The sequence below is a fragment of the Blennius ocellaris genome (genome assembly GCF_963422515.1).
Source record: "Blennius ocellaris genome assembly, chromosome: 5".
Lineage (NCBI taxonomy): Eukaryota > Metazoa > Chordata > Actinopteri > Blenniiformes > Blenniidae > Blennius > Blennius ocellaris.
The window spans coordinates 6,157,360-6,229,448 of record NC_137654.1 but is presented as its reverse complement, the minus strand read 5'-3'; the positions used below and the strand labels follow the sequence as shown (position 1 = coordinate 6,229,448).

The 72,089-nt window shown below is 43.1% G+C and overlaps 3 protein-coding genes across 4 annotated transcripts in view; 2 read left to right on the top strand and 1 right to left on the bottom strand.

The window, feature by feature from the left end:
* The window catches only part of atp2b3b (ATPase plasma membrane Ca2+ transporting 3b), a gene marked incomplete at both ends in the record, with an annotated part of 57,846 nt that extends 49,146 nt beyond the window's left edge, over positions 1–8,700 (bottom strand). For both annotated transcript variants that reach the window (XM_080496596.1, XM_080496597.1), the window contains one exon: positions 8,451–8,700. In XM_080496596.1, the coding sequence (XP_080352722.1) occupies positions 8,451–8,700 (250 nt within the window). The remainder of the gene's footprint in view (positions 1–8,450) is intronic.
* A 34,959-nt stretch (positions 8,701–43,659) lies between these two features.
* LOC308130865 (glutathione synthetase-like) lies at positions 43,660–54,600 on the top strand (the record flags this gene model as incomplete). Its single annotated transcript, XM_080497367.1, has 12 exons — positions 43,660–43,791; positions 44,080–44,225; positions 44,688–44,763; positions 49,365–49,504; positions 50,127–50,243; positions 50,352–50,432; positions 52,379–52,456; positions 52,547–52,616; positions 52,789–52,983; positions 53,108–53,189; positions 53,694–53,883; positions 54,062–54,600. The coding sequence occupies 12 exons, from the start codon at positions 43,660–43,662 to the stop codon at positions 54,183–54,185; spliced, it is 1,431 nt and encodes a 476-aa protein (XP_080353493.1). The 3' UTR covers positions 54,186–54,600.
* Positions 54,601–68,800: 14,200 nt separating this feature from the next.
* On the top strand, positions 68,801–70,123 carry LOC308130145 (uncharacterized protein; the record flags this gene model as incomplete). Its single annotated transcript, XM_080496343.1, has 5 exons — positions 68,801–68,839; positions 69,101–69,194; positions 69,268–69,355; positions 69,610–69,774; positions 69,857–70,123. Exons 1-5 carry the CDS (start codon positions 68,815–68,817, stop codon positions 70,121–70,123), a joined length of 639 nt encoding a protein of 212 aa, XP_080352469.1. The 5' UTR covers positions 68,801–68,814.
* Positions 70,124–72,089: the final 1,966 nt, after the last annotated feature.

Here is a 72,089-nt window from a genome sequence, read left to right as displayed (position 1 = left end):
CATATGATCTGCATCAACAGTTAAAATATATACTGCAAATGTGTTTATCGTCACAAGTTTGATGCTGCAAGTGAATGTGGTGTCGCTACTTTTCATCAGGTGGAATTAAACACTGGCTGGACACTAAAAGAGTGAAAACACAGGCGTGTTCATGTGGATATATGAGAAGTTTGAAACAGGAGTGTGGTGTTTTCTCATTATACTACAAATACTGAGCAAACAGCTTCTATTTCAGGCCCTGCTGTACTTTCTAGTTCCTCTTGCACTATTGAGGTCTATCAGAGGGCAGTTATTTATCTGTGTTCGGATGTTCAGGTGTGTGTTTCTCTTGGGGGGGGTGGGTATGGGGGGTATGGGGGGGGGGGTGTAATTGATCACGTCTTCCTTCCATGTAGCCTCACTACCATGCTGTGATAGAAAACCTCTCCATCCTCACCTTCCTCTCCCCTTCAACCTCACCCCTAAGTGATTCAGTTTCCATGGCGACAGATATCATGTCAGGGGCTTCCTGTCTCCAACAAGTTTCTGCCCAGCAACAGGTGATGTCACTAGTCCGCTGCTGCTCCAAGCCTTTACAGCCAAACATTTTGTCTGAGCTCTGGTTTTTGATTGGATGCAGCGAGGGGGGGGGGGTGAGGTTGGTCGAGATCGGTGTGTGTGTGTGTGTGTGTGTGTGTGTGTGTGTGTGTGTGTGTGTGTGTGTGTGTGTGTGTGTGTTGCTGCAGGGACGGTACGTTGCCCCCGGTGTGTCCAGTAGTTGCGTGGCAATGTGTCAACAGGGTTCAGAGCGAGGCAAGGCAGCGAGAGAGAGGAAACAGGTGACCTTATGCTGAGTAATCATAGCGAGCTGTATCCTCTTTTCATTAGTCCCTCCCTCCCTCCCTTCTTCACTCCTTCCTTCTTATCCTCTTCCACAGCCCTCTCTCTCATCAGGTCTCCTCCTCTTTTTTTCTCCCTCTCAATCTCCCCTTGATGTGTCCTTGACAATGCGGCAAGCTGTTCTAGCTTTCCTTCCTCACCCCTCAACCACCGACCCATCCCTCACCACCCCCCCACCCCCCCACACACACACACACACACACACACACACACACACACACACACACACACACACACACACACACACACACACACACACACACACACACACACAGTCCTCTCTCGTTGCCTCTTCCTCATCGTTCCCTCTTTCCGTCTCCTCCATGGATGTCTTGGTCTCATGCTGCAGTGCTCTGGTATCCATATCTGTTTGTGTGATGACTCTGTATTGGTTTAACCCCCCCCCACTCTGTGGATCGCGTTACAGATGATGCTCAGCATCAGCTGCATCATAATGTACACACCATCTTCGCCCCAGTGTGTGTCTGTGTAACGACCTCCACACCCATCATTTCCTCTCTGATGTGCTGATTCACATCCAGCTCTCTGATCAGTGTGTGTTTATTGTCACTGTACAAAGGCTCAGATCTGAACATCTCCAGCCCAAGCCATCAGTCGCACTACTTTGAGCAGTTTCCAGTGACACCGTCACCTTTCTACAAGGTTTACTACGTGTGTGTGTGTGTTTGCACTGTGGCAGGTGTGCGGCTTTACACTACAACGTATCTGATTTGTGAAAGTCAGCAGAGTTCCAGAAGAAGAACTTCAACATTTGTGTGTGTGTGTGTGCGTGGGTGTGTGTGTGTGTGTGTGTGTGTGTGTGTGTGTGTGTGTGTGTGTGTGTGTGTGTGTGTGTGTGTGTGTGTGTGTGTGTGTGTGTGTGTGTGTGTGTGTGTGTGTGTGTGTGTGTGTGTGTGCTTAAAGGTTTGTTGGGACCTGCTGCACTGATTCCTGAGCTGCCCACAGTATCAGATTAGCAACACTCAACACAGACTTACTGTAACTTCACACCCACCAACCCCTCTCACCTTTTATCATCTCTCTTCCTCACGCACACACACGCACACGCACACACACACACACACACACACACACACACACACACACACACACACACACACACACACACACACACACACACACACACACACACACACACACACCTTCCTCTACTCACTGCCCTCTCTTCCTCACCATTTCCATCTTCTCCATCTCACAGTTCTAAGTCATCTTTCTCTCGCTGTGTGACTTTCCAGGCCCACTTCTCGCTGCTGTTGTGTTGCTAGGCTACAAACTAGTTGGAGAGGTGGGCGTAGTGTGGTACCACACCCCGTTCAGAGCACACCAGTAGGCACACACACTGAGAACGCAGGAACACAATTTATACTCCAGAACCATCAGATCTTTTGCAAGAGTTTGATCAACTTCACTCTATCTATCTATCTATCTATCTATCTATCTATCTATCTATCTATCTATCTATCTATCTATGGTGAATTATCACACAGTTTGGAGTTCAGGGGTCAGTGAGAAGGACATTAATTTTAAAGGAGTCATATTCACTTCCTAAAAGTTTTCCAGCAGTACTAATCGTCTCCATACCTGGACCGACGTCCCAGAAGAGAAGAAAGTGTGTCCTCTCTCTCCCTGGCTTGTTCCAGGTTTTAAAAAGTGTGTTGTTCCAACCAGCCAATCAGAAATCAAACCCTATATAGTGTCATTGGGGGTTCAGCCAATCACAATCAAGGTAGGCCCCTCCCCTTTGACTCCTCCCACAATCAGGCAGCTCTGCTCTGGCACATGGCACCACGAGAGGAAGTACTTCCTCCTCTTCCCATAGATGGGCGCGTGTGGGCGGAGCCAGTCCAGGTCACACAGACACAGCAGATTCTGAATGCAGCTCCTATGATCCATTATTCTAATGGATGAGAATCAAGGAAAAACTGGATTTGGAGCAATAAACTTGAATACAAGATTTTTGGACCAATGAGACCATGTTCAAGTGGTGAAAATCTGCATGATATGACTCCTTTAAAATGGAAAAAATGTCAAACAAGAACAGGCACTCGGTAGAGCACATACCTTCGCCAACGCCACATTTATCACCATGGGAACCAATGGATTACCAGTGTATTTGAGCCACCACACCACTCCTTCCATCGTTTGTCACGGCCGTTTGAATTGCTTCATGTTATCACTGTTTGACACAAATGTTGAAATATTTGACCACCCCCACTTCTCCCCCTGACCTTTGGCCCCCAGCCACTAGCCAGGATAATGAACATCACTGCATCATGCGGCATATCAGAGGATAGGCAATTAAAAAGGGAACATTTTGGTATTTGTTTGGGATTAATTGAATTAAAACTGTCCAGGTTATGACGAATATACTTTCTTGACCTTTTTGTGACCTCGACCTTGACCTTTGACCCAATTGCTCTCCATCATCCTTGGATAAAGACAAATCATCTCGGAAAATGTAATGCAGTTCTTTTGCTAAAAGTTGGTAGCATACAATACATACAATACATACATACACACATACATACACACGTACATACATACATACAAACCAATAAATAAATAAATACACAGACAGAGACATAATCTTGGCTGGCTAACATTGGACATAGCCAAAGGTCATTTGAAAAATCCGAGACACCTTCACAACATCTGCACCCTGGTATATTTAAACTACATTTCTGAGTAATTGTATCACACTGATAGATGCTTTAATATGTAATAATCCGATCACTGTGTTTTTCCGTCATGTCATCATGTTGTGATGTCATCATGTTGTGATGTCATTGCTGCGGCAGGTGTCAGGTCAGGTGGTTGCATGCAGGAGGTTCTTGTTTGGTCGCTACAGCTTGAATTCTGAATTTAAAAAAAGACACCCAGCATGTTCTCATAAACTAAATACTATGAACAGGTTAGCTGCTGTTCCAGAACCTTCTGTGGATTTGTTCCTCAGCTTTTAGCCCACGATTAGACTTCTTTGTTGTCTTCTTCACAGTAAGTTTCCCTGCGTTTATCGAGTCCCTCGCAAGTTCCTCACACTCTGAACTCTTTCTGTTCCTGCTCTAAATATTTGATGATTTTTGGTTCCTTTTGGAGACATTTTTCTGCTCATCAAATCCAGCAGTAATGAAGGTTTTTCTATGGCGCTGTAGCAGCTTTCTGTTGTCATACAGTGACACTTAGTGGTCCCAGATGGGATTTACCATATATTTTGAATTTTAAGTTGATTCTTACAGTAATACAAGCCACATAGCAAACATCAAACATGGCATCCACCTGTTTCTACTATGATGATCAGCATGACGATGCATTAATAGCCCGTGAATAATTTCAGTGATGATTGCTGATTATGACTTTTAAGCTTCGGTGCAAGTCTTTTGGTTCTTTCGTCAGAACTCATTGAAATGAGTGAGGTAGACAAAAACTGTTCAATCAACACCAGTCATAGCATTTTGATGTCCATGAAAAAAGGATTTCCAGGACAGGAACCTTCTTAACCTGAATGTACTGTATGTATTTTCAACTAGAATAAAAAAACACAGTGAACTTAAACTTGCAGACTGTTTTAACAATAACTGCACGTTAATTACTGTTGTTGCATATTGTCTTTCTTTCTTTTGACGTCATCCAAACAAACATTTGGGTTACGCACTGAAACCAGCGGCTGCTTCCACAGGTGAGGCGTAAGAGATTTGGGTTAATCCTTGTACATTTTAGCTTCATTCATCTATTTATTCATTTACTCGATCAGCTTTCAATTCATTCACCCACTTTAATCCCATCATTCACTCATCAATCAATTCATCCCCCATCTTCTCTCTGTTCACCTCAACCAGAAACCTGCTTTCTGTGGCAGGATTACTCTCCAGCAGCTCGTCCGTCACAGTTTAATGGGTGCAGTTCATCCTGCACTCGTTTGTCTGAGACGTAACAGAAAATCAGTGTCAAAGAAATAAACAGTCACCATTCACTGTGTTCAGTGTTTTCTGTATTCTTTCATAACTGTCAGAAGATATTTTACATTAGACTGAGATAGTTATCAGGAGGAATATGCATTAGAAACAATGTGCTATGCTAACAGACCGAGCTAAGATTTAGCACGTGAACACAAAATGGCTGAATCTGCAGTATGACACCATACCCACTTTTTTTATGATTTGAAAAGAACAGGGGAAGTTATGGCTGAACAGAGATGTGACTTGAATTCCACCACAGGGCTTTACATGAGAGGGCGCGCTACGGGAGCAGTGTCACACCAACTAGTGTCACGGCCACTAGTTGGTGCTAACTTTAGTACTATGTATGGATTTAATATGCATTAAGTTTGACTGTATGGCGTCACGCTTCACTGAATCGGAGGTGACGATGCAGAACAACATCACGCATACACGCAAGCTGTAGTTTGAAATAATTTACATTACATCTATCTTGTAAAATCAACCCTCACATTTACAAAACGTCACAGCCTGGAAGAACGTTTCACTTTCCATCATAACCACATTAAAATGTGTTGCATTGCTGCATGTGGAGCAACAATGATCAACAGAAATATAACCATGAAGCAGGAGCTCCACCCTAAACTCATGGACGCAGAACTCATGAGACACAGGTGTGGTTGTTCTAAGCTGCGAACTCAAAGACCGATCGTGTGGACAGGTCATGTAAAGAAAGTAAGGTTTTTACTGATACAGCCATTTTATCGTTACTGTGAAACCGACATGGACACGATAGATATAACAAGAGTGGACTGAAGTGAACGATGTTTCCAAGTACATGTGAACGATGGAGACCTGCAGCCAGAGAAGCTGCTCAGCAGATAAATGTGAAGAGCTGAGGTCACACGGTGTGTGAAAAAAAAGAAGAAGCCCAAAGACAGATCATATTCTACTGAAGTGCTTTTTTTTTTTTAACGTTATCGCAATGCTGGACAAGATTACTGCGTGTTCGCCTGATATCGTGCAGCCATAACCGAAGATGACTGTTCCTAACAAAGCAGGAAAAAGCTCTTTGATCGACGGACGTTATGAAGGTGGAATGGAAAAACTCCGAAAGACGGAGAGGATTTAAATTGGCATTGACTCGTAGAGCTGCAAAACCACCGACTGCGTCTTTCCTGGCTGTTGGACTCAGCCATGACGGAAAGTGATCACATGTGGTGTGGGATTATTTTATTAGTGCTACTGGCTCAATAATGAAATAAATATTGGACTAATGATAGGACTGTACGCTCTGGCGTAGATGTTTCTGCATCTTCAGTCCGCTGACATAATGGTTCCCATTGATTAACCGCAATTTAATCACTCATTAACCCTTTAAAGGTGAAGTACAATCAACGTCTCCTTTCTAATGGGCCAAATCTGGACTTTATGCTGAGACAGTGGCGCTCAGTAAAATATAGTCAATCTTTTGCAATTTGTATGTAAACGACGTATTCAAATAGGATTCCAGTCAGTTAATTCATTGAACAATTCACAGATAAGTCACATAAGAATGTTTACTTATCATTTGAATATCCTCAATATATTTCCACTTGTGCTGTGCCCGATAAAGGGTTAACAGCAAATCGTGTGACGCTAAAATCATAACACCATAAATGCAGAATGATCCCTATACAGTCAGACTGCACAGGCACTTTACATTTTAAATAATAAATGTACCGAGGAATGACTGTAAACGACTCAGTCTGTGTGCATATTCTCTATCTTGCAGGTAAAAAAGCGTCTGAAAGCCATTGAATGAGGTCAGCTGGGTTTGTTTTCACCCCGAGCTCAACAGTTAAATAGAGTTTTTCGTGGATGTTTGTGTTCCTTCCGTCAGATGCCCTCATGCCATCAGGGAACAGATTCCATGTGAGCTGCACACCTCACATCTTGTCCTCATGACGCAGGGAGACGCAGCTGTGGACACATTCCCACTGAAAGCCAAATCAGCGCTGAAGCCACTTCACAAGCTTCCATTTTTAAAAGACCGCTCCACACGATGGCAGAGTACCTTCGACATGACTGCTTGACTCATGGATGACATGTGATGGGACTGTTTGCTCCCCGGTGACTGGCCAAAGCTGAAGTCACTCCATGAACCGCTGCAGACCTTTTTGCTCAAATCCCTCCGACTGAAAACATGTTCAGGATCAGCCAGCTGAGTGACGTTGAAGAAAACGGCCCTGACGGGATATGTGTGTTCGCTGTTGCCTGGATTGATCATGTAGCCTCTGGATGGAGCAATGAGCATCACAAACACAAAATTAAATGAGCTAATAAGATACCGATACCAGGACGTTATCAAACACATCGGAGCGTTACAGAAAATAAATCTGGTACATAAATGAAATCTCTCACTAACTCAAATTTGCAGGAAAAGATTAGCAAGACAAGAAAGTCTGAAAAAGGTGTAATGCCAGAGGAGCGGGTCAAACACACACCATAATTGATAAAAGTCATGTTGATCACAGATTGCTGTCAATGAATCTATTAGCATATACTGTATTACTCCTACGATATTATGGGACACAGCTAATATTCACATATATGAAGTACAACGCGCTTCATTCATTCATTTTTTTTTTCCATTTTCTTTAATAATCCCTCTTGGGAAAATCATTTTTCCAAGATTCGGTCTGTCGTATTTCTGATAGCAGTGGATGGCCACAGCAGGCCTCACCGAGAGCTGCTGGGGGTCAGGGGGTCATGCTTTGAGACCCTCAGCGGTGACCTGTCAGCTGTGGGAGTCCAACCTGTGAACCTCGGGTCACAAAGTCCACCTCTTTAACCCGGAGGCCACCACAAGCCCGGGTTTTTTCTTGCATGCCTGCTCGTGTGTGTGTGTGTGTGTGTGTGGTGTGTGTGTGTGTGTGTGTGTGTGTGTGTGTGTGTGTGTGTGTGTGTGTGTGTGTGTGTGCACTTTTCAATACAAATATTGGTGATTTCAGGGTTTCCATTTCAACATTATAGTGCAGTCTACAATAACGAGGTGATGTTGAGGTCATTTCATGGAGCCATCTTCTCCACCGCTTCGTCCTGTTCAGGGTTGCTAACAACTGGCCCCGCCCACCGCCAGCTGGACAGATCGCCAGTCCATCAGCTTATACAGCACAATGCTAGGAGTCTGTATTTCGTCTAAAACTGAAGAAAAAAAAATGTGTTGAATCTGTATTTGATGCCATTTAAAATGATATTTGAAGAGTAGAGATTTGAAATGTACTAATACTGCCGCCTCACTTGTTACTGAGCCAGGCTTTTAAAAATAGCCAGTTCACAGTGACTCCATCTTTGTGGTTGGTGTGACCCGAGCAGGCAGCACCGTCTCTCTCATTCACAAAACCTCAGCAAACTGACTCCTTTCCTGTAAATGCATCTCCTCCATCCAACAAGTCAGCCGTCCATTTATCTCGTCATGTGTCTTCTCTTCCACGCAACGCACCCTCCACCAGTCTGCTCATACATTTGCGCTTTCATCCATTCATCCATTTACTCCTCCATTATTCATCCACCCATCCAACCTTGCATTGCATTTTGCCCCCATTCAGCCATGTGCATGTGCGGCCTGCTCACCGTCAGTGGTGCTGGACTGTAGTCTCTGGCAGAGTCCCTCCAAGTCGCCGTAGCTGTCCTGGACCTTCTGTAGGGCGTCGGACCCCCGGAGCTCCATCAGCTCCCTCAGCTCCGTCACCGTCACCACAAAGTCTCCGCCTGCATGGCCGCCGTCCGCCCTTCCTCCTCCACCGCCCCCGCCTCGAGTCCCTTTGGGGTAAAACTCCACAGCGCTGTTTGCCATTTCGCCCATGGTGGCTGTTGTTGACATGTCAGTCAGGTTAACGCTCTGTGTTGGTCCTCCTGTCCTCAGTGGTCTGCTCTGGTCCCCCTTCGTTTGGTGGGTGGAGAGTTGCTCATGTGTACAACAGTCAAAACCTTGTTTATGAATTAAGGTTCACCCAGGTTTTACCCAAAGCCCGTTTTGATATCTTACTGAAGGGCAAAGGGAGTGTTGGTTGTGGGTGTTTCTCCTTCTCCCGGCTTCCTTGGTCAAATGTCCCACTGCTCCTTTAAATCTCCATCATAGATGGAGGTGGAGGAGGAGGAGGGTGAGGGGGATGAAGGACAGCGAGCAGGGGCACCTCAGAAGCGTGACGTCTGAAGGAATCCAGCTTTCTTGTCCTTCCTCTTCCACTGCGACTCTTTTCTTGTTTCTTTCCCCCTCCCTCCAGGGTCACAGCCAGTCCATCGGTGGACGGAGGGACGGAGGGACGGACGGGCCGACAGACAGCAGACGTGCCAGCAGACGTGCTAGCAGACGTACAGAGATGAAGAGGTGATGGGCGGGTGGGGAGAGGGACGAGCGAGGCGAGGGCCGCTGATAAATCAGACACAGGAAGCAGATCCAGTCCAGAGGTAACTACTGCTGCACTACCGGGACCTGGAAGAGAGCAGGAGAGAGACAGAAGCATTACCACTGCGCTCCATTGATCTCACTCACCACCGGCACATCAAAAGCCTCTGCGAGCGAGACGACGTCGGCCCAGCCCAGATTCAACTCTCTGCCTTTTTAGACACCAAGCCCTTGTACTCTTAACGCCAAGACAAACACCAGTGATGATCAGTGATGGGACTTATTTACTAAGATCCTGGACAAAGCGTGCTGAATCACAGGCTCACACAGAGAGATTACACTTTTGATTTGTTTGCATTTTGCAGGCGATTCATAAGAGTAACACAGCGAGTGACAGCGGGAGTATAATGATGGCCGTGAGTTCATCAGGCCTGTTTACATGAGGACGATCTGCTGGACACATCATTTCTGTGTTTGGTTGATTGAGTTCACTGTGGAGCGATCGGATGGACTGATGCCCCACAGGCACCGGGTGAAATGTGATATTATGGAGTTGAACTTGATGGTAGAGGAAGTTATCAAACATCAGCGGGCGTCAAACATCCAGTGAATGTGGGAGACGATCAGCAAAGTCAAAACTATGGAATAAACAGGCAAGATTCAGAAAATATCATAAGACATAAAAAGGGAAAATAAAACATATAATCTGTTCAAAGTAAAAGTCGTGTGGAGCCAGCTGAGGAAAGGCCTCTCAACACAATGACAGCAGAGCTCCGCTAAAGACTGAGGCTGATTGCACCTCCTCTTCAAACTCAATTAAAACGCACACAATGATGAACAACAGAGACTTTTCAGACATTCTAATCACATTTTGCATTGTACAATAATCTGTTAGCATAAACTGGCCCTAGCACCCGACACTCCATAATCATGAAGATGCTAAATCGGTGCTGAATGTATTTTGTTCAGCTCCCACATGTGCTTGCATGCAAACTTTAATTAGACCCTGAGAAAAAAAGCCTTCCTGAACACACATCATCGCATCATATTTCAGTCTCCTGCCAAACACTCCTGAGTGGATACTACGCAAGACAAACAGCTGCACATACCAGCAGCATTAGCGTTAGCATAGCATTCTTTGGAAGGTATGTTTCGGTCATAACTTCGATTTTAACATATTTGTTGAACAATCTTTGTCCCTAACTGTATTTTCTAGAGTTCATACAGTGGCGAGCTACTTAGCTCTCATTTACACTGCATCCATCTTCTATTCTACTTCGTCAAAGTCTTGAGGTTACGTCATCTATCAACAGACGAGAACACGAGGCAGTCTCACACACTGACACTGAAATTAAAGTGGCCATTTGTACTCAGATGCCTGTGTTTGAACGAGCAAGTGGGAAAAAATGATGTAAACTCTCTCAACCAGCCTCAGCCCACATTGGTTTGACTTAGAGAATGTGGTTCGACCCCTCAGTTCTTTGAGCTCACCTTCCCACTGCTACCTGGTCTTCAGTCCTCTGGCTATAATTCTGTCAGTGTTTCCTCTCTGGAGTCTTCAGAGATCCTGCTAACGACGTGACAACTGAGCAGTGTGTTTATTTCCCCGAGAGAGAAACGACAGTGAGGTCTGACATTTCATCAGGACATTTCAGACTTCAGGGGAAAATCAAAAGAGAACTAATTTATCTGGTTTTGTGGAGCCCGCATGAACGTCAAATCTGAGCTAGCCAACACCTCCAGTTTCCTCCCTCTGCTTTGTGTTTTCTCTTTGGCAATAAACATTTGTTTTCAGTACACATGTGTTTTCTTGGTAATGTGTATATCCTTTGTTCGCATGTCGCACACAGCAACTCTGATCAACGCTTCCATCACAGTTTATAAACAGAAGCTTTCTGTTTTTCATCATTACATCCGTTAGCTGCTAATATTAGCTTAGCTTCTCTCCACATCGGCACGCCGCTGCATTCGTATTGGAGCAAACAGAAGGAGCAGGAGTTGTGTCTCTGAACTGCAAACACTTTATGAAAGAGGGCACAGCGAGATCGTAAAATGACACTGGTGGTTAAGCTGACTACTGACTGGCACCGGCCATTTAGCTACCGGGTCTTGAACGATTCGTTCAAACTCGAACATCGCTGGGCAGGACATGGTCTCCACGACCAGGACAGTGGAAAACCGATTCAAACTGTGTGCTTCTGGAGTGGTTCTGGAGGAGCGAGCGACTAACAAATCAATGCACGGTCTAATGGCCTGTGTCAAATCAGTACCTCAGATTTTTCTAATTCATCTGTCATTTGGCCAAACACAAGTAACGATAAGTTATTCAGGTTACCGGTCGCTGAGAATAATGTCCATTCAGAACCAGTGTAATAACAATGCATAATGAGTTGGTTTGGCTGACTGTCAAATTCAATATTTATCAGGATTATTATTTTAACAAAAAAAATCCAGAAGTAATTTATAATAAATGCTGTTTTTTTCTCAGACTCTTGCTATTCTCAAACTACAAGGCAAAACATTAACATGAGGGTTCTACCTGCATGTAGAACCAATAAAATGCAAAGTACAGTATCATATCGAGCAACTGGTTGCATGGAATGCATTGCCTGTGTTTTTGTTGCTGGAGAACGGTTTCAAAAGAAATTAAAGTTGTTCCTTTTTACCCAATAAACACTGGTTTCATTGGAAACAATGAAAAAGGACTTGAACTACATCAATGAATAATATATATTCTGTACTATGACTTCAATATGAACGTACAAATACATATGCACATATATCTGAGACGGCAACAAATACTATTAAAAACAAAATTATGCAATAGGTGAATAATTTTTCAAAAACATAAGAGAGATAGAGATAAATGAATAAATAAATGTAATGAATTTGATGAGATCCCAGGAAGAACAGTGACTGAGATTTCAGAAGCTAATCGTCGAGATGGTAGACCTGCTACCAGATCAAACGACATCCAACATTTCCCTTACTAACAGGATATAACTGTTAACACATTGAAGGTTCTACAGTCACTATAGTACGATCAGCATGACGGGAACTGAGAGAAACGTTCTCAGGTGAAAAAGCTTCGTCCCACATGGGAAATTAGCGTCGGCCGTCGCTGAATCTTTGCCACAACGCATTCCTTATCAGGATGGTTTACATTCAGATGAGCATTAAAAAAGGGAAAAACAAGAGAAGCTCATGATTAATTCCTTTCCTCCTCCTCCTCCTCCTCCTCCTCCCCCTCCTCCTCTCCACCCTTCACTCTCTTGCATCTTCTCCCTCCTTTCCCTCTCAGCTCTGCCATGCCTCCATCCCGAGTGTTAGTTTATGACTGAGTCACCCCGCTCTGCCGTTCAGGCCTCCTCTTCTTCGCTCCATCTTCTCTCATGTTGCTCTCATCTGCTAATCCCTTTCTGTCGACTTGCAGAAGTTTGCAGGTTTTGTTGGGAGGTTTTTTTTTTTCTTCTTTTCTCTGTGTTCTGTCTTGTTGTCTCATCGCTAGTTATTATTTTACCTTCCCCTCTCCTGACTACCCTCATTTTGTCGCACTCTCCATCTATCTGCTTCCCGCTACTGCAATCATTTATTTACTCAGGCAGTCGCACATTTTCTTCCCAGCCCAATCTCTTACTCACTGATTCCGTCTGATTTTATAACGCTCACACATGAAAAAGCTCCTCTGCTCATGCTCCGAACTACTGCAACTAACTGGCAGTCTGTCTTTCTGCTTGTTTCTGAGCTTTGATGTGTACACTGCACATGTGAGGCTGCATTGCAGAATAATCCAAACGAAAGAAAAAGACTTTGTTGTGCAACGCGTTTGGCCTTCATAACACATACAAACAGGCCTTGTTGTCTTGTGTGGGATTCTGTTTTGTCTTTTGCCTTCAAGGCTTATTTTTCTAGTGTGTTGTTTGTGTAATTCCCTCATAGTTTCTTGTGCTTCAGGTCTTGTCGTGTTGCTCTGGTTGTGATTCCTGTCCCGTCTCTTGTTTATGTAAAGGTTCGCTGTTGCTGCGACCGCTCAGTAGATTTCTTTTCTGTCTCATCGTTCTTGGGGCGGTTCATCTCATAGGTGAGAAGAGTTTTGGATTTGGTCAAGTCCATGTTGAGTTTCCTGTTCCCCATCTGTACTGATGTGTGCCATGTCTTGACACATCTCAGGCTATCATTAAGACGGCAAACGACAAGCCTATGAGCCCTACACCTACTTGCCATGAGCCTGCCAACCTGCAGTCAGCTACCAGGGGGTCACGTAGGACCGGATGTTGCTGCAGGCTGCAGAAGTTGGGTCGGCTGACCCATTAATGCCACCCTACCCCATGTCTCCTGAGAGATCAGTATGTCCATTATGTCCACTAGCGTGTCAATCACGGCCCCAGCTGTCGCCACACCACTCACGCCACGTCTTGAAAAGATCGAGGTTGCTGATATTGATGAACCTGCACTACAACCTGGCTTTATCTTCAATGACCAAGTCCAGGAGGCTTGACCCAGGTGAGGCTGTGAGGGAGTTTAGCTTCATCGTCAAAGCCATCCCACGCCATCTCAAGACCTCATATCCTGCCTGGTCCAGGGTGGGTTAATGCCAATAAAGGAAGGAGACCAGCCATGCCCTTTCACATCATATCAATTGCTCAGGTCACGCCAGGTCCAGGAGGGTTGACAGAGAGGGAGTCCAGCGTTACTGTCAACGCTGCCGCACATCGAGTCACAACGAACAACCTGTGCCAAGCTTCAGTTGGGTAGCCGACGCGACCCCAGGCCATCTTTCCAGAGGGGTTGATGTTGCAGAGTCTATGTATACAGCCGGATTCTCTGCACTGTCCTACACATTGTCTTCAGGAGGTCAGAGCTGCCTGGACTGCTGGAAGTCCAATGTGGATTTTCCAAACTGGGTCATCAACACTGCACCAAGTTATCTAATGTCTTGAGAAGTCAGTGCCACTGAGCATGTGACAGAATTCACCCAGGTTGTCAACACCACCTCAAGTCATGTTCAGAGAGGTCAACGCTACAGAAGCTCGTCCAGCCATACAACCAGCCAGGTACCCACTTCACTCCATGACGGTTGGAGAGTTACGGCACCTCCGACTGTCCACATACCCAATTTCAATGGGGTCCCGGAGTCCTTCCACTACCTCTCATTTTCCACAATTCTGAGTAGGTACTTGCGGAAATGCAGCCTTCTATTCTTATCCCCAACTCCTAGGAGATCTTGAGAAACCACGCTCCACCCGTACGCCCAAATGCACTTCATTGAGGCCACCCCGCTCTGATCTGTATCCAAACAGGCTCAGTATTCTCCTGCAGTTTCATTATGAATTCTTTTAAGACAGAGAGACTTTAATTTCACTTGCTAATTTTCTTTTTCAAACTCAAATGGACAGCTGACAAATTGGGAAAATAGATGTACTACTGCTTACATGAGCTTTGGTTAAATAGTCTTAACAAAAAAATACCAGAATATGAGCTTTCCGGGGCACAATGACCTTGTGTCTTCAAGTGTAATAATGTGTCCGTACTACAGGGGGCTCATACTGTATCATTGGAACTGAATGGAAATGCTTCTTTTTTTCATTTGGGTGTAAAACTCTATCTATGTCTCTCTCTCTCTCTCTGTCTCTCTCTCTCTGTCTCTCTCTCTCTCTCTCTCTCTCTCTCTCTATCTATCTATCTATCTATCTATCTATCTATCTATCTATCTATCGACCTATCTATCTATCTATCTATCTATCTCTCCTCTCTCTTTAAGATATTTAAGACAAGACAAGACAAGACAAGACAAGACAATTAGCTTCCACTGCTGCATTACTCAAGGCATCATTGCCATCTGCTGTTCAGTTTGGAGTCTTTGTAGTGTGTCATGTATCCAAATTGGGAGTCACAGTTACTTTTATTGGAAAATTACAGCTACAATCTTCTTTGTCATTGTTACATGATGCAGTGTCACCCTGTTACACAGATTGAGCCCTTTTGCATGAAAGTGTCAGTCTATATCATTAGAACCTCTCGTTTAATGCAAGGTATTTCTGTCCTCGCGCTGACTGAAGCACCGACAGTAACTGAGACCAAAGTCCACCAATAATCAAACGCGTGATAAACATCTGTAAAGAATAGAAAATCGATGTGATGTCATATCTGTGAGAATAAACCAAAATAGAGTACCGGTACGTCTTGCTTTATCTGAAACCTGGCTGTTTGGTTCACCCCGAGCATTGCAAATCGCAGATGTATGAAATAAACTGTCATGATCATGCTCCCTGCGATTGCAGCTTTCAGACTGTGCATTATGCCGCAAAGACAGAAAATGAAAGGGAAACACTTCGGTACTCAATTTGTTACGCATTCCCAACTCTTGTATGCAACACATCGACTTTTAGCCACAGGATGGGAGCAATACTCAGTAAACACACAAAGAAGACAGTGACACTTGTGCCCAGAGACATCAATTATATGATCTCTGTAATGACACACACTAATGTGTCATACACCACAGCACTTTCAAAATGAGTGTGTAAGAGGAGGAGAGGGTGAGGGAGAGGGTGAGGGAGAGGGAAAGGGAGAGGGAGAGGGAGAGGGAGAGGGAGAGGGAGAGGGAGAGGGAGAGGGAGAGGGAGAGGGAGAGGGAGAGGGAGAGGGAGAGGGAGGGTCATCCTGGCTGAGAATGTGTTTGAACATGAAAAGAGTCAGACAAAAGGTCACCACTGTCCTCAGCAGCAGGCCCATTTACCCACACTATCCCTCAGAGGGTTACAGCAATTTGTTTAGTTTCTTTTTTTCTTTTTTTTTAAAGAAAAAAGTAAGCGGACACTGCTTCTCCCTCAGGTGTTTTCTCTTTATCGCAGCAGCAGGAAGGCTGAGGAGGAGTGGAAGACACAGGAGTGAAAGTCCTCACCGGACCTGATTCTAGGCCAAGCAGGGGCGCGCACGTGTGTGTGTGTGTGTGCATGCTTGTGTGTGTTTTGTGCAGTGGCCCCGTTCAGGCATCCAGCCACACTCGGACCACCCTGTCAGGATTTTTTTTCCACCTGTGCGCCTCCAGTCACACTTTTCCTGTCAGACGTCGGAAGTGTCGCCTCTCTATCTGGGACAACGACGCTGCTGCTGCTGCTGCTGCTGCTGCTGCTGCTGCTGCTGTTGCTGCTGTTGCTGCTGCTGCTGCTGCTCGCCACCACTGGCTTGCCGCCACCCGCACTCCTTGTCAAGGCCCAGTGGGAACAGCACATTTAGAACTGGACACAGCCGAGTGGCTGGAGCCATTACAACCCTTTACCAGGCGGATCACCTTGTACGGTGACTTCCTCAATTCCTCACATTTCTTCCCAACTTCTGTGTTATGTTTATATGTTCGTATTAAGTGTTTTGCTTTCATAAGTATGAGTGTCTCTTACTGGCTTTACATGTGATACTAAATATAGTCTATCTGTCATATGAGTCATATGAGGTGAAGTTCATGCATATAAGTTGGGCTCAATCACACAAAAATCGCATTTTTCAGCAAGAAATTCTTAAATACGCAGGTTTTCTGTTAGTTTTGAACCTCCAGACTGATTTGATCAGGACTTAAAGAACTACATGGTAAAAAAATCGACAGATCATGCATGTGCCCTCTATAAAGGGGTGGAGGCCAGGTACAGGGACGGTCTGCATCACTGGATGAAGATGGAGCGACTGCAACAAGAAAGACAAGTCTCATGAGGATGGATGTCTACTCTCATCCATCTGTATGGATGCCCCATGTCCCTCCCGCACACACACACACACACACACACACACACACACACACACACACACACACACACACACACACACACACACACACACACACACACACACACACACACACACACACACACACACACACACACACACACCCTGCAGCTGCACCTGCGTGCAGGAATTGCCCCATGCAACAGTGTGTTCCCCCACACAGAACGACCTTTCCTGGTCACCTTCAGACGTGCCTCCATCCGCTGCACGCGCGGGTCCTGGTGGAGGCTGAGCTCCGACAGGCCCGCGCCGTGCAGCGTGCGTGCCACTCGCCCGTATACCCTCCGTCCCTCCGCAAGGTTACCGGCCGGCCAGCGCCGCGGCACCCCCCCCCCCCCCCCCCCCCTCTCCCTGCTTCCCCCCCCCCTGCCAGGAGGACGACTTGTGAAGGTCCCCCCCCCCTCTCCTCCTCCACCCTCCCTCCTCCACCACCGACACAGATTGAGCAGATTAAACGGACACCCCCGCAGACTGAGCGCTGCAGGTGCGATGCGCCGGAAAAGAGACAAACAAAGCCATTGATACCTCGAAGCCTCGAGAACCGGGAGAACCGGGAGCACCGGGAGCACCGGGAGGGCGAAGCCGGAGGAGAGCGCACGCCGCCGGGCAGGAGACGCTGCCCGCAGCCGCTCCATTTAAGTGACAACCGGATGAATGGACGGATGGATGGAGACGTATCATCAGCTCTGCGCACATTGCGCGCGCTCGCGCGCGCGCACGCACCCACACACACACCTCCTCATAATGTCATAGCGGTGTTTGCCAGGTTCCTACTGTAGCGGCTGTGGTTCCAGCTGTGGAGGCCTCAGAGGAGAAACCCACATCAGGCCGAGCAAAATGAAAATGGAAAAAAATAAATAAAACAACCTCCAGGTGAATGACTGCACTGTGTGATGTGTTCAGGAAAGAAAGACAGAGAGAGGGAGAGAGAGAGGGAGAGAAAAAACACGCGTCCTGGGGAAATAAGAGTCACGCACGGGCGCCGGGCGAGCAGCGACCCACCGACTCACCGTGCAGGCCGAGCTCAAGGACATCAGCATCCGCGCGCAGGCGGGGAGACCAAATCCCCGGTAATCTGCGTGTGCGTGGCCGCGGAGGGTGTCCCAACACCGGATGAGAGGAGAGAGACAGCGGGGAGGGGGGGGGAGGCGGGTGGACCGGGGCTGCGGCAGCTCCGGTTGCCTGGAGTCCGAAGGAGTGGAGGGATGAAAGACGACGACAGTGCTGATGAATATTCCGCTCTCCGCGGTCACCTGACCGATGGACGGCGGAGTGCTGCGGCGGAGGAGAGAGAGGGAGGGAGGGAGGGGAGAGAGAGAGAGACAGAGAGAGAGAGAGAGAGAGAGAGGAGAGATAGAGAGAGAGAGCGAGAGGATGCGCCGGGTTGAGGGTTTAAACACCTCCGTCGTGTGGAGGAGGAGGAGGAGGATGGTGATGATGATGATGAGGAGGAGGAGGAGGAAGGGGGAGGAGGAGGAGGACCGCAGCCTGCGTGCGCCCGGTCCGGGGTACCGACCAGCGGCTTCTCCCCGCACTGACAGCCGCTAGTTTGTAGGAGAGAGGAAGAAGAGACAGAGAGGAAAGAGACGCCGCGGTGAGAGGAGGAGAAGCTCCTGCGACATCTTTGAAGGAGGAGGAGGAGGAGGAGGAGCTCAGTCACAGCATCCACATGAAGGGGCGGTGGGGTGGGGTGAGGTGGGGTTGGGGGGGTGGGGGTCCTTTAACGTCACCCCCTCCTGCCGGGCTGCGTGATGACGACACACATTGCGACGCCGCAGCGTTTTCTTACGTCTTCTTGAAGGGTCGATTCCAGGTGTACCACTCTTAAATCATAAATTAAATTCATAAATTACATTTACTGCAAGAATACAATAAATTACTTTGTTGATCCCAGAGAGAAATTCCTCCAGATAGATAGATAGATAGATAGATGGATGGATGGATGGATGGATGGATAGATGGATGGATGGATGGATGGATGGATGGATGGATGGATGGATGGATGGATGGATGGATAGATGGATATATAGATAGATAGATAGATAGATAGATAGATGGATAGATGGATGGATGGATGGATGGATGGATGGATGGATGGATAGATAGATAGATAGATAGATAGATAGATAGATAGATAGATAGATAGATAGATAGATAGATAGATAGATAGATAGATAGATAGATAGATAGATAGATTTTGAAAATACACACCACAGGTGCACACATGAACAAAATTTTAGCGCTTGAATAAAACTTAAAATGTATAAATCCATCCATCCATCCATTATCTACCACTTATCCGGGGCCGGGCCGCTGGGGCAGCAGTCTAAGGAGGGATGTCCAGACGTCCCTCACCCCAGACACTTCCTCCAGCTCTCCTGGTGGCACCTCAAGGTGTTCCCAGGCCAGCCCAGAGACGTAGTCCCCCCAGTGTGTCCCAGGTCTGCCCCGAGGCCTCCTACTGGAGGGACATGCCCGGAACACCTCCCTGGGGAGGCGTCCGGGGGGTATCCCCTTGTACTGTATTAAAAAAAAAAGGGTTTCAAAACAAAGCAGTAAAACATATTTAAACAGTAAACATATATATATATATATATATATATATATATATATATATATATATATATATATATATATAATGGAACTGACATGCTGAAGTCAATTTACAGGCTGTCCAAATGTATAATACAATATATAATAACAACAATAATAATAATAATAATAATAATAATAGACTGCCTTATCAATACAGTCACCTTTATGTTCAACTTACTTCATACTTTATGGGTCATATTTTTCTTATTACAAAACCCCAATATCACAATATTTATGTGATCATTCAATAAGTGTCGCTGACTTTATTCCTGCGACAGTGCTTCATAATACTATAAATTGACAAATAACTTGTCTCTCTCTGCACAATAAATTAAAATGTAATTAACGTTTCCCAAAGAAGCAAATTTGAGAGTTGCTGTTGATGTAAAAAAAAATAAATAAACATGCTCTCCGCAAGGCGCAGTGACATCAAAATCATCACCGACCCCACTGTGGTCGACAATGTTTCCTTTCTGTGTCTGCTTCTTCTGATTCACGGGGTTCGCCGTGTGTTTCCTACCCAGAATGCATTGTGCACATCACGTCCTCCCCAGTCCTCCAACCCCACCTGCTAAGAAAGATGGCTTGTAAAGGAACCACTTCCTTGCTACTCCCCCTCGGTGCAGAAGACATTTTCCAGGAGGAAACCAATGTTGAAGGACTCCCACTTTCTTTCCTACGTCCTTTTCAGATTCCTGCACCAAAAATGCATTGTGCTCCACGTCACGTCCCCTCAGCCCTCACGCCTGGGAAGTCAGTTCCAAAGAGGACTGAGACCGATGTTTTGAAGGGGACCAGATTCCACTTGAAATACCCGGAACCGAGTTCGGGCTTCACATTTCCCCAAACGAAACAGACTTTCCTAGAGAATCTCCAAAGAGACTCTGGTCTGCATCAAACAGTGGAATGTGAACATGCTCTCTATGAACTGGTTGCTTCGGAGGGAAAAGCTTTTTAATGGGACATCTTTGAGGAAAATGCAAGTGTGGGATGGGCAGCAGAGGTGTTGATGAGAGTTGCACTCATGAAAGATCATGTTCTGTCATGTTGACTCTGGTTTGTTGGACTGGATGATTGAGGTCTGAAGAAGACAAGTAGTCAATCTGACAACTGTGCAGTGGATCTTGTTCTTTCACCAGCAGTTGGTCACTGTGGCACAAACGGCACATCGATAACTGCAAGCATTGAACGTGGGTGAGATCAGGACTGCTGTCAGGTTCCTCCATGCTCTCCACCCCAAAATTAAGGAGGTGTTTTCTGACAAACTTGCTCTGTGGAGGCGAGGGCGGCCATCTTGGAGGGAAGCTTGATTTGCAGAGTTATGAGATTGATGCTGGTAGCAGCTTCATCTCTACATCTCTGAATTGAGTGTCCTCTGAATGATGACACTCTTGTTTCTCCAGCGACGCTACTGAAAGAAGTTTCTCTATGGGAGCGGTGATCGGGAGAGCGTCCTACACATTTTCTTCTCACATTGACCTAATTAACAAAGTGCAGCAGGCAGTATCAGGACTCCTTGCTGCCTCCTGTCCTACCACACTAGAGATTGACTGTGAGGGTGTCGAGGGAGACGCAAGCCATCGGCCATCTTGTCTTGTCAACCTTCACTACATTCCTGTAAAAAACAGCTTCAGGCTCTGAAACGCAGGATGAAGACTATTTCAGGGCGCCGTCCTCTTGAGACATGTCCTTTAACATGAAATGAAGATCTTTGCTCACTCCAAAGATTCAGAAGGACCCTGTCCTGATCAAACGTGGCTCACAGATTCCTCGGAGCAGACAGAGATTTTCTCACTGATGATGTCACTCAAGTGTGATTCGGTCCTGAATACCTCTGAAGCTCAGAGCAACAGCAGAGAAAAAAAACTGCTTGAGAGACAACATTTGATTCAGGTTTTCTTTGAGGACACAACCGTCAAATGCAACTCTGCTGCTCATCCCTCAAATGCATGTTCCTCACAAATGTGACACCTTGTGAAAGTGGAGCCATCAGGTTGACCAGAGATGAGAAAATGATAGCAACAGTGCCACGCGTATGATAAAAACTGCGAGTAAGAAAATCAAGGCCGTTCATATAAATATGTTAAAATGTGCATTGAACGGTTTCCCTTTGAAAGAAAATATGTGTTTTTAAATCATCTTTATGGAGCTGTCAGATGGTCATGGAGAGTTTTCCACAGGCGAGGGCCAGCAAAGCACAACCTGCCCCTCCCAAACGCCCCCGCCCCTCCCCCAGGGTGTGGGATGTTTGTTCTGGGGGGGGGGGGGGGTGGAGATGGTCGGAGTTGTTTGTGGAGTGAAGAGCTCTTTCAGACAGGATGATACATTTTAATGCATCCTGACAAGTGAGGAGGGAGAGGCCTTGTACACAATCCTGGAAGATAAAGGGATCCCATGGAGGAAATACATTTACCTTCTCATCTGTGTCTGTGTCTATACATGTCTACTCCAGGCCCGTCTTGGAGAGAAGACGGGGCTAATGTTTACCTCAAATGTATTGCTATGGCCCATAGAAATGCAGCTAACTGAAACTATCACAGTTTTTCAATTAGTTCAATTGAACTTTATTCCCTCCGCCAAGGAGGTTATAAAATCTGTGTTTATTCATCTGTCTGTCTGTCAGTTCACAAGATATGCACCCCCTACAGTTTGGCTTCAGGAAGGCCGACGCCACTGAAACTGCAAACTTACATCTAATTGAACAAATGAGCTCCATGCTGGATAAAGGGGTGGTCGGTGCAGTCTTTCTGGACATACGTAACGCCTTCGATTTAGTTAACCATAACATCCTTGTTTCTAAACCTTTACATTTTCAGCTTTGGGGTAAAACGCGAGCTTGGATGACCTCATACTTGTCCAGTAGGACACGACGTGTCAAAGTGAAAGATTTCTGCTCCAGCTATCTGGGATGCACAATGGGAGTGCCCCAGGGGTCTGTGTTAGGCCTCTTACACTTCAGACTCTATTTAAATGATCTGCCACAACTTTATGCTGATGATACAATTCTGTATACTGACGCTAAAAACAGTCATCTGGCAGCTGATGAACTAACAAAAGCATTAGTGTCTGTGGCTCAATGGCTCAAACAGTCTTGCCTGAGCTTGAACATCAAAAAAACAAAAGCCATGTTCTTCTCCAAAACCAATGTCAATACCCCAGCTAAAGACATTTTTGTTGAGGGAGAAGAAATAAATACTGTGTCTGAATTTAAATATCTTGATTCCAATTTAAATTTCAGACACATATTAAGAGCATGGCAAAAACTATCCGATTAACTTCAGACATATTAGACCTCATCCTTCTTTGGAAGCAGCCAGGACATTCATGTCACACTGTAATTTTCTACCACTTGTCCCACTGTATTACCTGTTGGGGACAAGCTGGACAAACTGCAATTAGACCACTTGAGTCAGTGTATAAACGAGCTTTAAAGGTCTTTCATTAAAAAAAATGTCATGCACCACCATTGTAACATCTTGGATAAATACAACTTTCTAAGTTGCGAGAATTTTAGTTTTCTCAAACGTATGCATGGTTTTCAAGATTTTAAATGGCCTGGCTCCCGGCTGTTTACAGAATTGAGTCTACCAGCATTCTATAAACTCCATTAGATCAACCACAGTTGCTTGTTTACACGACTGCACCATACCATTCCGCGTTTCCACTTTAGGACAGTCAGCTTTTACAGTGAAGGCCAATACACAGTGGAACAAGCTGCCTGACGCTATAAGGACATGTTCCACCATCAAGGGCACCACGGATCTATGCCACGTTCCTCTTTGGTCCAGTACTGGCCTTATTATGGTATTTTTAATGTTGTCTTGTCTGGTTGCTGTGGGGAGTAGGCAGGGATAAGTTGAAGTACTTTTATTTTTTTGTATTGCTTCACGTCTTGGTTCTCTGAGTGCTAAACATTGTCCTGTGATTGTCTTTGTTAAGCATGGATTGTCTTTTACTTGCCACGGGCACGGTCCCTTTTAAATAAATAAATATAAAATAAATATCTTAAAAACTAATGAGCAGACCTTCAAAAAAAAATTGGTACTCAGGTGCATTTTGATCCAACGACGAATCCCTTACATTTTGGTGATGATTCGGATCAAAATAATTGTTACAGTAGAACAGTTTCCTTTTGCAATATATTGCCTAATCTTGTGTTCTTTTAAAAAATGAACAAAATCTCGTGATCACCAAGCTAAATAAATGAATAAAAGCAGTTGATCAGGATGTGGATTGTGTGTCTTTTTCCCGTGTCCATGTCGAACCTTGGCGAAGGTCAGGAATCTGTTTGCTCTTGTACATATTGTGCAACACTGTCGTTTGTAGGCAGTTTTTTTTAGAGAAAACCCACCAATTCCACATTTATTCAATACAATAATCTTTATAAGAGTTTATCTCTCCCTGTGGGAGGGTCAAAGTCAGTATCCACCACCAGAGGGAGTGGTTTTTCCCCACATGACATCATGAAGGGAAAAACTTGAATCACCTGCATGAGCACAAGTTCACTAAAAAATGGAGCCAGAAAGTGAGGGAGATGACAGACTTTCTTCACTTCATACACCCTCATACACAGGCTGTAGGGACACATTGCTATTGGAAAAACATTAGGAAGAGAATTTTGCATAATATGGCACATTTAATTAGAGTCAATGTCTTTTGCTTTGAGATTTGTTCTTCCAAATAACAGCACTCCTTCTCTTTTCCTTTAATTTGACACCAACTGATATTAAACCATGTTTTACAAAAAAAGATTTTGTAATTTGTGGCTATTTGTTTTTTATGCTCCTGTTTTCAGCCCGGTGGCCACCAGGTATACAATGATTACGGATGTCAATAAAAATGTAATTAATTGTGAATTAACTGAGATTAACCACACATTTTCTTTACATTTAAAATTAGATCGTTTCGAATGTGTGGAAAATGATAGCAAATCGCATTAAAACATAATTTATCTCAGTTTAGTTAATAATTTGCAGTCTGAATGTTGTGCGTGTTGATTTCTCAAATAACGCTAAATTTGTGATTAATTGTGTAGCCGGTACAGAAGTAGGTGTGTGTGTGTGTGTGTGTGTGTGTGTGTGTGTGTGTGTGTGTGTGTGTGTGTGTGTGTGTGTGTGTGTGTGTGTGTGTGTGTGTGTGTGTGTGTGTGTGTGTGTGTGTGTGTGTGTGTGTGTGTGTGAGAGAGAGACTCTCCCTCCTTTGCTCTCAGACTAAACAAAGCCGAGGCCTGAGGCGCTGTCCGCTGTGCTGAAAGCTCAGCACACCGTAGTGCCGGAGAACAAAGAATCATACGTTCATTTCATACAGGCGCCCGCCAACACACGCACAAGGAACAGTCCATCACAGAGACCCCCCCCCCCCCCCCCCCCACACACACACACACACACACTCTCCCAGCCACATACATAGCTATACCCAACTGGCTACTGTCAGAGCTTGTTACGCAGCGAGCCGGCGTGAGGAGAAAGAGGAGAAATGTATTTATAGATGAATCAGATGAACTTATTAATAGATATCCTCCACACTGCAGGGAGATGGACCATGGATGTACCAGCCTATGATTGCACATGTGCGCGGAGCTTGATTAAAAGCAGTGCTGCTGATTTTATCTCTCCCTTCTTCTATCTTTCGCTGTTCCACACCGTATCTCTGCATAACCTCACTGGTCACTTTATTAGGTACAATCTAATCTAATCTAATCTAATCTAATCTAATCTAATCTAATCTAATCTAATCTAATCTAATCTAATCTAATCTAATCAAAAGCTTCTGGTATCATAAGATCCTAGTCTTCATTTTTCAGCAAATGCTCATTTGAGAATATGAAGTTTGCAGTAATTGAAGCTGGTCTGGATCACAGTTCTCCTCCAACATGTGGTAACTGTGTCCATACCTGAACTCCTGAGAAGGTTTCTGGAAAGGTAAAGGAATATGAACAAAATATGCTTTGAAAAGTTATATTTTTTCAAAACAATCAGATAAGCCAGCATTTATGGAAAATAAAGGTGTGAAAAGTAAAACAAGCATTAATAGACTTTCTCTACATTCATGTTATTTATTTCACTAGTTTATGTCGACTCTTTCAGCTCTAGAGTCACAAACAGAAACAGGAAGTGAATCAAGTGAAAAAACAATAAATCCACTTCAGTCGCAGCTCAGACACCAGATGTTTATAATACCAGTCACACAAGGTGTTACTCTAACTTTCATACATGTCAACATACTAACATTATACATTACATTATATACATATTATATTATATTATATTATATTATATTATATTATATTATATTATATTATATTATATTATATTATATTATATTATATTATATTATATTATATTATATTATATTATATTATATTATATTATATTATATTATATTATATTATACATACATTCATTCATGCTGTAGATGTACATTTTGTTTATACTTTTAAAAGCTTCTTTTCTTTGTGCTTTTCCCTCTGTTACATTTTTTTTGTTTGTCTTACTGTGTCACATTATGTTTTGGTATTTACTCTGTAAATAATTTGTATTTTACGGTTTTGTTGAAACAAATTATTTCTCAGACTGATTGATGAAGTAAACATAACCCTTTAACAGGGATTGTTTTGTATTTCAGGCTCCAGGCTGCTTTTTCATTACCCGGCACAGAATGTTACGTACTTAATACAGCGAGCCAAAACATTAAGACCACTGACTGTTAGCTGTTAGGGGTTGGGATGTATCATTTAACATTTTGTCCTTAAACTGAATGTGTTCAAAGCAAACATAGGACAAGTTTAACTTTTCCTTTGTGATTTTAAACATAATCCAACTTATTGTGAGTAGACTTCTAAGTCTTTGTGTTTTTTGTATTTTTCCTTTTTAGTGGCATTTAAATATGTCATTTTAATGATCGCTGTTGATGTTCATGCACGTTTGTGTCACGTTTTGTGAGTCAAAAACTTTACAAATCGGGTTGGGGGGAGGATTTGTATGCATGGGGCTGCAGTGGAAACACGACCCCCTGCTGGGTGTGACGCTCAGGCACATTCTTGAGTCAGACTTCACATGTGATGACGGGGTATCGTGACGAATGAAGATTGTCTTTCCTTAGAAATGAACCAAGTCTCCGTGGTCTTGTGATCCCAACAACAGTAGAAAGATATGTGGTCACTGGGTCTGTCAAAATGGACACATTGACTGAGATTCCTCCATCTACAAATAACGATTGAGCACAGAGACGAGGTGGACTGGGGCTTAAATATACAAGTGACCCTCACAAGGCATTACGGGCAGTTTATTTTATTTATTTATTTCATCGGGACAAGACACATTAATGAGCAATCATATTCAAATTGTACACAACATTGTAAATGTGCCGGTTTATAGCAAAACTGCTCATTCACACCTGCCGTCCCGAGGAAGGACACACAAGCAATACAATGTATAAAGGAACACAAAACACAAAATAAAAACTATACAAATTGCATTTACATCAAATTAGTGCAGGACTGATTTACTTGAAGAAAATGTTTAAATGGTTTTTGTTTTTCTTTTAAAGAGATGTAAGTTGGGCATTCTCCTATATCTGTCTGCAGTTTGAGAGTTCAGAGAGTTCTTTTGTTGGACTGTCGAAGGTGTTCGTTCATCACGTTAGGTGAAAATACAGTAGCTTCTTTCTTGAGTCTGCTCATCCAAAATGAAACACGATTAATACAGATTAAACATGTATTATTATTCAATTGCGGTTAATTAATTCACAGCAACCCAGTGATTAATCTGATTACAAATTAAACATGTTTGACAGCACCATTCAAAATATAAATAAATGTAGTGGAAGGATGAAGATTGACCTGAATGAAGGTTTGTTACTTTTCTCCAGATGGTTAAAAGGCACATTATCCCCTTTCTGAGCACTGCAGAACAGACTACAGAAGATTATTTTCTTTGTCCAGTGTTTTTTGGCTGAAGTGACATATTATTGCTTTGGTTTAGTGAAGTTGCCTCGGTCCTGTTGTACACATTCAGGTCTGTTACGTATCAGTATCACCAACACTTCAGAACTCTTGTGGCAAACCATCCAACAATAGAGGAGGCTGTTTGAACTTTGTGATATTGTTAATGGATTTACAGAGTAGAATCACTTGTGGCTACATGACATCAGGTGAACTTGTAATAATATTATTATTGTTACTGCCCTGGTTTCATTCATCATATTTTTAGTTTTTCTTCCACCAGTTGAGTTTCAGCAGCTGAGCAGTTTGTTGACTTTGTTGTTTTCAGTCGTCTCTCCTTGGTTTTAGTGCTTTTGTGAAAAAATTATTGATTTCCATTTTAAGAAAATAGTATGAACCAGATCTCATGGGCTTGTTCTCTCATTTGCCATCATAATGCTCATTAGACTCTCAAGTGTGTATACACACATTGTTTGAGTGGGTGGATCTCCAGGTCTCCACCTAATTGGTCAAATAAAAAAAAAAAAGAAGTGTGAATGCACAGATTTGAAACATAATTTATCACTTAAAACCTTGTTTGGTCATAAAATCGTCAGTAAATCCTCGCCAGTCACGATTTTTCTTTTCTTCAATTCGTCTGACACCTATTTTTACAGACACGTACAGTACGTGTCGATCATGCCAACCTGTGAAAGTGTGAGTTGGTGCTGATGTTCCTCCACTGGTGACAGGACTTGTTGAGTGACAGTGATCGGCCTGTTGACTGAAGGCTGGATGGTTTTCTTCTGCCTGCTGACCCGTCTCTCTTTTCATCGTCTCACGGTGAATCAGGAGGACACACACACACACACACACACACACACACATCCTCACTCTCTTAAATCTATTGTCTACGCACTGGGCGTTTGCGATGTTGAGGAGACTCTTGGATGAGGTCTAATACGTAGGTCTGAGCCTTAAAGCTACACTTGCTTCTATCAGTTCAAGGACACTGACCGCAAGCCTGAGCTAACATTATCGTCCCAAACTGTCACTTTGACAGGAGCACACATGTGCATGGAGACACACACACACACACACTCACACACACACACACACACACAGCTGCTTGTGTGTGTGTGTGTGCGACCTTCTGACTTCCCCTGAAGCCCAGTGTAAAGGCAGAAGTGTTGTGTAAGCAGATCAGAAGCACACAGAGGAGAGGCCAGGCGAGGCGACCGGAGCGGGATGGAGAGTGTGGAACGCGTGATACAGAATGATAAGCTCCACTCCCTCGCCTGCCATTTCTCCCTCTCCCTCCCCGTCATTCCCTCCACCTTCCTCTTCCATCTGTGTGGTGTTCCTTCTTCCTTCGTCCTCCAACTCCTTCCCAGCTGATGGTTAATTCATGGAGCCTGGCTGAACACGCACCCTCTCCATTATTAATATAACATTAGGGAGACAGAGAGGAGGAGGAGGAGGAGGAGGAGGAGGAGGAGATGGAGGGAGGAGGCTTGAAGAGACGGGAAAAAGAGAAGGAGGGACCAGGAGAAGAAATAGAGTGGACAGTAGAGAGACTGGCTGGAGAGAGGAGGCTGAAGAAGACGAGGGGTCAGGAAGGAAGACCATCAAAGAGAGAGAAAGAGTTGGATTGGTATATTATTATATTATTATATTATTAATATATTATTGGGGAGGGGTGGGGGGGTGGGGTGGGGGGGTGGGGGGTTGATCAGGGTCACAGATGAGAACAAGAGAAGAAACATCATCACACCGTTATCTCTAACTTTGTGAGGAGGTCCATCGATTTAATGTCTTCATTATCCCATCAGTCTGCAACCTGCTGCTCTGGAGCCACATGCGGCTCTAAAGCTCCCGAGGAAAAATAGATGGAAGCAGTAAAATAAAGTCAATATTATTTATCAAGCACACAGTCTATCAAAGTGGCTCTCGTCTCCCAGTTGAAATCAGGGGTCTGCAACCTGCAGCTCTTTGGCCCTTTTGTTGTGAGGCTTTCACTAAATTATACCTAAATGAACATTTTATCTTGTTTTTATCTGATTTATACACAACAAGTCATTTTCAAAAGGACTTTTGTCTCTCGGCTGAAAAGGGCTTTTAAAAAAGGCAAAATTAAAATAGCTCAAATGTGGCACAATTGATAAAATCACAAGAAATGGGGGAAATAAATAAATAAATAAATAAATAAAACTAAAATGATAAGGATTTCTTAAAAAAAAGAAACCTCAGAAAACTGCTTAAAAATTACTAAAATGGTTGAAACGGCTAAAATGCCTAAACAGTCTAAGAAATGCTAAAGAAAAGAAAAAAGGTTGAAACGTATATAATCAAGAACAGGACAAGCCCGGAACGCCTCCCTGGTGATCTGATACAACGACCACATAACTGCAGATGCTGCACCGATCCACCTGTTGATCTCACGCTCCATCTTCCCCCTACTCATGATCAAGACCCCGAGATACTTGAACTCCTCCATTTGAGACAAGGGCACTCCACCGACCTGATGGGGGCAGGCCACCTTTTTCCGGTGGAGAACCATGGCCTCGGATTTAGAGGTGCTGATCTTCATCCCAGTTGCTTCACACTCGGCTGCGAACCGCTCCAGTGCACGCTGAAGGTCCAGGCTTGATGGCGCCAATAGAACCACATTGTCTGCAAAAAGCAGAGACAAGATCCTCCTCCGGTCCCTGGCTGTGTCTAGAAATTCGGTCCATGTAGGTGATGAACAGAATCAGTGATAAAGGACAGTCCTACCGGAGGCCAACGTGCTGGGAACAGGTCCAACTTACTGCCGGCAATGCGAACCAAACTCCTGCTCTGGGCGCAGAGGGACCGGACAGCCCTTACCGGACTTCATACTCACGGAGCACCCCCCACAGGACGTCCTGAGGAACACAGTGGAATGACTTGTTCAGATACATAAAACACATTTGGACTAGTTCGGCGAACTCCCATGAACCCTCTAGCACCTGGTAGAGAGTGTAGAGCTAGTCCTCGGGAGTGCTACGAGCTAACAACCCCCGATAGGACTCCTCCTGCTTGACAGCATCTCTTACTTCCGGTTTCCACCACAAGGTTCGGGGGTTGCCGCCACGACAGGCGCCAGAGACCCTGTGGCCACAACTCCGAGCAGCAACTTTGACAATGGAAGTGGTGAACATGGTCCACTTGGACTAAACGTCTCCAACCTCCCCCGGGATCCGTGAGAAGCTCTAATGGAGGTCAGAGTTGAAGACTGCACAGACAGAGGGTCTCAGCGAAGCGTTCCCAACAGACCCTCATGACACGTTTGGGCCTGCCGAGTCTATCCGGCCTCCTCCCGGTCCAGCGCATCCAACTCACCACCAGGTGGTGATCAGTTGACAGCTCTGCCCCTCTCTTTACCCGAGTGTCCAAGACACGCGGCCGGAGATCAGATGACACGACCACAAAGTCTATCATTGACCTCTGGCCTAGGGTGTCCTGGTGCCATGTGCACTTATGGACACCCCTGTGCTCGAACATGGTGTTCGTTATGGACAAGCTGTGACTGGCACAGAAGTCCAATAACAGAACCCCGCTTGGGTTCAGGTCGGGGAGGCCGTTCCTCCCAATCACCCCCTTCCAAGTCTCGCTGTCATCGCCCACGTGGGCGTCGAAGTCCAGGATCCATATCAAGTTTAAAAAAAAGGTTGATGTGAAAAAAAAAATGTGACTCCTGCATGGTGCCTTTCACTTCAGTTGGGAAACATAGAGTTTCCAACGTCTCCGCTTGGTAAAATAACCAAAATTAAATCCAAATAAAGAAACGTTCCTGAGGAAAACAGAGTTTCACTCCTTTACTTTCACTGACAAGCTGCTGCTTCACCTCTGAGATTTGCAACATAAACTATTGGAAAGTTATACTGAAGATCTAAATCTGATTAAAGACATACATGAGAATAAACAGCTAGAGAGATAAAACAGGGGAAAAAAACAATGAGACATTTCCTCAGCTGGCTCCCTACCACTTTTATTTGTGGACTTTATTATAAGATATTTGTGTTTTGTGCCTCAGTTTTTGACTGTGAAAAGTCATCTCCTAAATGACGTTTTATTGTTGTTGTTGTTGTTGTTGTTGCCCTGCAAAAAAAAAATTGTATACCTTCCCCACCAATGGGTTAAACTCTATTGTATCATACTTAATTGTCACACTTGAAGGAACGCAGAGCTTCATCCAATCCAAATATATATGGGCTACAAAATGTATGCAAAGTGAATCTCACTATTTACTGGAGGGTCTTATAGTTTCTGAGTCTCTTTTATTTGTGTTGAGACATGAGACAATGATCTGTTGTTGGTCTCAGTGTTGTCAGTTGAGACCTTCCACCATCTGAGGATGCAGAGGTAAATTGAATCTTTCATGAGTTTGAGGCCTACTTCTATTTTCCAAACTTTGTGCCGAGGGAGGCGTAAAAATCCAGACTTCTAAAAGATGGTAAGTACGACTGGTTCCTTGCACAGATGAGTGAAAACATGCACTGGAACAATTCGTTCACATTTCGCTCTGATAATTCAACATGTTCAGTCTGTAATAGTGAATGTAGGTCAAATGATTGTTTGTTTTAAAAGCACTGGAGAGTTGCTGGTGTTGACTGTACTTAAAGTCACATTTCCAGGAGGGGAAGCGTCAGGTGCTGTCGGTATTCCTGACTTCTCTTGTGTCTGGCTGCAGGCAGGGACCAGGTTTTAAGACTGGGTAAAGAGTGCAGAGCCATAAGAAGAAGACGAGCAGGTGCTCCTGTTTTATCTTTGTTTTCGCTTTGTTTTGGGGGTTTTTTGTATAAAAAAAAAAAAAATTAATGGCGATATTTTTTTGGTCAATTATTACACACACTCCCAACAAAAACGTTGGGAACAGATGCCTTCAGGATACACATAAATACCAAAGGAGAACATGGACCTCTGCACAGACAAAAGACAAATTAGTTTGTTTTTTCATGGAGTCAGAGGCAGAAGAGGGTTTTTCCTGAAGGGTCACATCTTCACTATTACTCTAAAAACTCACAATCAGAGCAACAAGCTAGTGCTCAACAATATATAAGTGCTTAGAGACATATCTGTCCCCGAGAGGACATTAATCCATACACTTTCTTCCTAAACCAACTCCGATCCCTAATATAATACAACTTTAACCTGAATCATCGTTCAGCTTCTTTAAAGAGTGTCTAGCAATCAGCAGGCCTCAGGTCCTCACAGAGACGGAAACTCACGTTCACACGCAAACCTGGGACAGGCAGACCTGATTAGAAAAAGGAAAGTGAGCCAAACACTCGTCCCCTAAAAATATCGATTCAGGAAAGCTTTATACAGTGAAGAGAAGCAAATGAATGCAGACTTTAATAGGACTCACGGTGTCTTGACAGGCGGACGAACAAAGACTTTTCTCTAAGATGAGCAGCGGTGATGGCTGACGTTTTTCAGCTCCCAGCATGTGAAGAAGATTTATTTTAGATTCTTCTGCTTTTCAGTCACAAAAACCTTTTAAATGTTGTTTGAACTTGAATGAAAGAAAAACTGTGTAGCAAGAAGAGAAATAAACCATGAAATGTACACAGCAATGCAGAAAACATACATGTAATAATGCTCCGTGCAAAGTAATTATCTTATCACTTCTACAACATTTGAATTTAATTAAAGGAAAGAAATGATTATGATCTTGCAATACCAATCATTTAATATTTGCTTCATGATTAACTGCTCTGAGTCATTTAATGAACACCAACAGGAACAAAAACAGCAAAACCTGTTAAGATCTTTCTGTCAAGATTTAATTGTTTGAATAATAATATTATTTTTATGACAGCCCAGCACTGAAACGACAAAGAGTTGATGTGATAATAATTACTGAGACTGAAATACATATGTTTCCTCATTATAACCATAATTATGAGATAAACAGCAGGAAATGTACACGTGAACGACGTATGAGCGGATTAGAAGAAACTGGTACATCAAATAACCCAGACATGGAAAATGCTTTATATGCATCACATTTTGTCTGGAATAACTTAAACATACAAGAGCTGTTTGTGTACAAGTCATTTATTTTATAGTTTCAACAATAGTATTTCTCAGTGTCAAAATTGCAAAATTCCTGTTACCACAAGGTGGCGCCATGACTGCTTATAGACAAACGCATCTGGATGTGATCAGGGCAGGATTGTGAAGATGCATGTGTAGAGTTAAACATCACTTCCTGTTTGATGACAACACTTTGAGATTCTGAAAGATTTTAACAAAGCCTTGTTGTAAATACTGGCTAAATTCTAGGGGCTGATGTCCAAAGATGTGTGGAGGAGGTGTGGATTTCCTACTGAAGAATGGAGATCAAATCCAGTAAATGTCCACAAAAACGTTTTTCTCACATATTAAAATGAAATAGCTCATGTTGAACTGATAAAAACAACTATAACAGAAGGGAAACAGCAATCCTCCATACCTCAATAAATATATACAGACATACAGATATATGTGTGAAACATTTTTTTTACTTAAAATGATCAAATACAACCATCATATAATTGAACCTGCATCAATGAAAACAAAGCAACATTAAGAATTTGTCTCACCCTTATCAACATCACACCTAATTTATTAAGTCAGATTAAAAATAACACACTTTGTTTACAGTCACAGTGCAGTCGTTTATTGTGTTTAAATAGGTAATTCATTATATATATATATATATATATACACACACACATATATCTTGTCATCCACCAACACCAGAAAAGTTAACTGCACATTGAAGTCGCGATGATGCCATGCTTAGTATGAGAAGACCTATGCAGCCCAATTGTTTTATCCAAGCCACATAGAAGCGTGATAAGACACAAGGTACAATAACACACTGTCACAAGTAAATATACAGACAATTATATAATTTAATAGTTTGTTTTCCCTTTGTTAGGTTTTTTTATTTTTTATTTTCATGCAATTTTATGTGTGTGTGCCTTAGATTTACACTTAAATACAAAGTGTGTGATTATCTATTTTTTTCAGTATTTACATTTTAAATATTTGTTTATTTCTAGGCACATGGCCAGTTGCAATATGTTCACTTTGAATAAATACATGCTGAAATGTCCTGTTTTTTAGTTTCCATTCGGTTCCTGTAAACAGGCATTAGCCATTGTTCGTGTATCCATTGTGGTATCAGTGATACGTGAGAGGTGACTGTTGCGGAGTGATACGGTGACGTCAACAACTGCGTCATCGTGTGGTGGGTTCATGGACCACTGAAAACTCGGAATTTTTATTTTCTAAAACTGTTTATTATGGTTTTAACAAGTCAGTGAAGTTTCTTCCCAGTTTTTGGGTTGTTTTGAACACATTATAGACTGAAAACAATATATGTGAAAAAAAATAAAATACTACATTTTGACTGAGGGGGCGGGAGTGTCCACGTGAGGGGGCGACGCCCACTCTTCACGCTGGGACTGCCCCCAAGGGGTCGAGAAATGCCTCTGCTTACACACACACACACACACACACACACACACACACACACACACACACACACACACACACACACACACACTTTTGATGATACACTGAAGATCAGCTCGGTTAATATACACAACAATCTTTGGGAGAATCTGTTTCCTCTGCTGTACCAGCCAAGAAAGGAAGAAGAACCATATCAGAACTGAAATAGTCAGTAGAAGACCCCACCAGGTCCAGAGGGATTTTCTTTTTCCAAAAAGAGAAGGTGCAAAAAGTTGCTACCATTCATATAATTTCATGACTTTACTAAATGGTGAGGAAGTTAGGAATCCTTGTGCAAGAAGAAGCTACTTGCACAAAAACAACAGACTTTTTTTGTTTTTGTTGCAAATTGTTTTTGTAACAATATCATCCATGTCGTTCCCTAGTGCAACAGCTCTGCTGAATTCCCATGAAAGTAGTCATGATCACGCCAGGCACCTGACAGAAAGTTCCCGACTTGTTAATGCGTGACTTCGTGAGATTATACGACATTAATTCATTGGACGGAAAGATGTGGCCTGCCCCCTCCAGGGTGGTGGAGTGCCCTTGTCCCAAGTGGAGGAGTTGCAGTAGGGGTCTTGTTCACCAGTGGGGGGGAGGATGGAGCGTGAGATCGACAGGCGGAGCGGTGCAGTGTCTGCAGTTATGCAGATTTTGTATCGGTCTGTCAATCGTCTCTCCATTTACCGGTTATGTTCGTTCACACACACACACACACACACACACACACACACACACACACACACACACACACACACACACACACACACACACACACACACACCCGGCAGCGCCACACCCGAGTGAGCCCCGCCCCACACACACACTCGCATTCCAGCTGCATTCGCCCCGGGCCGAGGCGATGTCTTACTTTTCAAAAAGTTTTTATTAGGTCTGTTGCCTAAATTTATTCATCACTATTTTGTTTTAGCCTTTCGTTAAGATTCTGAATATCCATCCGTGCCTTTGTGAAAGGGTTTTTCTAAAAGCAGGTGAATCAAACACTGTTGAAAAGTTGTTGTTCTTGAATAAAAATGAATAATTGTCCCTCAAACACAAGTTGCATGAGCACATTGGTGTTTATAAGTTTAATCTTTGAAGCACAAGCGATGTCAGAGCTTCACGTGTTGAAACCACGTTGTTGAAAATCCCCACTTGCTTTACATGTATTGTCCACTTGATGGCGGCAGTAGAGCAAATGAAGCTCGTGTGTGTGTGTGTGTGTGTGTGTGTGTGTGTGTGTGTGTGTGTGTGTGTGTGTGTGTGTGTGTGTGTGTGTGTGTGTGTGTGTGTGTGTGTGTGTGTGTGTGTGTGTGTGTGTGTGTGTCACAGGGTGCCTCCTCACTGTTCCGTGTGGAGGCTTTTAACCTGCAGCCCAACCTGCGTTTCTGAAGCAAGACCACCGTCACACACAGCTGAGGTGAGTACTTAACATCTTTTAGTTCTCCTGATAATGATATTTTCTCTGTTGTCAGTCTCAAAATGTACCAGCTGTATGAGTACTTTTTCTGTTTTTTTGAGTAATACCTCTTGTGAGAGAGCTAGAAGGTGTTCTAGTTGTTTCAGTGGCAATAGATTCCTATAAACTGTCAAAGTGATTGAAATGTCTCAAGTGTATGTCATTTTTTTCTTCTTTCTTTTGAAACATTGACAACAAAAAAAGTCACAATGCGTTTGAGTGAAGCTCGTTTTCTGGAGTTTAAATGTGGTACATGTGTGGATTTGATTGATTTTACACTCCAGAAGATAGTTTCTGTACAGACTGTGGGATTTAAGCTGATTCATTCAAGTGTTGGAGGAAAGGTGTAATCAGCAAAGAAGAAGTTAAACAAAGTCCATTCAAGAAGCCTTACAAAGAGCAAAAGCATGAACACAAACATATCTGGACTACGGAGTGCAGTTCTAATGCAGTGGCAGTATGAGGAAGTTCCACCTCGGGTCAGAAGAACTCCTCTTTTGACATGAGAATCACTTTTGCATTTGATTGTATTTTTAAACCCCACAGTTTGGAGCACATGTGTCAAACTCAAGGCCCTCAGGCCATTTCCGGCCCGCCATATGCAGCCCGTCAGATCATTTTATATATTTGTTTTTTTATTTTGTGACCCTGTGATACGATAGGGTCACAAATAACACGCTACAAATCCCACAATGCAGTGCGATTGCAGCCAACTGCGATCCGCCTCCACGACATCAGAGCTACGCCTGTGGATCATTATGTCAAATCAAAGCGAGACACCAGCAGTGGCCAAGAGAAAAGTTGATTCTGAAAACAGGCTTTTGAAAAAGCAGGGAGAATGAGTGTATGTTGACTGAAATTGCAGGTAAACCCGTGTGTCAGGTTTGTGGAAGTAATGTCATTGTAATGAAGGAGCGTGACCTAAGACGGCATTATGAGACTAAACTTGAGGAGTTGAAGAAGAATCCGACATCCCAGTGGACTTTTTACAAGTGAAATGACAAGTGAAGCTGCTGTGAAATCAAGTTTCACTGTGGCCGTGGAGATTCAAGGTGAAAGGCCAAATCAAGACGGGCGGTTTAGCGAGGGGGAGTTCATGAAGAACTGTCGGGGGAATGTGTGCGACGTCGTTTGTCCAGATAAAACGCCGGCGTTAGCAAATGTAAGCGTCAGCAGAAGTTGCTGTTGAGGTTTGTGAGATTTGCCTCTGATTTGAAAACAGTTAGCGAAAAGCCCAAAAGTTGTCAAGCTGAGTTTTAGAACACCCGTCGTCATCCTGCTGCCCTGATCCAGGATGTCATGCTCAATGAGAAATGAACATCCCTTTTCCACTCAAAGGTTAGAATACGTTTGGATTATTATTGTTGTTGTTGTTGTTGTTGTTGCTATTTAAGCAGTGTTATCACAGTTACCTTGAAAAAGAAATCAGAATCCTGATTACTTGTTTTTCAAGCTAACTAAGTTAGATTACAAATAACTTTTCAGCAGCTTGCGACAACATCCCCCGTCCTCTGAACATAAAAATTACAGCCAGTTTTGCCAAAAACTCTGCTGACCCCTGCCTCCTGCACCTGCTGATACATATTTAACCTTTGACCTTCATTCTTTGTTGTATTTAGATCTGACTCACCGTTTTATTATCACATTTTTACTATTGCTGCTATTTATTTACCCAGAGATGTAGTTGTAGTCTGTTGTTGCACTATTTATCTATTTATTTATTTGCACCAGTCGGTCATTGATTGATTGTTTTTTAAAAAGGGGTGGGGCTTCTTGCCGATATGTCTTTTTATGCAGGAAAATACAAAAAAATGGTGTGTCATCTCTGCAGTTTTGTTGTTGTTGCACTGTTGAGGTGTAGTGGTGACGTTTATTAATTCGGATTCCGCTCGTGCTAATAGCTGCTAAAAGCAGCTACTAGCGCTAGTAGCCTTGCTGCTAGTGCTAAAAGATGCTAAAAGCAGCTACTAGTGCTAGTAGCCTTGCCGCTAGTGCCAATAGCTGCTAAAATCAGCTACTAGCGCTAATAGCTTTGCCGCTACTGCTAATAGTTGCTAAAAGCAGCTACTAGTGCTAGTAGCCTTGCCACTAGTGCTAATAGCTGCTACCAGCTGCTTGAGCTCATATGAAGCGTTCAGTGTGCATGCTCGACTCAGCTTGAAATATATGAAGTATATAAATATATGAAGTATATTATCATTCTGGATACCTGTTATTTACTTTACGTTTAGTGGTATATTTAACTTAGTTCCTGGTTCAAATAATCCTCAAAAACAACAACAATAATGTAGAATAAACAGACCAATAAAAACTAGTGTCAACTTATTGTTTACTTCTCACAAGTGTTGAAGCATCTTCCCATTGATACGTGTCGTTCCCCGCGCTTCGTGGCGAGGTTCAGCTGAGCGTCCAGCTCCGGGAGAAGGTGGAAATGGTGCGCATGTGCAACTGACTCAAATGACTCATGATTCAGACACCCGGTTCACTTAGATGAACGACTCAAAAGCCCTTGACTCAGTTTAAAGAGCCGGGTTCCTCGTCACTTTTCACTGTGAAAGCTGATTCAGATTCAGATTCAGATTCAGAAAACTTTATTGGTCCCAAAGGGCAATTCATTTGTAGCCAATCATAAATCACAACATTGCACAAACACATCACAAACACTCACTGTGTGTCACTTCCAACAGAACGGACAATAATTGAGTTTAAGAGGACCCATTACAATACGGTCTATGTTAATTAAACACACTCCCTTCATAATTTAACAGTGCAGTGACAGAGGGGACAAAAGAGTTGGAAAAACGATTTGTTTTCCAAAAGGGTACATAAAAACGGCGTCCAGAAGGCATGAGTGAAAACTCTGAGGACAGAGGATGGAGGGGCTGACCCAAGATACATTTAGCCTTCTTTAGAGCCCTCTCCTTCCATAGGGACTCTAGGTCTTTTTGTTTAACGCCAATGATCTTAGAGCAGATTTTGACGATGTTTTGCAGTCTATTTTTATCTTTCATAGACAAACACTTGAACCACCAATCAAGTGAAAAAGTTAAGAGACTCTCTATGAAACAGCAGAAAAAGTTGCAGAGAATGTTTTCATTTACATTAAAAGAGTTAAGTTTCCTTAAAAGATAGATTCTCTGCTGACCACGTTTAAAAATAGAGTCAGTGTTTGCTTCAAACCACAACTTGTTGTCAATCCAAGAACCAAGGTATTTGTACTTTTCCACCACTTCAACCACTTCCCCATGAATGTCACTGCTACCACAAGGGGGCGCTGTGGTGCGTCTAAAGTCAATGACCATGTCCTTGGTTTTGGAGACGTTTAGATCCAAGTAGTTGCTGTCACACCATTGGACAAACTCGGTCAACGCAGGACCGTGGTTCTTTCCAGATCCCGAAAGTAAGGACACCAAGACTGTATCGTCTGAAAACTTGACCAGGAACCGGTTTTTCTGAGTGACCCGACAACTGTCCGTATACAGGATGAACAAGAGGGGGGACAGGACACACCCCTGAGGAGATCCGGTGTTTGAGCTTGACGCTGGGGACATCTGACCATTCACAAGCAATCGCTGGGTCCTGTCCGTGAGGAAATTTAAAATCAATAAAAGAAGCTGGTCAGGCAAATTAAAAACAGTGGCCAGTCTTTCAATCAGGATGTGGGGCTGCATCTTATTGAAGGCAGAAGAAAAATCCGCAAATAAAAGTCTTACATGAGCCCCGGTTTTGTCCAGGTGCTTATACACAGTGTTCAGTATGAAAAGTGTTGCGTCCTCCACCCCTTTGTTTTGCTGGTAGGCAAATTGAAGTGGGTCAAGTTTCCCCTCAGTTAAAAATAGAATCTCAGACTTTAAAATTTTCTCAAAAGTTTTCATCACAAGCGATGTGAGTGCGACCGGTCTAAAATCACACAATTCCTTTGAGCTACTTGTTTTTGGAATCAGCTACCGGGAGCTACCCCGGGAGGCGGGGCTTTGTAGAGGTCTAACCAGTTACTGATCAATATGAATGACTGGTGTGAAATTAAACCAATCAGCATAATTAGATGTCAAGACTTGGGGAGACTTTTAAATCCCCCATCAGACCTGCTCTGTGATTGACTTGAAGTCGGTTCTGGTGTGTTCTCAGCGTTTCTACTAGATGTTGAGATGAAGACAACAAAAGGTGAGTCTCTATTATCAACTCTGTTACGCCTCTTTTAATTTACCGGTTTGAAAGAAGACATTTGGCTGAAAAGCTGCAGGTCACGTTCACCTTTCTCCAATATAGTTCTGTTTTTTCTTTTTCTTTTTTAAATTTTGCTTTCCAACGTACAGAAAGAAAGACAGAAACAAACAACAAAACGACACCCGACAGCAAAGTTATTTTTTGATGCACACAAACAGGAATGTGTTGAGAATTTTACAAATGTGTGAGGGTTTGTTAATGTTTATAAATATTTAGATATCTTCATATTTATTCATGACTGAAAATATAAACACAGTTTATTTTGCAATTTCTTTTTTTAGGTTTCTTTCAAAACATTCTGAAATGCTTTGAAAGATGAGGTGTTTGAAAATATACATGATGACGAACTGTCATTTCCAGTAAAACACATTCATTTTCTAAAAGGGACGAATGAAGCATCTGCTGGTATTTGTTTACAAGTCTGTTAATAAAACAGTCACATTGATAAGTGCTCTTTATTCACTAGCTGTTTAAAAGTACAATCATTTTCATCTCTGGGGCGTCTCTCAATATAAAAAAATGTTATGTGGATTATAAACATTTGTATTCAATCAAACAAAGCTAGAAGTGGCTGAAATGGAATGATAATGAAGAGACCTAGATAAGAAACATATCAACAGTAAATCACTGTAAATGACCTACAAACTGGATTTAATTTGTAGGTAAGCAGGACAAAACAATATGACTGCACACAACAGCAAGAGACGCAGCATAATACTTATCATCATTATAGCGACTGGTGAGATAATTAACAACAACAACAAAAATGCATATATAATTGTTTACTCAACAGGCCCATTGTTCTTCTCTCAGTTTCTCACAGGAGACAGTGTTTGGATTGAGGAGAAAGGAGAGTGGAGGATTTCAGCTCGCAAAACAAACTTAAAACAATACAAAAAAACAAAAAAGAAGTTTAAATGTTTCTACAAATTACAGGAAATTGTAAGATTAATTGTTTTGTTGTTTCTTTGTTTTATTTTTTAATCCTTTTCAGTGTTGTGAATACTGGCTATAATGAGAGGTCCTATTGAAGTCTTACTCTTCCAATCAGGCCACTCAATTTAAATATATGTTAAGTTGTTGGTCTGTAGATCTGGGTGGATCTTTTATTTTGTTATTAATTATTATTATATTTTAATTCTGTTTTTCAGTTTTATTCTCAAGACATGGTAAATAGATTTTTTAATAACTTCGCCTGTTCCTTTTAGTTTTATTAATAGCTGTAAGTGTTATTATTGGATTGGGATATATTTGATAAAGTTCAGGGGTATTCAATTAAACTATTCTGAGGTCTAGTTTTGCAAAATTTCTTGACGCAAAAGTCCAGAAGATCTGAATGGCTAACCATTTTAACAACATTTTATCCACATTTACACATTTTAGTGTGGTTCATATTATTTAAGGACACTCCACTTTCCTCCCACAGTTTAAAAACATGCTTATGAAGTTAATTGGGAACTTTAAAATACCTGGTTTTCAACCGATCAGAAGATGGATGGATATATATTTAAGTCGCCTGGTAGTTCCATCAACATCTGCCTGGAATCAACAGCGGACTGTCAGATCAAATGAATTCAGTGTAATTCAAAACCAGTTTGACTATAATTATCATGTAACATGGAACTGAAATTATATGTATGTCTGCTGATACAATATTCTTTCATTAGCTAAACAAACATCAGGCTCATTTTCAAAATGAGGGGAAAGAAATAACATGTTCAAATTGTGCATGTTGACAAACTTGACTTGAGAACAATAAAACAAATTTTACAGATAATAAATATAAGCACATGCTGACGACTGACAAAGACTCAGTTCAGAGCCTCTGAGACTCGGGTGGAGGATCACTGGTGACTCTGGAAGCATCTTGAGTTTTGGTTCTGTTCATTGTTGAGAAATCTGCCGCACTGTTGTGTGTAAATGTCCAGAGACATTTTCACAGTGGAAGCATCAGTTCTTACAAACGGCTCTTCCAGGACACATCTGCTTGGAGACCAACCGTCAGCACCCGGAGAGGCACAGCATTTACCCATCGAAACGTCTTCTGAGAATCTCCTGACATCTGTGATGAGAAATGGATCTGAGTGAGCATAGTGAGCTGCTGTCCAAAGCTGAAGCTGTCAAAACGACTACTGAAGTTGACAATCAGCAAAAAACAACAAACATCTGGAGGATCCTGGTGAACTGGTCATACGGGACTCTCAAGACCAGGGTTAGATCAGATTAGATTAGAAGCTTTTATTGTCATTGTACAATAAATTGCACAACGAAATTACGGTGTAGCTAAAAACACAGTAGACATACAATAAACACTGGCAGCCATTCTCACATTCAACATTGCATTCATCTCAGCAGACGCACCATATATACAGAATAACCTAAGCATTTCACACACACATTCAGCTCTCACACACCCCCGCTCACACACACCCAAGGACATAGTGCAGTAATGTAAAAAGTTAAAAGAAGCGACCGATAATAAGTTATGTAGAATACCAATTTAGGTTAGGGTCCTGATGCAATGGTCCTGGTCCTACTGGACTGTCAGGCTACTAATTCTCTCTGATCTCAGTTCGGATTTGAATGGGTCCGTCTGTTCAAGATCTTTATGTTTGGTCTCATAATGCTGTTTTACATTGAGACTTTTAATAAGAGCAAATGAGACTCACAGGTTTACTGAGTCTCATCAGTGGGAAGAATTACCACATGACACCCCACCGCTGCCGCGACCACATGTTCTCTTCACATTTCTGTCAGCCTCCTGTTATGTGCCTGTCTAAACCGGCCCGGATACACAGTCACATAGACTGCATGGGAACAGACACCTTCAGATGCCTGAAGGGAGAATTGGGAGTCACGAAGTTCATAATGTGCAATTCCACCCAGACTTTTCTTTGGTTTTTCACGAGGCAGGCGACCCAGGATGGCCCAGGGGATACCAGACGAGGTGATGATGAACGCCGCCCTCATCAAAGACTTGGCAGAAGTGGCGAAAGACGCGGCGCTTCTCCACGGCGTCTTGTTGAGGATCCAGGAGAGCCCCAACTCCTCAGAGGTACACTTCCTGCAACACATGCTGGATTTGACTGACTTGTTGTATGCACAGTACTGGAGTAGTCCTAGTCTGTGTCCGTCCACACGTACTCCAGGCCCATGTTGGGGAGAGGAGCTTTCCAGTGGTTCAGATTAACTGGTTTCCTTGTTAACTGGTGGCCCTGGTGCTAATAATAGATGTTAGTTACTCTCTCAAACTTGGGAACCACTTTTGCATGTTGAAGTTCATCTCTAATATACATGTCGTGTCAGCATTCTCTTCTCGTAACGTGCACACGTTGTTTTTCAGCTGGTGAGCTTCGCTCCATTCGCGCTCTTCCCGTCGCCCGTTCCCCGGTCCGTGTTCCTCCAGGCCCTGGCGGTGCAGACCCACTACAACACCCTGCTGGACCGGGTCTGTCAGGACGGGGACTTCCTGCAGGAGGCTTTAGCGAGGCGAGTTGTAGCGACAACCAACGCTACCTGGAAAACGTTCTGCCCGAGGCTCTGCTCTGCTCTCACGTTCTCAACAAACCTGTTATCAGATGTGTGTAAATCAAATAGATGATTAGATTCGTTGATTAGATTTTGGGGTTTCTGAAATGCTGCTGGGGGAAACGGCAGATGTCCGTGTGAGAGAAAACCACGTGTAGCTACAGCTGGTGTAGATTAGGAGCAAGAAAAAGAGCACTGGTGTTTGGAAAAACAAGCTGAGTGGCTGAGCGCTGTCCAGTGCCGTGTGGCTTCTACACTGACAGCAGCTGCCATGTGAACATGCAGTCAGCTGCAACAGCTTGTGATAATAACTGGAGGGGGAGGCCCCTTGCCAAAGATCGATTGATAGTGTGACTCTCCGGTGATACTTCTCTGTGAAAAAGTATTTCTGTTTTAATAATAACAGTGGCATTTTGTTCACAGCACCATCGCAGTGGATGATTTCACCGCCAGGCTGTTCAGGATCCACCAGCAGATCCTCAAAGAAGGAAAATCTCAGGTACGTCTCCATCTTTCAAACTGCTTTAAAGATTGAGTGAAGAACTTGATGAAGTAAAAAAACACCCAGTAAGCACGCCCAATTTTTTTTGTTTTGTTTTACCATAAATGGTCAATGCAAAGTGCCTCGTCACTATTTTTACATCTCAATCAGCCTGCTGATCGCCGGCATTTCACGCTAAATCCTGACCGAACAAATGAGGGGAAAAATAAAGGAGTACAGGACAGGCTTCTGGAGACAAATCAAGAGCTCGACTTGTTCCATGTGGTGGTCATACCAGTCAACCTGGTGATTACTCCAATGACGCGAAGGGATTTTTTTGGAATCCTCCAGAAGCTGCACTCATTGTTTTCAGTGGCGACACTTAAATGGGACATTCTTGCAAAACATGTGACCAATGTGACCCTCAATATGTGGTCAGAGACGAGATGGGAGAGAAGAGGAAGTAAGGAGCCAAACAAAAGGCCCAATCATTAAAGTTCAGCCCCATTCCTTGGCAGAAGAGATGGGTTCTTTAGGATTTCCACTATGTATGGTTATCTGGTGTGACATCATCAGTGACGTGCAGTCAGGGTAGGCAGAGGAGGCAGTGCCTACCCAAGGCATTGAAATGAATGAAATATTGATTTAGATTATTTCTTTAACTATAACATAATTATTATTTATTTTTCAATTTCCGGTAGCTTACAGAACCTATAGGTTTGAAACTGTCAGCATTTTGTGCTTTTCATAACCCAAATTAGTTAACACTGCTATTTCCTGGTACGACAGAGAGGCTGCACAAGTCACTGCACTGTTATTGTGAAGGCCACACTCTCTCCTGAAGGCCACACCCTCTCATGAAAGCCACACCCCCTGAAGGCCATACCTCCTCCTGAAGGCGACACCCCCTCCTGAAGGCCACACCCCTCCCAAAGGCCACAACTTCTACTGAAGGCCATACCCCCACTGAAGGCAGTACCCTCTCCTGAAGGACACACCCTCTCTTGAAGGCTGCACCCCCTGAAGGTCACACCCTTTCCTGAAGGCCACACCTTCTCCTGAAGGGCACACCCCTCCCAAAGGCCACAATTTTTACTGAAGGCCGTACCCTCTCCTGATGGTCACACCCTCTCCTGATGGCCACACCTCCTCATGAAGGCCACACCTCCTCATGAAGGCCACACCCCCTCCTGAAGGCCACACCCACTCTTGAAGGCACAATCTGCCTTTGCTGGTCACAACCTGTGTATGGATATGTTTTCTCATGCACAGTCAGTTCCCCAATATGAAAATGATTTACATAAAAAGGCAGATCGCTACGCTGCCTTTGGATGTAACTGTGCTATGCTAAATGCTATACGTACATTCACAGTGCATTAGTGAATTGCTACACTGCTGCTACGCACCTGAGCTACCAGACCTTCAGAAAAGTAAAGGTCAGAAAATGTGTTCGTACTTTCATGTTAATTTGGGGAGCAGACGCTCTGCAGGAGTGGTTTCAGCACCACAGACAGCTCAGCTGTCAGAGGTGTTGTCATTTTCTCCATGTTTCTGTGTTTCCAACATAAACAACACAGGTGCTGCCATGTCATAAGATCATTCTTGTTGGGAGAGTCTGGAGACCCATTGAATAATTGTTTAAGCTTCTTTAAAGGTGTTTCACAATCTGGATTTTGTTAGATTAACACTTGCCAGCCGAAACATATTGTAGCATCATGGAGCTGATTGCTGCAATGCATTATGGGAGTTGGGTAGGCAGTGTTTAAATGTCTTTATTTGCGGTTATATTAGGCTTGTTCGTGTTGGAATGATTGTGTTGTGTTTTTGTTGCTTAATTCGTGTAGTTAGTTGATCTAGTTTAGTTTCATTTAATAGTTGGAAGTTGGCAACCAGGAGTGAAGAGGGTTTTGTGTGTCTTGTCTTCCTGCCATGGTGTTCCTATAGGGTGACAATATAAAAGGCATCCCTGATTGTAGATGTTATGAGGTGAAAAGAGTACTCTCATTTATTAATGTTCAGCTGTACTTGCCTTAGTATATATTTGTCATTGGTGTAGGTATTGATGACATCATCATGCCATGTCCTGCCTGCCCAACCATACTGAACATCTTCAGTGAAATACAACACGTGAACAAAGTTATAAAGTTAAAGACTACGCTGCTTGATGCGGCAGTCAGCATGCTGACAAAAACTGGAGCTTCTCTTCAGAACAACTGATCACAGGCTTTCTGGCTGCACAAAACTCAGCCAAAGACTGTTGGGAAGCAATGGATATCGATGCAGTGTTAAAGGTATAGTAGAGGATTTTCTTCTTCCGGGTGGATCATCAAAATAACTGGTCCTCCCAATTGTCAATCATTCTGGTGATTTATGACGTAAGCCCGTCGTACGTGCTCGTCCCTGCGCGCAGCTCACTCCACACGGTCCTCATCATGCCGGTGGCTGACCCGACGCATTATTCTCGGACATTTTTACACAGTTTCACCCCCTCTGGTGCAAATCTTCTTGTAAAGTGAGCGATGCCGACTTGTGACTTGTAAACAGAGCGTGCACGAGGAGAACTGGGCTCGTGCATGTCTCTCGCACGCGTTTTAGTAGGCGTTCCGTCTCGGGAGCAGGTACAGCGTTGCGCATGCGCATTTTTTTCAAACGGTGGAGAGGGCGGTTCTTTCCTAAAATTCCTGAAAATCCTCCTGTATACCTTTAACAGAAAAGAGACTGAAGTCTACAAAGAAACACTGCTACACGATCAAGATATGATAGTCAAAGCAAGGGCTCTTCACCACACCTGAACTTGGACAGCCTGATTTTGATGGGGAAGAACTTACTGGGGAGGTGAGAAGCCTGCCGGACCCGCCATCAACCAAGGTTGCTCTGGAGTTACTGACATTCAAATAGGAAAAGCTTCTCTCAGAAATGTATCCAAACATGTGGGTTGCTTTTCATGTTGTTGTGACTATACCAGTCACAGTTTCTTCAGCAGAGAGGAGCTTTTCCAAACTCAAGTTGATCCAGCCCTATCTCAGGTCAACACTGTCTCAGGGCCGTCTCAGTGGTCTGACTGTAGTCAACATAAATCACAAGGTTGGCGTTCATATTTCAAATGAGGATTCTGCAGCGCGGAAATCCGGAAATGTGAAACTGTGACTTGAGAAATGCTTGAAAAAAGTGCAACAACTTTGCCTAAATCCTAGATGTAAGTGATATAGTTGAAAATTTTGAGAAATTCAACATTTAAAAATGTTGTTTATCACACCTCACCTATTTCCTGTATTTGTGATTTCAGATTTGCATCTGAAATATCATAAAGATAAGATGCGATAATCCTTTAGTAATCTCACAGATGGAGAAATTTACAGTGTCACAGCAGCAACAAGGCAGGATAGTAGAACAAAGGACAATCTTAATAACTTTTATTGGTCTTTTATTGAAAGCCTCCTCACTTTTTCTTTTATGGTTCCAAGGCTTGTCAGTGAAGGACAAAAAGAAGCTCCAGAGCATTGTTAAAACGTGCTCCAAAATCACTGGGGTCACAATGAGGGGCCTCCATTCTTTGCGGGAGTTCTTTAGCAGGTGCTAAAAAAAAAGCCAAATGCATCCTGGCTCAGCCCCAACATCCTCAGGGCGTTGTTTTAATGCCCGGCACGGAAAACAGATCGGTTTTCCAATTGTTTTGTGCCCTCCGCGATTAAATCGTTAAATTCAAATGGTGTAGTTTGGAGGAATATTGTGTTGTCATCGATGCTTTTCTTTTGGTGTATGGTGTCCTGATGCTACTCCATAGACTGGCATTGTAATGTACCGACCACCATGTGCGTCGTATGTATCTGAACGCTCTGCCGCTCTGAGTATTGCTACAAATTAATTGCCCTTTGGGATCAATAAAGTTTTCTGAATCTGACTCTAAAATCACACATTGTACAGGATAGGAGAATAAAAATAAAATAAATGTTCTCCATCGGGGAGGATAGCTTAGTCATCATCCTCCTGTCTCCCACCACCTCCACAGGGTCCAGTCCAGTTTATTGTTCAGGTGTACCCAGGTACTTATAAGAGTCCACTATCTCAATGTCCTACACCTGGATGTTCACTGGTGTGGGGGAAGTGTGTCTCTGCCTGCGAAGGTCCACCACCTGCACCACGGTTTTACCTGCATTGATCTGGTGGCAGTTCCTCTGGCACCAGTCCACAAAGTCCAGGTTGAGTTATCTGCCCCCCCCCCCCCCCCCCCCCCCCCTCGTCCCCATCGATGATGAGGCCAACAATGGCAGAGTCATCAGAGAAGGGAGAAGCCTGCAGTGTACAGGGTGAAGAGGAAGGGAGCCAGGACAGTCCCCTGTGGGGCCCCTGTACTGCAGATGACCAGGTCAGAGACACAGGGGTGGGGGATGAAACTGGTGATTCGACTCTCAATAAGCATTCATAACCTAAATACCAACACCCGTTGATGTAATCATTGTTTTAATCCAAGAAACTATTGATTTTACTTTAATGCAGCGTGGTACAAACTTGAGATGGCAACACAGACATGTCAGTTGAAACAAATGTGTTATATCACCAATGCCATACGTATCCAAAGTTTCTATAGGAGCAATAGTAGTCTGTCATTTCTCCCTCAGTCCATCACGTTGGGACTCAACCGGTCTGACTACATGTTGGACCAGGGAGAGAACGGGACGCCGTCGCTCAAACAAATTGAGATCAACACATTCGCCGCCGGTTTGGGAGGCATTTCGTCACGCATGCCTGAAGTACACAGGTAAATGATTTGAATATGAATTGAACTGTTAAAGGTTTATTTTGGACATGTGAGAAACAAATGAAATTATTCAAACAACAACAACAAAACAAAATAAAAACAGAGCAAAGCAAATAAATACATAAATAATGACCCAACACATCTGATATGGAGCAGGACAAAGCATAAGCTAATTTACTCCTACCCCTTCTCCATCTCAATCATTTGTCATTCAATACTCTATCCCATAGTTATTTATGCACATATTTACCAACAATATGAATATTTATGTAGATGTCCATATTTGCAAGCAAAAAAGTAAATAAATAATATAAATAGCCAAATAAATCATTCATATACCTGTTTCGTTACGGTCTTCTGAAGACGCTCTTCTTCAATCAGGCCTCTGGCCTCAACCGTCTGCAGACTGTTTCTCTGTCTCATGTTGACTTGTTCAAGGAAGAGGTGGTCTTTAATTGTCCCAGAAACAAGGGTTGGGTGTTCTTGGGTGCAGCAGTGTGTTCAGGGTTTGAGGTGACGAGGATGATAATCTATTATATAGTCCCAACAAAAGGCATAGTCACAAAGTGAAACAGGACAGTCCACAGTCCTCAGGCTGGTGTGCTTCCTGGTTAATCCTCAGACATGTTCTGAAAGTGGCCGGCAGACTGGAGGAGAGCCGGCGCGTCCTGGACAACAACCCTGCCGCCGGTCTGGCCGGAGCCATCGCCACGGCCTGGGAGCTCTACGGATCAGACAGGTGACGCTCACATGGAGCCGTCCGGTCCAGATCCTGGAAATGTACAGAGGTGACTTTATTCTCTATTCTGTTGGCCTCAGTGTTGTTCAGGAGTCGTTGTCGTTGCAGAGCGGTCGTCATGTTCCTGGTGGGGGAAACCGAAGTGAACATCTTTGACCAGCGCTGCGTTGAGAACGAGCTGTGGAAGAGGTACGGGGGGGTTCAGGGACACCAAAGTCCCAATGGAGACGTCCTTGTTTCTAGTTGTGGCATTGAGTTTGTGTGATCACAGCTTCATCCACAGGAAACATTTGTCCAGGTTTTGTTTGGGTTATAAAAATGGGATTAATAAAACCCTAGTATTTATCCTTTCAGGATACCTTGAATCACTGTTACATAAGCCCTAGGAACATTGGCTGGAAATTTTTGTGCCTTAAATAACTTAATCAGTCAAGGAAAAAATTTAAATGTCACCAGAATGTTTGTAGGAATCTGTGTAGTTGAACGCTATTGGTCCGTTTGTGTTTGGGGGCGGGGCTTAGCCAAAGGTGAACTGGACAGTAAAACCTCTGATGTAGGGAAACCTTGAAATCTAAGGGCAAATGTCCCCTGAAGACAGGTGTCCTCTCTTCGGAGGGGCGGGTCATGAGGACAAATTGTAGGAGCAGTTGATATTGAACGAACCGAATACCAAAGTTACGATTATTTACAGGTTCATCACTGAATCAATAGTATATAAGATGTATACAAAATAATGATTAAATAAGATTTAATGTACTTCAGGGACCACAAACAGTCCAGTTTCATCCTGAGTGACCAGGCTGGTAAAATATTGTCAGAATAATCTTTAAATTAACACTTCAAAGTGTTTCTTTGTGGAGGTCACAGTGGATGGAATGGAATTGTTTATATTTTTACAAGATCAAACAGTTAGTTGTGAAAGTGATCACAATCTCAACAAAAAGTCAATTTTAAACTAAACATTCTGGTGCAAAATACAATGAAAAGTTAAAAAAACTTAAAAGTTATAACCTCCTTGCTTGGTGGGACCAGATTGGAGCCTCTTGGTCTGTTTTGGCCCACGGACCTGATGTGGTCTGCTATCCTCCATCTCCCCGTCTGAACATCCACAATTTAAAAGCAAATAAAGAGCCAGAGGCTCAGAAGTCCTGAATGGAAACTTAAACTACTTGAGGAAAGGTGGAGAAAGCCGAGCAGCAGAAATGGAGAGAGTTTTGGAATCGTTACGTTACGTTATGGAACGTTAAGGAAGTGAACCAGGAGTGGAAGTATGGATGCAATCATGTATCACCCGCAACCTCAACATTCTAATAAGCAGGTCCAGCCCAAGTATTCAAGTGGTTTGGCCGGTTCAGTGTCACTCGGCTTGAAATTTGCCTGGAAAACCTGCCTGTTGTCCTCATTTGGCAGGTCGTCGCTCATTAGCTGTGTTAACAGTTGTAATGTGGGTCAAAACCTAAAGTTTCACATCCTGTGCTCTGATAGATTTCAAACTTGGCAGATAAATCACTAATACTTTTGATGAATCAGTATTTTAGGCAATAATAATAATAATAATAATAAATATTAAAAAAATATCCAAGTGTTTTATTTTAGATAAAGATCAACTTTCCCTGCACCTGATCACACCTCATTAAGACCAACACAGAAGCACCCATGTGGTAGTGTGACTGATAGAAATATAGACAGAAATATAGTTATGTCCTCATAACAAGTAATCAGATGGAATAGTATTGTTCGTTATTCTTTAGTTTCACTCTTCACACACTTGGCTGATGATGTCATGCCCATCAACGGGGGTCCGGTGTCTCTGGGTGTCCATTGATGGAAACACAAATGCAATTAACTGAGGTTTACAGTTTTAATACAAAACAATAGTCACAATGTCTGTCAGGCTGCACATTGTAGTAAAATGTTGTTGGTGATATCCATATGCTAAAGAATAAATAATGTTTCCCTCGTGTGTGTGTGTGTGTGTGTGTGTGTGTGTGTGTGTGTGTGTGTGTGTGTGTGTGTGTGTGTGTGTGTGTGTGTGTGTGTGTGTGTGTGTGTGTGTGTGTGTGTGTGTGTGTGTGTGTGTGTGTGTGTGTGTGTGTGTGTCCTGTGTTCTCTGGTCGTTGCTTCCTGCTCTCCAGAAACATTCACACCATGAGACGACAGTTCGACGACGTCAGCAGAAGTGGACGTCTTGACGAGGACAAGAGGCTTTTTGTGTGAGTCGTCTCTCCGTCACGTCCTCCTGGGGTCCAAGCTGCCGTCCTCACCGCAGGAGGACGTGACCTGGACGTACCTTCTCGTTTCAGGGACGGAAGAGAAGTGGCCGTGGTTTACTTCAGGAACGGTTACACGCCTCAGAACTACACCTCTGAGCAGGTGAGACTCTGTGGCAGGACTGAGAGGATGGAAGAGCTGGATAGAGTAGAGAAGAGGATCACGTCACCACTGATTCACCAGTAGAGGCAGTAAAGAGCAGCCAGAGTGTCGGAGGAATGAGGTGATGAATAAACTTCCACCACAGCGATTCAGAGGTGAATGTGCTCCGCAGACGTGGGAAGCTCGTCTGCTGATGGAGCGCTCGCTGGCCGTGAAGTGTCCAGACATCAGCGCTCACCTGGCGGGAACCAAGAAGGTCCAGCAGGAGCTGGCCAGACCCGGGGTCCTGGAGCGCTTCTTCCCCGGCCAGCCGGAGGCGGCGCGGCAGGTCCGAGCCACGTTCGCCGGCCTCTACACTCTGGACATGGTGGGGAACCGCCACAAACCCCGACATCGCTGCTTTGGTTTGGGACCTTCTGCCCTGGAATGTGTCCAGAAGCTGTGAAAGGAGCAGGAAGACGTGAGTCTTGAGCCTCTTTTGTTCTCCTCAGGGCCCAGAAGGTGATAAAACGGTGGCGATGGCTTTGGCGGCTCCAGACCGGTTTGTCCTGAAGCCCCAGAGAGAGGGAGGAGGTACGGACAGCATCAGGGTCAGACGTTCAACATGTCCTAAAACCTCATCTCGTCAATCTCAACTCTCACCAGTCTTGAAAACCATGTTTGTGGCTCCCCAGTGTCCTGACTCCTCTAAAAGCAGTAGAGTCGTCACCATGTTGGTAGAAAATGAATCACTGGCCTCTTTTTGCTTCAAATAAGAAATATTGAAGAGCTGAAACCAGTTTCTAACCAAATAACACGTATTGTTATCTGAAGCTCTTTGTTCTAGTTCTGAATATGACAGATGAACAAGCGACTGAATGAATTTTAAAGGGTGTTAATCGAACAATGATGAACTTTTCTTCACGTGAGGAAAACGAGCGTCACACGTTCACTGGTTTATCTTCACTGTGACCTTTGACCTTTAACTCAAACAGTTTCAGCCTGAATCCTCTCTGCTGCTCAGACCATAGAAGTGGACGTCCACTGAAGACTCTTTAAAGACGCGTCACTTAAAGGGTTTTGGACTCTCTCCTCCAGGAAACAACATCTACGGGTCGGAGATCCGCCGGGTCCTGGAGGGCCTGAAGCAGAGCTCTGAGCGGACGGCCTACATCCTGATGGACAAGATCCAGCCGGCTCCGCTGCAGAACTACTTGCTGAGGAGAGACGGTCCTCTTCAACTCAGCAGCTGCCTCAGTGAGCTGGGAGTCTTCGGAGCTTACGTAAGGTAACGTCTGCGTCCCGGCCCTCACTTTTCAGTATACAGTAGACATGTATCGCTTGCACCAATTCCACTTCATCTCCAGCTTCAAGTATGAATTTTGACAATAAAGAAGGGTGCATCTATTAAAAAGTGTGTTTGTTTGATGCTCCTTCAGCCTCTGCTTGTCGTCTGTCTCCCTCAGGAAAGGTGAGTCCATGGTGCTGAACCAGTGTGTGGGTCACCTGCTGAGGACCAAGAGTTCAGAGCACCAGGACGGCGGCTTCTCTGCTGGGGTTTCCGTGGTGGACAACCCCCTGCTGGTCTGAGACGCTGGGAACTGTCTGAGACGTGTGTGTGTCATTATTCAACGACGGCCGACACAAGCTTAAAATCCCCGTCAGAACTGAAGAGTCACAAATGTCTTTGTATTTCTACAGCATTTTCAGATTTTTTATTATTATATTATGGTTTAACAATTGGAGATGGAGATTAACAGGTTTATTTACATGAGGATTCAGTCCAGCCTGAATTACTGCTATGAAACACACACACACACACACACACACACACACACACACACACACACACACACACACACACACACACACACACACACACACACACACACACACACAGACGAATGTTTTTACAGCTGAGAATTGGACGGACCTTGTCACTGTGAAGCAAGGCTGCAACCCACCACATTCCTGTTTGGCCACATTTTTAAACTTTCATTGTGATACTTAGAACCAAATCCTGAAGACGTTTACTTATTGGCTTCAATTCGAAAGAACCAAATGAAACATATCAGTTTGTGTCATAGATCGGTGAAGAGTCAGGATTAAATTATGTGAAACATGAAATGTGACCTTGTTTTTCTTGAGTTTAATCAATGAGGTGCACCAGAGCCTCACATCAACGCTTCACTCATTTGAACACTTTTATGACTGAATAAAGGTCGAGGCTTCCTGCCAATATATCCTTTTTTCTGAGAAAAATGACTTAAAATAGCGTTAACATCCCTGCAGTTGAGTTACTGTTGAAATGTTGGAGGTTAATGAGGATGTTTATTGATTCATATTCTTTTCTCAACACTCCAGTGAATTAAACTTTATTGTTACTTTGTTAGTCAAGAGCTCAAGAGTCCAGACTGTAAAGACATAAAAGAAGACATGTGATTAAAACTGTCATCATAAACTCAACTTGACATTAAATAGCAGTCACCTGAGAATGCAGCTATTTGATTTATTCCTCACACCCCTTGCAGCACTGAAGCATTGCTAATTTGAATTATTATTATTAAATAAGATCAGCACCACAACTAGAGAGACCAGTGTTACTTTGTGCCTTCAGCCAGCAGGTGGTGCTACAGTAACATGTTCTGTACAGAAGAGCTCTGGGTGAACAATCATCACCTGTTTTTAAATTCTCCTCAACATTTATGTTGAATTTATTATTTTGTCATCCAGAGAAAGTGTTTTTTTCTCTCTCAATAGCTCTCAAGTAAAATGGCGGAATAGACACATTGCCAAACATAAATACACGTTCAATATTACAAAACCAAAATAAATTAAAAGTAAATGATATAAATAAAGAAGAATTATAACATTAAAGCCATAACACAGGACCAGGATTAACCCTTTAGAGTTTACATTGAGGTTGGACTGTTTGCGTAAAGTTCAATGTAGATGGATCTCTAGTATTCGGCTGTACGTAAAACTACGTGTTTAGAAATGATGATTTATCAGGCGGCGTCCAAGACTGAAGATCTGTCTTGTGTTGAGATCTGCAAATGCCTCAATAGGTGTGTTTTACCAAGTTTTTCAGACAATGTTCACACCCTGCTTCTTTTACACTGTACAGGTACTTTGATCAGGTACGTGTTTTAATGAATGAACATTGCGTGTGTGTGTGTGTGTGTGTGTGTGTGTGTGTGTGTGTGTGTGTGTGTGTGTGTGTGTGTGTGTGTGTGTGTGTGTGTGTGTGTGTGTGTGTGTGTGTGTGTGTGTGTGTGTGTGTGTGTGTGTGTGTGTGTGTGTGTGTTTTATGCAGTTTGCGTCCATAAACTTGCATTATCTATCTACATTGTTTCTCTGTCTCTCTTATCAGCAGCCTTTTCGTCCCTGATGACTGGTTTCCTCCTTCTTCTTCACCTCCGTGAAGTTGCACTACCGCCACCTGCTGGTTCCAGCTCGCCCATACCTTTCCCACCGCTCAAAAAAAAAAAAAAGGTGGGGGGAGAAAAAAGCTAATCGTTAACTGTTTCGACTCTCCAGTTTTCCCAAAGCAACATGAGTTTGTGCAGGAGGAGTTTTCCCCCTGACCAGCAGGGTGGCGAGCAGAACAAGAGCCACCTCCACATCCCAGCTATTCTTTTTTTAAATAAACAGTATGATTTAACAGTGGCTGTGAAGATTTAATGCCTCTATGATAATTCAAACTCATTTGACACTGCTGTGAATTGTATAAAGGAGCATCCCCATGGGCCAAGAGTTGTTATTATTGGAACTTGCTAAATCTTCCTGTCTTGTTCTTTTTGGAAATGTATGAAAATGTGAAGAAAAATATATTTAAATGTTTCTTTGCTGTTGCCTCACTACGAGCTGAGCGTCATAAGCAGTAGTTTTCTAAGGGTTTATTGTAAAAATGTGGTTTGATTTGCGAGGCCGTCTGGCTGCTTTCATCTCTCTGACCTGGCAACCTGGACCTTTTCCCATCTGGGAACAGGACAAGCACGTTTTGGACAGAATCTATTGTTTTGTAAGTCCAGGACTTGGGGGCAGAACCGAGAAAGCGTTTCTCACTTTGTATGCCACGTCTACCAGGTTTAAAATGCAGTTTGAATAAAACAAATGAAAGACAAAACATGAAATGGGTACTTTTTGCAGATGATTCAACTATTATAATGTCCGGGGAGAATTTGGAGCAACTTTTGAAAGAAATGACATGCAAACAAATTTCATGCAAACAAATTATCACTTCATCTACAAAAGACAAAATTCATGTCCTTTGGAAACCAAAAAAATAATACAACAGTTCAAATACCCATTGATGATATATAACTTGAAAGGGTCCATCAAAATGTGTTTTTGGGAGTAATGCTTGATGAGAAAATGTCCTGGAAAGCCCACATTAGGTCTCTGAGGATAATCACTACACCGCTGGGGTCTTGATTGTCTCTGCTATCATTTGTCTACAAGTCTTTGAAAGAGAGCTCAGATTTTGTTGTTGCATTTTAATATCTATACCAAAGGCACATTATTTAAGTCCAGTGATTGTTTAGTTATTTTCATACCCTTGGTTTGTCACAGAGATACTCGTTTTCACATTTTAAGCATTTCTCATTGGCTATCAAGATGTATTATTTCATAATATAACAATGTATCTATCCATACAGAGATGGTTTACTTTGAATATATTGAAATTATAATATCTATGAGTATTATTTAAGTATCTTTAGCGTTAGGGTGAGATCCCATAGATGCACATTTTGTAATAATATTAATAATAATAAAATAACACATTTTATTTGAAGGCACCTTTTTTGGCACTCAAGGACACCATCCAATCAAACATTTACAATTTAAAACGGCAAAAGAAAAGCAAGACAGGATTTGTGTATTTACTTTTAAAATAAATGGAATGATGATTATTATAATTATAATAATATGAATAACATAATGAATAGCTCGTATAAATTAACTGCCATTGTTTTCGAAACGCTTTATAAATAAAGCTGGATTGTTTACGTGAGTAATTTGCAGCTATCGCGAGATTCTGCGTGACTGGAGGAAATCCATCATGGCGGCGCCCTGAGGCTTCAACACAAACAGAAGTCACAAGCAGACTGATGAGCTTTATTTTAAATAGTCGAGGTACACCTCGACCACAAACGAAGCTTTACGTCATAACACAGCAAAAGAAAGGCACACTCGTGTGATTATATTGTTCAGTTGTTCCCCATGGAAAGCCTCCATTCGAGGCTGAATCCACGGACATGAGCGACTCGTTGACAGCAGCGGAATCCGAGGTCAGTGTCTCGTCACCATCCACAGTATGCTCATTGTCAACGGTGACAAAACGATCCGAATCTCACCATAGAAATCAGTCGTGCAGTTAAATTTGACAAATGAAACATCGGAATTTTGTCCATTGAAATGACGCACAGAATCGTCATAGGAGTGGATTAGATACGTTTTAATTCTTCCAACCTCTTAGCAGGGATTTAATCAGATACAGGATGAATGTATGTCTATTTATAAGTATGTGTGTCATCTCATAGACTGAATTTAAAAAAATAAATAAAATATACATCTATTTCTATTGTCAATAGGGAGTTTATATATTAAAATATATGTTTGTCTATGTGTTCATGGAATGTATAGTTGTAGTTACGTGTACATATGTAATTTCACACATGCTTGAAATGTCAAATGCCTGGATTGAATTCATTTAGGATAATAATAATACATGTTTCTGATGGTATTTCTAAAATAACATGAAGAACTTGTTGTGTCTCTTTGGCCCCAGTCGTCCCAAAGCAACATGTTTTCCAGCACGACGGGAAACTGGAGACTGGAAACGGGTGGAACAGAGATTATTCTGAAGAAGGAAGCGCAACCTCTTCAATCCACAGAAGAAAATGAAGATTTCGAAGTTAAAGTGGAAGAGGAGGCCCGAGAATATCTGCGGATCATTGAGATCGATGAACCTCAACAAATCAAGGATGAACCGTACTTTCCAGAATTTAGAGAGGAAAATGAAGCTTCAGAATGGCAACAGGTTAAAGAAGAAGAGGAGGAACCGGACTCTGTGCAGGTTAAAGGAGAGCAGGACGACTCAGAGCGTGTACAAGTCAAAGAGGAAAACTGTGAACCCGAACCTGAAGAGATTAAAGAGGAGCAGGACGAACCAGAGGAGTCACACGTTAATGAGGAGCTCTGCCACAAATATCACAGTCATGAAATCGGCGAGTCTCACTTGTCAGACAACAACTGTGCTCCACGTGAAAAGTCTGTAACTTGTGACGTCTGTGGAGAATCTTTCTGGGATGAAATGGACTTGAACACTCATTACAGAATCCACACGAATAAGAGGCTATATTCTTGCGAAATATGTGGTAAAGACTTTAATCGCAGTAGTTATTTGTTAACGCACATGAGAATTCATACGGGTGAGAAACCATTTTCGTGCAAAATGTGTGGGAAAAGTTTCAGTCAGAGTAATCATTTGCCCATCCACATGCGAATTCACGACGGTGAGAAGCCGTACTCCTGTGAAACGTGCGGGAAAACCTTTCGTCAGAGAAGTAATTTGATCACGCACACGAGGATTCACACAAGCGAGAAGCCATATTTTTGTCAAATTTGCGGGAAAAGCTTCAGTCATAGCGGCCATTTGACCATCCACAGCAGAATTCACACGGGTGAGAAGCCGTATTCGTGTGAAATCTGCGGGAAATGTTTCAGCCGAAGTTACTCTTTCACAGTCCACACAAGAATTCACACTGGTGAGAGGCCATATTTTTGTGAAACCTGTGGTAAAAGTTTTAACCTCAGTAGTAGTTTGTCAAAGCACATGAGGATTCACACGGGTGAGAGGCCCTACTCTTGTGAAACCTGCGGGAAGAGTTTCACTCGCAGTAGTAATTTGACTCTCCACATGAGAATTCACAAAGGTGAGAAGCCGTACTCTTGCGAAACTTGCGGGAAATGCTTTCGTCAAAAAGGGACTTTAACTAGTCACATGAAAACTCACTCAGGTGAGAAATGATAGTAAATAACGAACCCTCATGTGACTTGTGGTGTAATGCATTCAGCTCAGAACTGGGAAATTTGTGTTTGTAGTTGAAGAGCAGGAGTCGTAAAAGAAGCTCCTGTTCTCTCTTTAAGGTCAGAATTGTGATGTGACACCATGTGGGACCATCCTGGGAACCTTGAGTCTGAGTTTTGAAATGTTGGCGCACAACGCGACACGTGTACAAAACAAGGTCTTCGCAAGAAGTAGGTAGGAAGTTTCATTGTTCTTGTGGATGAACAATGAAACTTTGTTTCGGAAAGATTCACTTTCCTGGACATTTGCCTACTTTTTGCTTTCAGGCTGTAGCTCCCAGACTATGGAAGGACTTGCCCCCGTCCCTCCGCATGCTCCACTCTACAAACTCCTTTAAAAAGCAAATAAAGAAGTTTTATATTTAGGTTGCTTCCACTTTTTTTTTATTTAACTTAATTATTCTTATGTTGTTTAAGTGCTCACATATTACGTACAGCACTTTGTAATATTTTTTTTTAATTATCTGTGAAAAGCACTTTATAAATAAACCTTATTTACTTACTTTGCGGACCTGTGATGTTGTGAAGGGCGGAAATGTAACAGCCCAGTTTATCTTCACAAATGATCACAATTATGTAATTCTAAGACGGCCATTGTGAGCCTTGGAAAAACAGTGTTGATCCTGCTAATGGCTCAATTAAGTTACTGATTCCAATTTATTTTAATGCATGATGTGGTTTCCTGCATTGTTATTATTATTATTATTATTATTATTATTTTGTCATGTGATATTTCCAAAAATAAATAATGTAAATAATTTTGTATGTAATGTAAATACTAACATTCATAGACAAGTTTTGACTTGACATGTTGAATATGAATAAATATTCTCCGTCGGTAACAATTCCTTATTACACATCGTGTCCCATGTATATTTTGAAATGTTTCTACACATTACATGTACACGTTTGCATTTATTTTTAACTGCAGGTCTTGCATTAGAAGTCACATTTCATTTTGGACAAAAAAAATGTAGTTGATATTTATATATTTCTTTCTGACTGACATTGATGTTATAATCTGGGTGATACGACCCGTTCCTGTGGGAAAATGTACGCTTTCCAAATTAAAAAAGCCAAACTTCAAAGAAAATCGGAAGCAAGATTTGTGTTTGTCCTTGTTTTGTAATTATTTAAAATTATTATTATGTATACCGTTATGATGCTCATCTTTTATAAAGCGCCGTAGTCCTTTGTGGTTTTATTTATTTAATTAAATAAAGTTTGATTGAATTATTGAAGTCTATCCACAGAAACGTCAAAACTTCAGCTCTCATTTACCGTGAGATTCTATGTGAGTTGGTGAGATTCAACATGGCGCGAAAATGATCTAAACAAACAAGACGACTGAGTAAAGTGTGAAAAATCCACAAATCTTTAAATAATCATACTGGATGAAAGAACACACTGACAAGGTTCCGCTATGACCGAGTGCAGCCACTTTATGACCGACTTCATGACGAACACCCAGAAATCAAGATCGTCAACATGCGTGGGCTCGGTTGGTCGAGTGGTTGTATCCCAGTTGGAAGGTTGCAGGTTTGATTCCCATCTCTGTCTGCCCACATGCCTCAGGCCCGTTAAATAAAAAAGGAGTGTGTTTACACTGAAGCAGCGGATACAGACAACGATGTAGTTAGTCTGCCAGGCCATGGGAGGGCGCTGTTGCTTGATTTATAATGAAACCACACAGGCGTGTGCAGAGAAGAAAACGCTATAAACATGAAGAAAATGGAGAAAACCCGATATCCGTATGGACTGATGAAGCATCAGATGCTATCAGGGGAGAGTTTCAACTATTAAACTACTGACATGGACGATAAAACACGAATACTGACCGTGAGTCACACCACTGTGGGGCCGCCATGTTTGTTTACAAGGGATGGAAGGGGGAGGGGGAGAGATACACACGTGCAGTAACAGGCTAAATATCCTCCATCAGTCTCTGCAGGAAGGATGAGCAATGGTGAAAGAATCTTTCCACCTTGGGAGCCAGATTAAAAACTTTGCGGATCAAACACTGAACCTCAAACTGTCCAGCAAAACTTTTATTATAAATGATCTTATTTTAGATAATAAACTCCGCTGCCTATTTTTAACAGAAACTTGACTCGGCACTGATGCTCCAGCTGTTCTCACAGAGGCTCCCCACTAAATTTTTACTTTCTATTTCCAGTGAGGGGGGTTGGTGGAAGCTTCCAGAAGTTCATAAAAACGGAGCATACAGAGTAAATACACTGCCCTAGACAGAGTGACAGAGTTAGAAGCCAACCTAAAAAAATGGGTTTTCAGCTTTGATTTAAAAATGCCGAGATCAGTAGTGGTGCGAATGTCGGGGGGGCAGCTTGTTCCACAGTCTGGGAGCAGCAACAGCAAAAGAGCGTCGCCCCACTGTTTATATCTCCACCTTGGAATGTCTAAAAGAAGCTGAGCTGAAGAACCAGGGCCCTGCCAGGGCCACGTATAGATAAAATATCAGACAAGTAAGAGGGACCCAGGCCATTGATAGCATTAAAAACAAACAATAGAAGTTTAAAATCAATCCTGAAATGAACTGGAAGCCAGTAGAGAGTTCATAGTGATGTTTTCAATGTCAGTGCTTTGACATGGCAAACATGTGACTTTATGTCAGGTTGAGGTGTGTTATGCAGAAAACTGTGCTCAGTGCATTGAAAAAGTGAGATTTTGCTCTGTATAAATAATTGTGCTATGCATGTCACTTTAGTGTGTGAGCAGTGGGAGGGGATGCACACTTCCCGAACAAGTATTTGTGGTCCGAGATTAGTTAAGTGGCAAAATGCAGATGAAGAATAAACGAGATCCTGGGAATAGTACGAGAACTAGTCTGTTCTAAACCGGCCTGCTCCTCAACCAAAGCTATTTACATACATGTGTTCATACTCCCAACAGCCTCTTCATGTATTTTGGATTGGGTGAGATATTCCATGTCCCCTGATATTTATCCAATAGGCCAACAAGATGTTCAATCTCCTTCGTCTTAAGGTTGCTCACTCATGTCAACTTGTATTGCTGCAACTCACATGGGGGACTTTTTAAAACTTTATTAACTGAAAAAGACAGAAATAACAAGTGGCTCTTAAAATAAAAGCACAACGTGAGATGATTCATACAAATAAAGAATGATGGATGGATGGAGGATGGATACTTTATCAGTCCTATGGGGACTCGACATTAACTTAAAGGTTCATATAAACTCCCTGAACATGTTTTAGGAAGTTTATATGAACCTTTAAGTTCTAATGTGATCAATAAAAGAATAATTATATTGAACCAGAGGTTTACATTTCCAGAAATAAATGCAGGTGTGACTGCTCAAGGCTCATGCAAGCTAATCTCCTTTGATCTCCATGGCAACAGATGCATCTGGAGACATCCATGGCAACACATGCACCTTGCTCTGAGGCTTCATTCAGCAAAAACTTGCTCCTGCTGCTCTCAGTTTCATTTGGCTCTTGTTTAGCGGTTCCAAAGGTTCCAAAGGTTCTAAAGGTTTCTGAGCCACAGAACACGGAGAACATCATGCACTGTCTTCGGAGTCTGAACTGTGTGGAGGACGACTTGATGCCAGGGAGCTGCTCCTGTAAGTACCCACTTTGTTTCCACTAATTCTTCTAGTGCTGCAAACAATTATTTTAATAATTTATTAATCCATTAGTTCAATAATGGATTAATCCGTCAATAATGTTTTCGATGAATCAATGAATCCGTTAAAAAAACAAACATTTCATATTGTAGGACCAGTTGATATTGAACGAACCAAATATCAAATATGATTATTAAGCACATAACTGAACCAATACAAAGATGTAGACAATATATCTACACATATACACGTGAATATAAGATGTATACAAGATAATTGTTAAATATGATTTAATGTCTGCTTTGCACTGCTTGTTTTGTTTTGTTTCCCGCATCTGAGCTGCTCCGGCGGCTAGCCAGTTAGCGTCTAGCCAGTTAGCGGATAGCCAGCTAGCGGGTGTGTGTGTGTGTGTGTGTGTGTTTCACTGTAACACTTGTTGGAGGGTGTTAAACCATCAGGCCAGATCGGCCGCCAGGCTTCAGTCCATCAGCTCCATCGTCTCAACTCCAGTGTTTTGTGTCCCACAGCTGAAGGGACGGTCATGGAGGAACCCCAGTGGTCGGACGCTGAGGAGGTCAGGAGCGTTGGGCTTCTGTCTGAGGTCAGGGCGCATCACTTCCTATCTGTGTGTGTTTCACACAAGATTGAAACTTAATGTGAATAAAGTTTTTTTTTACTCTTTCTGACAGGACTCTGGCATTACCAACGAGGACGCCGTCCCCCAGATCCTCCCGGCTGACAGTGGCTCAGCGGCAGAGGCCCTGCAGCCCGCCGACACTGACGCTCCCACAAAGCGTCGTCGGGTCAGCACGTCCGAGGATGAGGACGAGCCAGGTAAATACCTGGAGCAGCTTTTTTTCTTTTATTCCCACTGAGTTTCTGGTGAAACGACGTCAGTAGCTGGTGGAGTTTTTGAGAAAGTTCTGTCTCTCTGTCTCTCAGCGTTGAAGCGGTCTTACTGGGACAGTGGCGACAGCTCCGGCGGTCCAGACCAAAGAATCCGCGAGCTGAAGGAGGCCCTGTTCGGCAGCGACAGCGAGTCTGAGGACGAGGAGGAGGCAGAGGTCACGGTAAAGTAACATTTAAAAGAAAAACTTTTAAATATTCTTCAGTTGAAGATTCTTCTGTGTTTTCCGGTTGTATCTGCATCCCCTGGTTGCCATGGAGACTGACGCTGTTTGAACTGTGCAGGTTTTCAACCAGAAGGACCTGGAGGGGGACAAGCGGGCGAAGCGTCGGCGCCAGAAGTCGGTTGGCTCCAAATCTGGCTCTGATGAAGACGTGGACTGCGACAGGCAGGGGTGCGTTCACATGGTTCCCCTCGCCTGACTCCGCCCCCTGACTCGTCTTCCTGCTGACTGTTTTTGTTGTGTTTTTTTCCCATCAGCAGCAGCTTCGTGTCAGACTTTGACCTGATGCTCGCCCAAAAGCAGTAGTGGTGTAGTTGACTGGTGTGTGTGACGTGTTCCAGAAGAGTGGTCGGCGTCAGTCTTTGGCGTCATGACGAGCTTCAGACAAATGACGAGGGAGGAGCGTCAGCAGAGGGACTTGGTCCGGCAGACGCCTCAGAGACAGTGGCTCAGCTAGGACCGGGGGGATTCTAACCTGCTGTGATGTCATAACAGCATGTGGCTCATCAGCCAATCACAGGCCACCAATCATTTGACCTTCTGAAACTAACTGTGTGTGTGTGCAGCTCAGGGGTTCAGAAGATGGCGATGCGCCAATATGCGTCCATCTGCCGTCGGACAAGGCCTCAAAATGTTTTCATGTCAAGCTTTTATCTCCAGATTTATTCTGTTAGCTCGTGGCTGTGCTAGCAGCTCTCAGGTGTTTGAATGTGGGTTTTGTTGGTTGTTTGTTGTCTGTGGCGAGCTCCCGTAGCACCTGTACAGGAAACAGGCAGCATGAAGCACCACAAAGTTTTCTTCATCAAAGCTGAAAGTCCAACCACCTCGCTCCTCTTTCCAGCAGTGTGTGAGCATTCCCACAGTCGCTAACTCCACAGTCCTTTTAGCAGAAAACAGGAAGTGATGCGTGTCGCTCAATAGCCAATTGAAAGCAGGATGACGGCGACGTTGTCGGCGCACCGCCTCGCTGGCCAGCCACTGACAGGCGGGATCAAACCGCTGCTCCTCACCCTACGTCTGCTCCTCCTGACGGGACGGAGAGGAGGACCAATCAGAACGGAGCTGCTGGCGTCACTGGTCAGAGGAAGTGTGTGTGTCACCTGAAGGATGGCCAGAGGAGACTGGACGCTTCCTCAGCTGAGAAGACATGGAGAGAGAGCGCTTCACACACACACACACACACACACACACACACACACACACACACACACACACACACACACACACACACACACACACACACACACACACACACACACACACACACACACACACACACACACACACACGTTCTGGTCAGACCTCATTACATCCTCTCTAACACTCACTGGTCAGACACTGAATCACACAGTAAAGTCATTTAATGTCAGTGTAACAGGCCCCATAGATGGAGTCTGTTTAACATTAATTATTCCTGTAGAATCAGGAAAAGAGTGTGAGACGGACGACACGTTGTGTTTCCTTCCCTCCTTCTGCCAGTCTGCTTTATTTCTTTTACATATCAATGTATTTCTGTTAAACATGCAACACATATTTATTATTGCTTCTGTCAACCAATTCCAACTGCTTATCTCAGATCAAACTGAATAAGATTCACACATCTTTCTTTATATCCAAAGCTTTACGATGATATAAACAAACTCTTTAACATCTGTTAAACTGAAATAATGATGAAACCCATAAAAACGCTGGCAATGCTGGTAAAGTTAAACAATGAACACTTTGAACACACAATTATTACACAATAACATATACACATGACAAACTGTGAACTTTACATGTATCTAGGGATGTCAAGGAAGGCTATAAAGTTAACAAAGTAAAATGGATTAAACAGAAACAAGGCCCAGCAGTCATATTGGGCTGAACGTGGCCTGCTAGGCTAATGCTCATTAGCATGTAGCAGCACGGACATTCCGGTCAACAAAACACACATTCTCGCACCACAACTACTCTAATTTCAACATTTATCACGACACAACAAAGTATAAAAGTTGGTTGAGCATCATTTGTACTTCAGGATGTAGACTAACCTGTAGAACGTTGCGTTTCCTTCCCGCTTCTGCCAGTCTGAAGAAAGGTCATTAAAGTCAATCTGCTGTCCCCAGGAGCCCCCTGCTGGCAGCATTTGGGATTGCATCCAAAACAAACTTTACAGATACATTCTATTAAAAATGCTCCCATTTACAGGTTTATATACGGTTTCTAAAACAATATGAACAAGTTCAATAACACAAATGGGATCACACATTTCTTTGTGTCACATCTGTCACTGACTGGATTATTATTATTCTTTAACTTAATAAAATTAAATTGTGGCTGGCCTCTGTGGGTGAACGTGACGGTGACGTCAGCTGAGGAGGCGTTCCCTCGGCTGCTCATGGACTCACCTGGCTGCAGTGGGAGTCCGTCCAGCAGGACCAGGAGCTGATGGACACTCTCCTGCTGGTGTGTGTGTGTGTGTGTGTGTGTGTGTGTGTGTGTGTGTGTGTGTGTGTGTGTGTGTGTGTGTGTGTGTGTGTGTGTGTGTGTGTGTGTGTGTGTGTGTGTGTGTGTGTGTGTGTGTGTGTAGATAGCCCAGGAAACTCACACTAATAGTTGGCCAACTCTGAGAAACAAAGGTGCCATATTTCACCTTTGTACACTCCAAGTGAGTCGTCGTCTCAGGACAAAGTTCGGAGCAGAAACCTGCTCTAAAGCCTCAATTCCTGCTTCCTCCTGTTTTGTCCTTTTTGAATACAGAACAAAACTTATTGTACATAAAACTTTACCTACAGGAAGCTCGCCACCAGGGGGCAGCAATCATAAAACAATAAAATAACTGCAGTAATAGCATATTACATGTTGTAAAATACACAAACCCTTATTCTAGAAATGCTTGGTGACAAGAAAGAGTCCAGGCTGGTGTAAATTCAGTCAGGATGTGATGTGCCAGAAAAAAACAGGACAAATCCACTCCAATGGTGTATGTATGGTCCGTGTACCTTCCGGCCATTCGATTTTCGTTTTGATGTCAGAGAACGAAAAACCGGAAACCATCCAATTTTGGTTTTTCGATTTGATATTGGGAAACGGAAAACGAGCCGTCTCCCGTTTTTCGTTTTTAAATTGAAAATTGAAAAACGAGATATGCGTTTCTGAAACAAAAATCGGGAAATAAAATCCGACCGTAAGGTACACGGACCATCGAACCTGCGACCTTGACTTCATTAGTACCACGCTCTAACCAACTGAGCTACACGGCCATTTTTCAGGTGTGTAAAAAAAAAAGCGTTTTTCTTTTCTTCGGTCTCAGACAGGCATTGGTGGGTTGTTTATATTACAAGTTGTATTGATGTTGTAGTAAAGTTCCATCGAGATATGCTAAAGAAGGGATTTTTCGGTGTGGCTTGATTCTTTAATGCAGTGTTTTTCAACCTTTTTGAGCCAAGGCACACTTTTTTCTTTGGAAAAATCTGGAGGCACACCACCACCCGAAAATATTAAAATGTTAAACTCTGTAGTCTCTATTAACAATATAAAGTCATTCTCATCAAAGTTTCATCAACATGAATCAAATAAATACAGAACAAAGGTATTTCCCAATTTCTTTTTTAATAGTGACTCCCTCAGTGTGAAACCTGGACCTGATGGATGAAGAGCTGAGATCCTGGTTCACATTCTTCCTTTTCAAAAACTTCTCCATCACTGTCACTGACACAGTACTTTGACACAAGATGGTAGCAGGAGGTGGAGATTAACCAGATGCCAGACATCAGAATTCCTTCAAACAGACTGAGTAGCATATCAGGATTGTTTCCTATCACTGAAGTGGAATGACCCCGGGACAACTAGGACATTTTGAGTTATAGTGTTTCAAAATCAGGGAATGTTTGGTTATATTAAAATTTTTAAAGGTATTTTATTTTGAAATGCAACATCATATTATCAAAAATGGACGTAAAAATTAAGTTTGACTTAATATCACATTGAAAATTGAAAAGAATAGTTGATATTCCACACAAACTTTAATTAAATTAATCTTTTGTCCCACTACATTTCTCATTCGGCTGGACATTATTTATTTAATTACTTACATTTGGCTTTGCTCTGCTCTATGTTTTGTGTGCTTCTATTTCAATGTATTTAATTTTGTTGTTATAGATTTGAATAATCAAATTTGTGTCCACGTCTGAAATAAGCCTTCATTCTATACAAAAAAATTATAAATCAATTCAGAACCTTTTATAAGTACTTTTTAGCTTGAATAAATCATTCTTTATAGAAATTGACAACCATTCCAGGCAGAGGTGATTGGAGCTTTTATTTTGAAATCAGTTTGCGGAAATAGTACACTGCATCGTTCGAATTGACAGAAGCCGACAGCCGCACGGCGGCTCGCTTGACCAACATGGCGCCGAAGGACTCGCATAAATGTGAGACTTTTTTTCCCCATATATACGCTTCTGAAGGTGTATATATACCTGTTGTGTTTTATAGTAGTAAGAGATATAAACCTGTTGTGTTTTATACTAGTAAGAGATATAAACCTGTTGTATTTTATTCTAGTAAGAACGGCAGTAGCGCTGCCGTATGTAGCTTCCGTGTGTGTTTGTTTGGTAGAGACCGTGTTTATAACATTTTATTATTACACTGTATAGTTCCAAAGTCTTCTAATATGGGTGTTTTGAAAACAGGGACCCCCGAGCAAACAAGGAAGCTCCTCCGCTTTCGCATGGTGAATGAGGAAATATTCCTAAAGTCCAAACACAGCGCCAAAACTCAATGGGAGTGAGTTGTTTTATAGGTTACATCTTAATATAAACATATGCATGGTTATTAATCACTTGTATAATTTGTCTAGGGAGTTTCTGTCGGGTAATGGACTGACAGGGAAAGTGACTGCACAACAGGCATCCAAAAAGTGGGAGAACTTAAAAAAACAATACATGGTAAGTTGTACAGTATACATCATTTATATATTATTATATTATATTATATTAACATTTCATTATAATATATATTTATATGTATATATATTGTGTATATTATATATTTATAATAATAAATATATTAATAATAATGCTTTTATCAAGTATGAAGGTTTATGACATGGTATTTAATTGGTTTTATGACTCCATTGTCCTTGGATGTTTTGAAAGGTGCCTTTAAATAACAGCTATTATTATTATTGTTTGTGTGCCAGGATCTGAAGCTGGTAAAGTCAGGCTCCAGAACAGATGCAGGGGAGCAAACAGCTGCAAACTGGCAGTACTTTGAGGAGATGCATGAGGTGCTGGGCTCCAGGCCTTCCATTGACCCACCTGTTGTCGTGGCCTCATTCCAGGAGGACCCGACTGCTGTACTGATGGTAAATCCTTTGTAACACAGTGGGGAAGTGACTTGTAATTATAATGATATTAGTAGTGATATGTGTTGTGTATATTTTATAGGAAATCGTGGAGCCCTCCAGCACCTCTGGAGCATCGTGTGCTGCTGTATCCGACAGCGAGTTCCCACAGCCACCAGCAAATTCTGGCTCTGCCTCCGCCTCACGGGGCCCACCTCCAGCAACCCCCTCGCCCCGTAAAAGGAAATCCAACGATTTGTTGGATTTCCTTAAAGAAGAATCTGCGAAAGAGCAAAAGCGCCACGAGGAGAGCGAGGCCAAAACAGATCGCTTACTGGGACTGTTTGAAAAGATGGTGGAAAAAATGTAGAACAGTTTTATAAAAAGTTCAATTTGTTTACATTTGTTACTTGAAAATTTTGTTTACACTACCTCTTTTTTTTTTTTTATTGTTGTATTTATTTGCAAAAATGCACAGTATTTTATTTTTTCAATGTTCATTAAAGTATTTTATACAAATTCAAACAAACCTTTAAGAGATGTGAAGTTCTTCATTTAAAACAAACAAGTTTGATCAAATCTGTATATGCACATGAGAAAGTAACAAAAATGATATTGAAAATCGACAAAGTGATAACATATACAAAGCAGCTGCACCACAGTCACTGTGTATTGCCCAACATGGCAGCCGTTGTGTCTCTTCTTGTGTTGCCAGGTGCCTCATTGTGTGTCGATGGTTCCCGTGGAGGCTCAGGTTCCTACACACCTTCCAAAGTGTCATTGTTTCCAGGCAAACATGCAGAAAAGCATAAGTTGCTAGAACAAGTGGCACAAATGTGGCTTTCACTTCCAGACCTTTGAAAATTATCGTTCACCATCTTGTCTTCATCACTCCGAAAGCTCTTTCTATTATGCTCCTTGCCTTGGAGTTCTCTCCATACGGGAATGTACAGGCTCCTTGTATGGTGTGATTAACATGATGGGGGGGTTTCCAAACAGGGATAGCCCCCGTCTCCAAGTAAAATGTATCCTGGAGGGGGATTAACTTTGTGCTCTGTAACGTGCTATTTTTCATGACTGGTGTCATGAACAGAACCAGGCTGAGCAACAAAAATATCTCAAAAGTGTCTATTTGCATCACAGATGACCATCCTATTTACTGAATAGAAGCCCTTGTAATTTAAATAGTCCATGTCATGCTGTTGTGGGGAGCTTTATGAGAATATGGGACCCATCGATTGCAACACAGCTAAATATAGGACTTCCTGAGAGTCTTGCAAATCCCTGTCCTATTTCATCTGGTCCCTCCGGTTTAGGGAAGCTCAGTACGTGCTAAAGTTCTGCAAATGTCATTCACAACCCTGTGTACCGCCCTGTGAACTGTTGCTTTGGGGACATTGAAGACACAGGCAACAATGCGGAGGACAATCCATGAGCCAACCAGTATGTATATATGAGGACTGCCAGTTGGGATCCCCAGCCACGGTCCACGGTCCTGGTCTCTTTGCAGCAGTCCCTGCAGATTATTCATAGCCCTTCGAGATAGACGAAACTCTTGTTTCAGTCCTCGCTCTACGTTCGACCAGAGCCTCAAAATGGGAACAGAAGGGTTGAGCTGGCAACATCTTGCAGGTTGTCCTCTCTGCAAAAACAAAACTCACATGAAATAAAATTCACTTTAAGGTTTAACAAATAAAGGCAGAGACAATCCTCCCCCAAATGACACCGGTATCTTGGAGAGCCCTGTGTCTTTGTGTGTATGATTGGTGTGTTTGTGTGTGATGTTTGTAACACATTATAATGTTTGCATCTGTGGTATAGTTTGTATTCTAATATGTATAAGGTGTGTACAGCTGCTTCTGTCTTGTGCCTCTCTTTTGGTTTGATTACTACCAAGGACCCCCTTGAAAACGAGATGGTTCCTCTCAAGGAGTAATCTTTTCAATAAATACATAAATCTAAAAAACAACCCCCACCCCGTTAACATTACAGGAGACATAAAAAGCACACCCAACCCACTCACAAGGCCTAAATCGAGGGCGGTGCACAGTTGGGTCAGGGGTCAGTCCATAGTTAAGTAGCCTGGACCCCCCCACCCTAGGCCCCGCCCACTGGTCAGTACTGTTGAGTCAGGTGAGGTAAGGTAGAGGGGAGTTGAGAGGGAGGAGGTCCCCCTGCCCAGCTGGACCCCCCCTGCACTGCCCCACCCCACCACCGAGGTGATGGCCTGCAACACGGGGACCAACACCAAACCCTGACAAGGTACCACAAGAGGACTCGGGGAACCCCCCGCGCTAGGGAACACCGACCCCCCCCCACCACACACACACACACAC